The sequence below is a fragment of the Melozone crissalis genome, unplaced genomic scaffold (assembly GCF_028551555.1).
Source record: "Melozone crissalis strain CALT ecotype California unplaced genomic scaffold, PUWL_Pcris_2 ptg000077l_1, whole genome shotgun sequence".
Taxonomy (NCBI): domain Eukaryota; kingdom Metazoa; phylum Chordata; class Aves; order Passeriformes; family Passerellidae; genus Melozone; species Melozone crissalis.
Genome location: NW_026535854.1, coordinates 1,803,111 through 1,873,253, shown reverse-complemented (window position 1 = coordinate 1,873,253; position 70,143 = coordinate 1,803,111). Strand labels below are relative to the sequence as shown.

Below are 70,143 nucleotides of genomic sequence, written 5' to 3'. Positions count from 1 at the left end.
CACACAGAGGTGAGGGGGAAGCTGGGCCAATCTCTGCTGGGAGGAAGGGTCTTGTGGCAGCCCAGAGAGGCTGTGCACATTGCCAGGGAACAGCTGTGCCCTGCATGTGCCCCTGCAATGAGCTGTGCTGCTGCCAGTGCCCCTGGAGCTGTAGGGCTGCTGAGCTGTGGGGCAGCAGAGGAGCAGGAGGGTGCATGTGCAGCTGAGCCATTCCTGGAGAGCACAGGGCTCTGGGCTCCCTGCTGTCCCAGGGCAGCCCAGAGGCCAGGCTGTGCCTGTGCCAGCTCTGGGCACGTGGCTCAGGGTTTGCCCTGGCCTGCCTCAGTGTCTGCCAGCAGGAGCATGTTTCCCTGTGCAGCTGTTTGGACATTTCCAGGAAATGTGTCCCAGGAAATATGGAGCTTCAGCTGCTTTAGGTTTGCATTGTGGCCTCTGTTAAACTTTGTGTCTCCACTTTGCAGATCTGACTGGTTACCATCTTACCGAGAAGTTTTCTCGGGACACTTCCGATGTTCTCTCACCCACAAAGTCCTCGCCTCCCATCCAGAAGAGCTCTCTGTCCTCCAAGCTCAGGAAGAAGCTGCCGCCTGTATGGAGAGTGTTTGAAGAATAGGATTGATGCGTTAGGCTTCATAGTTACAGATGTACATATGTTCTGATCTTTAGATGTAGTTTTGAATTAATGTGTTTTGATTCTATCTTTAAGTTTTGATGACATGTTTTTAATTTTATGTATTTCATTTTGATGATGAAAAAAAGTAAATAAAGAAAAAAAATTGAAAAAACCAAGAGGAGAATGTGAGACCAGGACCTGCCAGCGTAGAGATTATGGGAGTGCAGCTCACTCAATGTGCCAGTGTCTCACCACATCCTTTCCTCATTGGGCCTCTCCTCTTCCTCTTTGGCCATCTTTTCTTTGTGTCATTTGTGCTGCTCTTTGTTACTTGGCATTACAACAGGGCCACCATAGACCTGTTTGAGGGACAATGGATCCAAAAGATCCTGTCTAGTCAAAGGTTTTCTACCTAGGTGTGTTCTGTGCTCACCAAAGGCCTGAGCAAAGAAACCAAGAGAAGTGTGCCCAAATCCCAAAGCTTTGCTTCTTTGCAATCTCCCACAGATCTGGCTCACAGGTGTCTTCAATCACAATTCCATAGGTAAGAAGAGGTCATGTATTTCACTGGGAAAAGATGCACTGCTTTGGAAAAGTCACCTGTATGTATATTTACTGGGGACAGCACTCCAGCTGTGTTGTTTGCCCCTTGTTTGCAGAAGGATGAGTGCACTGGGAGGCCAATACCAGGTGACAAGGGTTCCTCAAATCTGCACTGCTGCCTGGGTGCCATTCAGCCCAGAGCTAGGGGATCATTTGTTCCCATGGACCAGTACTTGCCAGTGGAATGAATTCCTGCACAGCTGGAAGAAGCAATTCTGGATTCAGCTCCAGCTGTTGGTGGGCGGCATGATCATTGACAATGCTGCCCTTCCAGAAATTATTCTGCAGTTTCTTTTTATAGTCATTTGAAGCTTTTAAACTTCAAATTTCAATTTGCTTTGCCTTAGGGAAAAACACTTCTGGGCCCAGTGCAAACTGTAACCTTTTGACTGCAAAGTCCTCATGGTTGCCAGCTTCTGATGTTACACAATGTCACCTGGATGCATGTGCTTGCTTAGCTCTGGGTCTAGTCCCAGCCTAGTAAAGCCCAGGCAGGGTGGCACGTTGCAGGGAAAATTGGTTTGTGAGCTTATGGGGTTGCCATCAGCATCAGACTGAATGTGCCCTTTGGGGATTCCTCTGGACACAAAATTAGGGACCTACTCCATGCCACAATATTCTCTTAGATCTTTCTAAAATATCCGAGAAAAGGCCATGAAACTTCACATCTCCTTGCACACCCACTGTTTGAAGAGGGGCGTTTTTGTTCCTCCTCAAAGTCATTGCTCTTGTACATGAGAAACATGAACATCCACCAACAGGAATGATGCATGGTCCTGCTGCTGCTGCTTCAGCGCTCTGGGAAGGTCAGACCTGGGTATTACCAATATGAGCACTTAATTAGCATTTCATGCTCCTTCAGGCTGTCCAGATCCCAGGGCTTTTTGTTTCAAAGCAGCCACTGCACCATCTCTAGGGAAGAACAGGAAATGGGAAACAGTGACTGCCAGCCTTGCAAGGGTGTAGGGGAAAATCTGAGGTGTCTGCATCAAAAGATGAATGGGTAGAGTGTAATTGCCAAAGAAAATGCTCTGTTAAGACAGCAGGAGCAGTTCTTTACTGCATGCTTGCATGAAGATCATTTGGAATCTCCTTTTTGTATCTCGTGCAGAAAACAAGCTTTTAATAATACCACGCCACTTAAATCAGATTGGGATGCAGCTCTGTAGTGGTTCACAATGAAGCAGACTGCCTGCTTTGTCACTGCCAGCCTGGTGAGACTGTGAGGGACCATAGTGTATCCCATGCCTGTTTTGCCTCCAAGCAGAGCTTGGTTTTCCTCATTAGTGTGGAGTAAATACAAGTGTAATAAAATGGACAATTAAACTGGCCACTTTGGAGGACATGCTCATGCTTTTGCATGTCAGTCCTGTACCTCATGCTCCCAAGGCTTGTTACTAATAAAGAAATATTCCCAAAGGGAAACCTTTCAGTGTGTTTCGTCCAGGCTGGGTTATGCTCGAGGCAAAGGTGTGTCAGTGTGTTGGATAATACTCTTCTCTTGACCTAGAGATGGGGACACTGAGAGGTGTTTTAAAAACTTTTATTCCATTTCCAGTTTCATGAGAAGGGTGAGACAATACAGATGTTATAATTCACGCCATCACAAGCAGAAGCCAACTGCTTCCTAATTATAATACATTATAAGCGTTTCTTGGTCTATCAGCCTTTTTGCCATGCCATGTTGTAGATGCCTTAAAGCCAATGATTTGAAACTACTCCTCGTGGGTCCCACTACAATGCATCTTTCCTAGCTCTGTTTTTCCAAAGTCTTATTTGCAAGGCCATCTTTAGAAACTTTTATCTAGCTCCATTTCTCTCTCAACAATATCTGTCCTATTCCATGGAAATTTTTAAGTTACCATTTCTTGTCTCAAGATTTATATACATATTCATAATGTGTGGGCCTTCTATTAGGCTCTAAAAACTTTCTACAAAACCATTTCCCACATCAGTGCACTTGGCTCCTTCTCTCCTTATTGTGCCTGGCAAACACAGGAGCCCAGAGCACCTGCAGAACCCATCACAACATTCAGTGGGAGCAAACTTGTGTCCAGTCCTCGCCTGGAGCTGTGGTGCCCAGCATTCCACCACACTGGAATGAGGAACTGTTCCTGCTCTTTCAGAAGGAGCTAAGGAGCTCTGGCCTTCAGATCAATTGTCTGCAGGCTCCTGCAGTGCCTGGTGCTGCTCCCTTGCCAGAGGCGCCCCAGGCCAGGAGGGCACATCTGGGCTGCTGTGTCTGGCTCTGGGGCTCCCTGTTCTGGGCAGTGAGGAGGAGCTGCAGAGGCTCTGCAGGACTGACAGGATGGGCTTTGGGGCTGGCAGGAGAAGCTGAGGGACCTGGGCTGCTGGAGCTCCTGAAGAGGAGGCCCAGGGCTCCTCCTGCAACTGCTCCAAGGGTGGTTTCAGAGAATCCCAGAATCAGCAAGGGTGGAACAGGCCATGGAGATCATCAAGTCCAACCTGTGCCCTGACACCACCTTGTCTCCCCTGAGCCTCCTCTTCTCCAGGATAAACAACCCCAGCTCTCTCAGCCACTCCCCACAGCTCTTGTGCTCCAGACCCCTACCCAGCCTTGTTACCCTTCTCTGGACACACTTCAGCCCCTCCATGTTCTTCCTAAATTGGGGGCACCAGAACTACAAACAGCACTGGAGGTGCTGCCCAAGCAGTGCCCAGCACAGGGGAAGAATCCCTGCCCTGCTCCTGCTGGCCACATCATTCCTGATCCAGGCCAGGAGCCATTGGCCTTCTTGGCCACCGGGGCACACTGCTGGCTCATGTCCAGCCTGCTGTCCATCAGTCCCTGCAGGTCCCTTTCTGCCTGGCTGCTCTCCAGCCCCTCTGGCACCTTGTTGAGGGAGGTGGGCCGGGAGGGAACGGGTCCAGATCCAGTCCTTCCTGAAATGTGGTGTTTGCTGGCACTGCCAGTTCCCAGATTTTGATATTTCCCTATTCTGGCACAGCCCAAGTGCAGCAACTTGCTGGTAAAGAAAGTCAAAACCAAGCAAAGACCTGGTACCTACAGCAACCCAATCTCGGGTTTGCTGACACCGCCAGTACCCAGATCGGGAATGTTTCAGATGCCTGCACAGCCTAATTCCAGCAGTTTGCTGGCACAGAAAATTAGCATCTGGCAATTTCTCAGTGCCAGCAAAACCTGGCTGCAAAAAATGCAGCAATTTTCTGGAAAGAAAGCCAGAACCCAGCTGCTTCCCGGCACTGCCACCAGCACCGCCCAGGTCTGGTGTTTGCTGGGCAAGTGCCCAGATCTGGAAATTTCCCAGTGCTGGCACAGCCCAAGTCCAGCAATTTGCTGGCACAGAAAGCCAAAATCCGGCCATTTCCTGATGCCAATACAGGTGCCCAGACCTGGTGTTTGCTGCCACTGCCAGCGCCCACATCTGGAAATGTCCCTATTCTGACACAGCCCAAGTGCAGCAATTTGCTGGCACAGAAATCCAAAACCTGTGGCAGCTTCCTGCTACTGGGTCTGGCACCGCCCCCACATCTTGTGTTTCATGTAACCAGAACCCAGATTTGGAAATTTCTCAGTGCCAGCAGAGCCCAAATCTGGCAGATTTCTGTCGTTGGCAATGACACCACCCAGATCTGGTGTTGGCTGGCAGTGCCAGCGCCCAGATCTGAAAACTTCCTGGTGCTGGCACAGCCCAAGTCCAGTGATTTGCTGGCACAGAAAGCCAAAGTTTGGAAATTTGCAGGTTCTGGCACCAGCACCATCCAGCTCTGGTGTTTGCTGCGACCGCCAGTGCCCAGATTTGGAAATTCTCCAATGCCTTCACAGCCCAGGTCTAGCAATTTGGTTTTAGCTAGCTTAGGAAGAGAAGTTCCTCGGACTGTGGCTTTCCTTTTTCTTGGAACTGTTTAAACCTGCTCTGGACTGAAAACCCAGAAAAACACCGGCAGCAGCTCACACCTGTAGCCCACCAAGCTCTGGGACACCGCATTCCAGCACCAGAGGGACTTAGAAGAGACCGAGTGAGCCAACTACAACCCACAAAAAGGACTTTCTGAATTTGCCATCTCTTCACCACTGTCAGAGGTTTGATTTAATATTATTCATTTTTCATGCTTGTGAATACTTTACTTGTTCAATAAACTGGGGTTTTTTTCGCTTTTCTCAAGGGAAGTCTTTTCCTAAACTAGTAGGGGGAGGGGCCATTTGAACTTGCTTTCTAGACGGACCCCTTTTGGAGATTTCCTCCCAAAATTTGCCCTAAGCCAGCACAAACAGTCATCATGAAAATTTCACCAGTGGCATAATTTCCCGGTGGCAAATCTTGTGACAGAAGCTTGACTTTGTTCTCCATGAGAGATTCTTCGGAAGAGCAGAGAGGAGAAGATTCCTGGAAAACTGAAACAGCTTTCCAGAAGTGAAATGAAAATGAAAGAAACAATCCAAGATGTTTTCCTCTATTTATTTCTATGCTCCCCTTTTCTATGTTGCATCCCAGTAATTCCAGATGCACCTCACCTCTAAGATTGCTGACTTAGTGATTTTTAGACACTAAAATACCATGAGCCACACACAGTTTTCCTTCCCCTGTTTTTACAGGAAAGCAACACTGGAGATGTAAGTGCAGTGCTGGGCTCAGGTAGCAATCCTACCCCAAGGGAAGGTGGCCCGACAGTGTTTGACGCTCAGCAAGGACAATGCACAGCAGCAAGCGAGGGGATTGCTGTGCCAGAGTGCAGGAGTCAGGGCTCTGCATCTGGGCTCAGCGCTGCAAAGTTCCCGTGTTTGGGCAGACGGAGGGGCTGTCCCCGGGGCGCGCGGGGCTCGAACGTGGGGCTCGTGGGGCGAGGGGGGAACGGACACGGGGACGAACGGCCCCGGTGCTTCAGTTGCAGCGGCAGCAGCGGCGGCAGCAGCAGCGGCGACAGCAGCAAAAGCAGATAGACTAGAATCGTTCTTTCTCTTTCTCTCGCTCTTTCTTTCTCTCTCCCTTTCCCGCTTGTCGGGCACCCTTCTCTCGGGGTCCCTTGCCCGGCGTCCCTCTCCTCTCCCCGCCTCCCTCTCCCCTGCAAGGCCGGGCCATGCCCCCGGCCCGCCCCCGGCCCCGGGCGGGGCTGCCCCGTGCCCGGCCCCGGCCGTCCCGCCGCGGTCTCGCCTGCGCCCGGCTCGGGCTGTACTGGCGGTGGCGCTGCTGGGCGGGCATCAGTGCCTGGGGCGGGGGCGGCATCGCCGCCCTTTGCCTCCGCCTGGCCCGAGCCCGGCCCCGGCCCCGACGCAGGGTCCAGTCCCGGCCCCGGCCCCGGCCCCGGCCCCGGCCCCGGCCCCGGCCCCGCCCCCGCCCCCGGCTCCTCCCGGGGCCCGCGGAGGACACAGGCGGCGCGGCCGCTCCCGCCGCCTCCGCTGCGGCTTCCCCGGCCCGAGCTCCGCTGCTCGGCAGCGCGGCCGCCGGCCCCGAGCCTCCTGTGCCGCGTTCCCGGGAGCGAACGCCTGGGCATGGCCGGCCCGGGGCGGGTGAGGGGCGCTCGGGGGCCGTTGCTGGCCCCGGGCCGAGCGCTGACAGCCGCGTCCCGCCCGCAGGGACGGCGCAGGAGGCCCTGCAGGAGCGGTACCGGCTGGGATCGCTGCTGGGGCGCGGCGGCTTCGGCAGAGTCTTCGCGGCCACGAGGCTCTCGGACGGCGCCCCGGTGAGCGGCGGGGCCGGCGGCGGGCGCAGGAGGAGGGGATGGAGGAGGAGGAGGGCGGAGGGCGGAGGATGGGGCTCGCAGTGCGGGCGGCGAGCTCACCCCGCTGCTGCCCTTGGCTTGCAGGTGGCCATCAAAAGGGTGCCACGGAACCGCGTCCGGCACTGGGGCGAGCTGGTGAGTGAGCGGGGCCAGCAGCCGGGGCTGCCGGCCGGGGATGAGCCGGGGCCCGGCACGGTGGGAGCCGCCAGGAGGCCCCGAGGGAGAGCGGGCATGGGGCCAGCGCAGGGCGCAGAGCATCCCGGCCTGGCTGAGGGCTTCCCCAGGCCTGGCACGGCATCGGCCCCTCTGACAGCATCGTGCTCCTTCCGCAGCCCGACGGCACCAGCGCACCCCTGGAGATCGTGCTGCTGGCCAAGGTGTCCACTGGCTTCCCTGGTGTGGTCCAGCTGCTGGAGTGGCTCGAGCTCCCCAACTGCATCGTGATGGTGCTGGAGCGGCCAGAGCAGTGTCAGGACCTGCAGCATTTCATTCGGGCACGGCAGTTCCTGCCCGAGGAGGAGGCGCGGGAGCTGTTCCGCCAGGTGCTGGAGGCCGTGCAGCACTGCACCAGCTGCGGGGTCCTGCACCGCGACATCAAGCCAGAGAACATCCTGGTTGACCTGGACACCGGGCAGGCCAAACTGATTGACTTTGGCTGTGGCACCTACCTGCAGGACACAGTCTACACTCACTTTGCAGGTGAGCCTACCCAGGGCTGTGCTCCTGCTGCTGACATCTCATGGCCCAGCATCTCCCAGCCCAAGCTGGCTGTGGCAGCGGGAGTTCTCCCTTTTGCTGCCAGTCAGGGCACTGAATCTTCAATTGAGTTGCTTTAGAGCAGGGCTGGGTGGGCAGCCATCTTCCAGCCCTGCTGGCAGCCTTTGCCAGCCACTCGGCCCAGGACTAGGGCTGGGCTGGGGCAGCCAGCCCGACAAAAAACCCCTGTGGGTGGCGGTAGCAGAGAGGGAGAGCGGAACCTGTGCCCCAGCCACTTTGGTGTACAGACGAGAGGAAGGGCTTGGACTGATCCACTCCCCCTGTTTGTCTTGGCTTCATAATATTTTTGGGGCAATGCAGGCAGGGAGGATAAGGGCAGGTTTTTTCCCCAGCATGGATTGGTTTTTCCTTTGCATGTCATGGTTGGGCCTAGCCAGGGCTGCCCTCTTCCAGCACCAGAGGCTTCTTTTCCAACCCTAACTTTGTGCACAAGTCCCAGGTGCTGGCGAGAGGGCAGTGGTCACCCTGTGTGCCCCTCATGCAGCCCCCGCACACCCAGGGATGCTGGGGCCAGGCTCTGGGAGCAGCAGCATCTCCCTGATGAACTCCATCTGTATTCCATAGGAACACTGTCCTACAGCCCCCCGGAATGGAACGACTTTGGCTGGTACCATGGCGAGGCAGCAACGGTCTGGTCCCTGGGCATCCTGCTGCACCAGATGGTCTGCGGGGAGCACCCTTTCAGGAGGGGCCAGAACCTCAGCTGGGGCCAGCTCCCGCTGCCACAAAGGCTCTCTCAAGGTGGATCCTCTTCTCTGGGCACGGGGGAATCCCAGTGCTGGGAGCCAGCAGCGGGGTCGTGGGCATCCCGCTCTGGCAGCTGCTGAGGAGGTGGCGCATGTCCTGCTCTCGTCCAAAACAGGGAATTGATGGGAAAGTTTAGGCCCAGCACTGGGCACATCCAGCATGGGCTGGGCACGGGAATAGTGGGACAAAGCAGACAGGAGCCTTCTCTGGCTGACCGTCAGTTTCTGCTTTCTCTCCCCAGAGTGCAAAGATCTGATCAGGTGGTGTTTATCAGTGAACTCCTTGGACAGACCTGCACTGGAAGACCTGTTCTGTCATCCTTGGATGTGGGATATTCCTCTACCATAGAAGAGGGAGAGAGCCACAGGCACACTATGATCCAGAGCCCTGGTAAGTTGCTGCTCCACATATGCCTTGGCAATGAGAAGCAAAGGAACCCAGCCCTTTTTGTGCTGCCAGTGTCACTGCACCGGGGTCATGGGATGGGAACACACAGCCCTTGTGCTGGAGCTGAGCTGCTCTGCCCAGCACTGATGGCCGCCATCCCAGCTGGTTTTGCTTGTCCTGGTTCCCTGACAGCTGGGGCCCTGGGCAGAGCCCTGAGAGCCTGGTCTGCCTCCAGGGAAGGAGAAGGAGCCCCAGGAGAAGCTGTACCCCACCCCCACAGGGTGGGGATGCTGCTGCTACTGCTGCTGGAGACAGCGAGGGTGACATCAGGGATGACATGCTCTTCCTCAGCCTGGCCACAGGAGGCTGAAGGTGATGCCCTTTGATTCTGGCACTTTCTTCAAAGCCAAACTCCACAGGGAATTTGCAGATGAGTCCCCATCTGGGGAAATTCTGCCAGATTTGGGCATGACCCAGCGTGGCGGGGAACCAAAGGCTCCCCCTTTGCTGGGACAGATGCAATACATTCTTCAGTCGCTGCCCAGCTGCTTTTGGCAGGGGATAGGAGGATGGGCTGGGGTGGGTACGAAATGGGAGTGGGCTCCTGGCCCTGCCAACAGCCCCCAGCACCCACCGTGCCCCGGGCTGGGGCTGGGGCAGCCAGCCCGACACAAACAAAGCCCCATGGTGGGAGCAGAGGTGGGACTCCAGAACCTCTGCACAGCTGCTTTGCTGTTCAGGCAAAGAAGGGCTGGGCTGCTCCACTGCCCTTGTTTGCTTTGGGGTCACCGTGATTTTGGGGGGCAGTGATGGGGGGAAGAGAGAAAGTGTGGGCTTCCCTCACCAGTGGGTGGGTTTTCCCTTGGCATGCAGGGGTTGGGCCTTCCTCAAGGCCCTGACAGAGTTAAGAGTTTTTACTGTTTTTCTTGTTTTCCCTTTTTGCCTCTAATCTCTTTTCAATAATGTGTTGTTTGTTATTCCAGAGGAAGCATTCGAGGTGGTCCAGTGTGGATGGGGAAGTGCTTGGGAGCAGCTGTGGCGTGGATGGGCCGTGCCCTTGGAGAAGGCTGAGGCCATGGTTTGGGAGCAGCTTTTCTTGCAGCCGTGGGTGGCGTAAGGTGGGTCCCTGTGTGCTTGGCAGGGTGGGATCAGAGCTTTTGGGAGCTGGCAGCGAGCACAGGAGCATCCTGCTCTGGGCAGCTGCTGAGTGCTGGATGTGCCGTGGCTGGCTGCAGGCTGGGCACATGTCCTGCCCTCCTGCTCTGTGCCAAAGACAGCAGGGATGGGCAGCTCTGGGCACAGCTCTGGGCACAGCCAGCATGGCCTGGGCACCGCAGGCCTTGGCACAAGGGCACAGGAGCCCTCAGCTGATGGGCGGTTTCTGCTTTCTCTCCTTGCAGCCGGGCTCTGTGGGTGCTGAGGCTGCTCTGGGCTCTGCCAGGGCTCTGCTGGGCTCAGCCCTGGGCCCAGCTGGGCTGGCTCTGCCCTCACATTGCTCTGACAGCTCTGCATCAGACGAGCCCATTGCGAGCACAGCGCCTGAGCTTTCTGCTTTGGCAGGTGAGTGAGACTCTGCTGCAGGCCCAGAGATTGCAGCTGGGGACACATATCCAATTGGCAAGGACCCGAACTCTCCCCAGTCCTGGCTGAACACCTGGATCTGCACAGGGTGTTTTGTCTGTCCCATTCTTCCTTCTTGATTGGCTGGAATTGTGCAATTGCACTTTGTTCCTCCTCTAGCAGTGCCACAAGTGCACCAAAGCTGATGAGTGGGCCATGTTCCTGAGGCAGTGCAGTGTGGAGCTGGTGGATGGAGAATTGCCCTTCTGCACTGCCAAACCAGAGCAAAAAGTTGTCAGTGGGACTTTATATCTCTAAGGAATCCGTGAGAGTTTCAAAGGGAATGTGCAGCTCATTTCCAGGCTGAGAAGGAAGGTCATCTTCTAAAGGATTTGGGCTTTGACAGAGTTTCCATTCCCAGTCCTGCTTGGAGCTGGAAGGGCACAAAGCAATTTCCTCTTGCTTCGAGCACAATTTCAAATACCAATGTTGGAAACAAAGCCCAAAATCTTTTAAAAGGCGGCTGAGATCAGTAAGATGGATCCATGCCATCAGCACATTTACAATGTAAATGACTGAGTTGTCTTTTTAAAAAGATCATTTACCTGTTAATGCAAATAATGTAACTTTGCATTTATGTTTTGGTTTTTTCACTGACATGTTATGTTTTTTCACTAACACTTGGATTTTATTCTTATCTTTTACAATTTACCTAGTTTTTTTTTTTCTTTTTCTTTTTTTTCCCTTTCAGTAGAAAACATGTCCTACAAAAGAAATGTCCTTTGCTCCTGGTTCCCGTGTGGAGCAGCTCCCTTCCTGCTGGCTGAGCTGCTCAGGCAGAGCCCGGCAGCTCCTGGCCCTGCAGGGCTGAGGCTTTTCCCCGTTGCTGGGCACAGACTGATGGAGCAGCACTGCTGAACTCGGGCACACAGAGGGACCAGCAGCAGCTGCCTTTGGCCACCTGAGGCTCCAAGGCCCAAACTCTGAGCAGCCAGGGCTGGAAGAGACTGGCAGGATCTGATCCCTGACTCTGGGCCAGGGCTGCACAAATGACCCCACAGCAGCAGCAGCAGCAGCAGCAGCAGCAGATGGAGCTGACTTTGAGCACAGCCCCTGCCCCTCTTCCCTCCCGTGTGCAGCGGTGTCACAGCAGCCTGAGGCACCTGGGAGCCCCCAGTGCCAGCAGGGACTGGAGATGGCAGCCCTGGGCTCCTGGAGGCTGTGCAGGGAACGGAGCTGGGCACTCCCTGTCCATGGGGAGCTTCCAGATGGAAAAGGCTGCTGTGCCCAGGCAGCTGCAAGGGCACAGAAAGGAGGCTCTGGAGCACTGGATCTGTGCCAGTGCCACAGTGCTGGCAGCAGCCAGCGAGCCCTGGGGGAACAGAGGCATAGCACGAGGGACAGAACCAGGCAAGGGCAGAGACTGGAGAGAGCCAGGCCTGGGAGCAGGAACAGCTGCTCCATTGCACTCTTGGAGAAAGCTCTTGGCTGGTTCAAAGCGCTGAAAGGCATGAAGGGCAGAGAGAAGGCCACAGCAAACAATGCTCCTGTTTGCACAGCCTCCCCTCTCCGTGTCCCAGAAGGAATTGCATGGACTGTGTTCTTCTCTCTGAGTCGTCTCGTTCAGCATGAGCAGGTCAGCACCAGGAGCTGAAGGAGCTGAAGCCTCAGGCCACAGGAGCTGGGCAAGAGGGAACTTTTGGAGCAAAGGATTGCTGCTAAAATAGCCCCAGCTGAATGCAGTGGATAGAATCATGGAATCACAGAATCCTTTCTGTTGGAAAAGCCCTCTGAGCTCACCCAGTGCAGCCGGGCACCCAGCAGTGCCAAGCCCAGCACTAAAACACGTCCCTGAAGTTCCAAGGCCTGGACACCAGCCCTGAGTGAGGCCTGGACAGCAGGCCCTGAGCCAAAGGTGGCCTCTGGATGAACCTTCCAAGCAAAGGTTATCTTTGTATCTGTTCCCTGATGAAATATGCATGGTCATTAGGCCATGTAATAGATGTAGCCACTCCTTAGTGAGACATGTCTTGACCTTTGTGTATTTAGAAGCCAGACAAGGCCATGAAATCTGACATCTGGCCTTGTTTGGGGCTGTATGGTCAAAGTCACCTCCCTTGGTTCCTCCTTGAGCCCTGGCTAGGCTTTGGGAGGGACCCAAGAGGAGGATGAAAGCAGATGTTGCCACACTAGCAGTGCTGTCAGTTTGTTCATTCAGCACTGTCAGAGCTGGACCCTCTCCCAGTGGGGTTGGTGCCTCACCTGGGGCTGGAGGCACCTGCAGGAATTCCCAGTGCCCAGGAGTGGCTCTGCAGCCCTTGGCTGTGACAGCTTCCCCAGCTGCTGTGTGGGTCTGGGGGATGGTAAAGCCTGAGGGTAAATGCTGCTGGATCTTTCTTAATCACTGCAGGCAATCTTTGGTGGGGATGGTTGGGTGCATTGCTGAGCTGCTCCTTTTGTGATTCTTTGCTGCTCTGAACTGCAGGAAATGACACTGATTCCTTCAGTTGGAGTCTGTGGCTTTGGTGCTGACCCTGCCCACTGGTAAAACAAAACTGGCACAGTCTGGCCAGATCCCAACAAAAGGTCACTTGTTTAGTGTCAATGTGAGGAATCAGTGCCATCAGAAATTCCCAGCTGGGAAACCCTTCCCTGGAGTTCCCTGGCTCTGGAGTGGGCTGAGGTCAGAGCCCTGTGGGAGCAGTGGGGCAGTCTGCAAAAAGAATCTGCATCCCTGGATGCTTTAAATGCATCCAGAAATTGCATATGGAAAAGGAAAAGACCTTGTGGGTTTGGGCAGACAAAGATGAATTTCTTCAGAATACATAGGAAACAGCACCTTCAGAAGGAACAATTATTGTTGGAATGCTCCCACATGGAGCAACAGAAGAAGGTTTTAATCTTGAGCTCAGATGCATTTGTGCAAGTGAAATATTGATATATTTTATCATTATATACGTATTTATAGGATAAGACAATATATTTATTTATATATGTATTTAAATATTTTAATATATATCTATATTTCGGTATGTCTATATCAATATCTACATAAAAAATAGGAAAAATATGAAATAGTGCTGACAATAATAATTTGGTATCTTTGGCTGCTCAGGGATGTAACACTAAATACCCTACAGGACAGGATTGGCCAGGACCCTAATGTCAGTGGTCAACTTTGTGAGATTGTATACAATGGAAAAAGGAGGAAGGGAGGAAATTGGCTATTTTTACAGGGGTTGCTGATACTGTGATGCAGAGTGCCTTGTTTGTTCCTGTGAAGAATACACTGGTTTTGCCTGCAGGGCTTTTCATGTACCAGACTATGCACAAGCTGCAGGATTGGTTGAACAGGTGAAGGGGTTGTTAAAAGAGCAGCTGGAAAAATGAGGAGATGGGAACCTTTGCCCTTGGAGAACCCATCTCCCAGATGTGCTCCATGCCCTTCACAATGGCCCACTGGGGAAATGAAACCCCCTGGCTGTGCACAGCTGCCCCCAATTTGCAAATCCAACCATGGGCAGTGAGACTTGGGCTGCCTGGGAAATTGTTCTGGCTGTGATGGCCCCTGGCAGGGCCAGCCCAGAGGCTGCAGGGTGAATTCAAAGCAAATGAGAGCTGTCAATACTGAAACAGGAATTCAGATTCCTCCAGGACACTTTGCTTTGGTAACTGCTCCCTTGGAGCTTGGCCTTGCCAAGTGTTCCTGTCATGGCAGGAGGAACTGATGCAGAATATCCAGGAGAAATTACAGTAATTCTGTTAAACAATAGTGACCAGGATTGGATTTTTCAACCCCATGACAGGGTAGCACAATTATTGATCTTGCAATTTTAAGAATGATTGTGAAAAAAGGAGATCCAGCTCCAATCACCACCGTTTGTGGAGATAAAGGGTTTGGATCCAGAAGCCCTAATAATGGAGCCAGAGTGTGGGTCCAGAGGCCAAATGGCCCTCCCGAGGCAGTTGAAGGAGCAGCTCCTAGGAAAGACAACTCTGAGTCCTGAACCCTGGGCAGGAGCAATGGGAATGTGTCCCTGCAGCCAAGGATTCTGTGTGAGAACAAGGAGATCTGCCAGGATATTGTTTTACACATCCTGCCAAACCAGATCTTCTCTGTTTGCCCCAAGGGCCCCTGTGGAAAATGCTCTGATCCACGGGGCTCCCTGTGAAGACTGCTGTGACACTGAGGGACTTGCACAGGAATTCCATCCAGGAGCCTGGGTGCCCCTCAGGGACTGGGACCCAGCCCCTTCCAGCCAGAGGGGAAAGGGCCCCCCAAGCCTTGTTAGCCACAGACAGCATGGTAAAGCTGAACAGCAAAGGGCCTGGGGGCATTATTCTGGAATTAAAAAGGTGCCAGCTCCATGGGCAACAGAATTCTTGTTCCTAACTTGAATGAGATTGAGAAAAAAGAATGAAGAATGGTGTCACTAAAGTACTACTGATGTCTGTAAGGTGTACCTTGACAGTCAGCCAGAATCTTTGTCTGCCACAAACACCTCTAGTGTTTCACCAAGAGGTCAGTCATCAAAATGTAATGATGGGTTATGATGGATTGCTGAGCTTCTTTTGTAATTCTTTGCTAATGATGATGTGCTTTGTTGAGCTTATCCTTTTGTAAATCTTTGCATCTGTGCATGATATAAATGACACAATTCCTTCAGTTGGTGTCTGTGTCTTTGGTAGTGACACTGCCCACTGGTGAAACAGGGCCCCCTCTTGCCTAAGTGTTACCTGGGAAGGCAAAAGCCCTCCCTCCAAAATTCCCCCCTTCCTCCCTGTTCCCCCCTTCATACCCTGAGCATGATGTGCTCTGGTCTGGGGTATGCCCGGGGTCAGTTGGGGTCCCCTGTCCTGGCTGTGTCCCCTGCCCAGTTCCCCCGCAGCCCCAGCCCCTCCCCAGCGTGGCTGGACGAGGGGCAGGACAGGCCTTGGCTGTGCTGCAGCTCAGCAAGAACAAAATCATCTCTGCGTGCTCAGCCCTGTGCTCAGCACCCAGCCCAGCAGTGTCTCAGTGCCAGGGGCTGTGCCCTCAGTCCCTGACAGGGGTTTCCATGGCAACCGCCAGGCCAGGTGACCCAGGTGTCCCCCCAGTGCCGGTTGCCATGGAAACAGTGCCCAGCCCTGCCCCTTTCTGTCTGGCTGACATGGCCTTTGGCCCTGGCAGTGCCATTGGCTGCTGGTTCCTGGTGCCTGAGCGGCCAGCGCGGCACAGGGCAGGTGGCCATGGCACAGCCCCCAGCAAGGGATCCCCTCTGGCTCTGGGCACTGACACCAGCCCTGAGCAAGGGCCCAGGACAGCTTGCCATGGCCACCAACCACCACAACGGCTCCGGGCATTGGTTGCCATGGCACCAAACCAAGGACCGGGTCCCCATGGCCGTTGCCATGGCACCTGGTGGCACCAACGAGTGTGACTGCAATTGTACCTGGAACAGCCCTGGCACCGCTTTGTCCTGAGGGTTGCAATGGCAGCTGAGGACAGCAACAGCTGGTGCTCTGCAAGGGCCCTGGGGCAGACGGGAAGGAGCAGCAGAGCAGGGGCTGATCCATCCCCAGTGCGCTGCACAGCCCAGGGCAGCGTCCCAGAGCGTCCTGATGGAGCTGCCAACAACATCCCCCCTCTGCAGCCCTGGCCTCTCCCCCAGCTCACACAGGTGCCCCATCCTTGCAGGCACAGACACGGCAGCACTGGCTCAGCAGCCCCTGTTTGCATTGCACACAGCAGGGGGAGCACCCCCATGCTGTTGCTGTGGGGACATGAACCTGAGGAAGCACAAATGCCATCAGCCCCTGGGGCCAGCAAGGGCTGGGGGACACCAGGGAAACCACTCAGCTTTGTCCTGGCCTCTGCAGTCAGCCAGAAATTTGTTCCCATCAGCTAGGAGTTTCCTATCTTACTGCAGACTCTGTTGGTCAGAGCCAGGGCTGCCTGGCAGCCACCCCCAAACTGCCCTGAGCATTTCCTTGGCTTTACCTTTGCTTTCTTTACTCTTCCTGCAACAAATTTCTTCCCATTGCCCACCCCTCTTCCCTCCCCTGCAAACAGCCCATCCCTGTTTGCCCTTTCCTCTCTGGCTCCACTCCCCATTGCTGTTCCCGACTTGGCCCCATGGGAACGTCCCTTGTGGAGCAGGATCATCCTACAAGTGCTGCAGGAATTGTCTGCAGGCTCCTGCAGTGCCTGGTGCTGCTCCCTTGCCAGAGGCACCCCAGGCCAGGGGGGCACATCTGGGCTGCTGTGTCTGGCTCGGGGACTCCGTGTTCTGGGCAGTGAGGAGGAGCTGCAGAGGCTCTGCAGGACTGACAGGATGGGCTTTGGGGCTGGCAGGAGAAGCTGAGGGACCTGGGCTGCTGGAACTTCTGAAGAGGAGGCCCAGGGCTCATCCTGCAACTGCTCCAAGGGTGTTTTCAGAGAATCCCAGAATCAGCAAGGGTGGAACAGGCCATGGAGATCATCAAGTCCACCCTGTGCCCTGTCACCACCTTGTCTCCCCTGAGCCTCCTCTTCTCCAGGATAAACAGCCCCAGCTCCCTCAGCCACTCCTCACAGACCTTGTGCTCCAGACCCCTCCCCAGCCTTGTTGCCCCTCTCTGGACACACTCCAGCCCCTCCATGTCCTTCTTAAATTGGGGGCCCCAGAACTGCAAACAGCACTCGAGGTGCTGCCCAAGCAGTGCTGAGCACAGGGGAAGAATCCCTGCCCTGCTCCTGCTGGCCACACCATTCTTGATCCAGGCCAGGAGCCATTGGCCTTCTTGGCCACCGGGGCACACTGCTGCCTCATGTCCAGCCTGCTGTCCATCACCCCTGCAGGTCCCTTTCTGCCTGGCTGCTATGCAGCCACTCTGTCCCCAGCCTATAGAGCTGCAGGGGTTGTTGTGTCCAACATGCAGGACCCAGCACTTGGACTTGTTCAACCTCACCTTGTTGGATTTGGGCCCTGGATCCAGCTTGTCCGGGTCCCTGTGCAGAGCCCTCCTACCCTCCAGCAGATCCACACTCACACTCAGCTTGGTGTCATCTGCAAATTTGCTGATGCTGGACTCAGTCCCCTCATGCAGATCATCAATGCAGACATTGAAATCCACGCTGGCTGGCTCTGACCCCTCGGCCATCCTGTGAGTGCTCTGTGATGGCACTCAAGGTGATCTGTTCCAACACCTTGCCGGGCACCCAGGTCAGGCTGACAGGCCTGGAGTTCCCCAGCTCCTCATTCCAGCCCTTCTTGGGGATGGGCTCACATTGGCACCTCCAGTCCTCTGGGACCTCCCTGCTGAGCCCAGACTGATGGTAAATGATGGAGAGCAGATTGGGGAGCTCATCCACCAGCTCCCTCATCCCCCTGGGAAGGATCCCATCTGGTCCCAGAGACACCTGTGAGCATCTGAGTGGCTCAGCAGGTCCCCAGCTGCTTCCTCCTGGATTCCAGGAGGGCTGTTCTTCTCTCTGTCCCCATCTACCAGGCCAGGAGAACACTTGTTCTGGTTGGAAACTGTCTTATTTTTAAAATTAGTCTTACTTTTGAAAGCAAAGAAAGGTTAAGTACCTCAGTCTTTTCCTCATCTTTGGTAACCATATCCCCCACAATAAGAAATGGAGGTTTTCCTCAACCCTTTTGCCATGAATGCATTTATAAGATATATTTTGTTATCCTTCAAAGAAGTGGCCTGATTAAGTCCTACTTAATCTTTCGCCTCTCTAATTTTCTTTCTAAATGACCTAGTGATATTCTTAAACATTTCCTGAGTTTCCTGCCTGTCCTGTGTTGGCTACATGATGATTGTATCATATAATTCGTATAATGTAATTTGCTCCCTGCCCAGCCAGGCCCGTCCTTTCTCATGCTAACTCAGTTTTGGGCACAGAGGTAAAGGCTGTTGCTGCTCCTTTGAAATTTCTATCTTGAAGGGTGTCCATCCTTCCTGGAATCCTTTGTTTTTAAGGGCTGTTTCCCTTTAAAAAATCAGTACCTGATTCAGTACTTTCCAAATCTGCATCCTGAATAGGCTGAAGTCTGCTCTTAAAAATCCAATGCAGAAGATTTGATGATGCCCCTCCTTCCACAGAATATATAAAACCTCAATAATTTCATGGTCATTGTGCCCCAAACAGCCTCTGACCACCACATCTCCCACCAGCCCTTCTCTGTTTGTGACTAGCAGGAGACAGAGCTTTCCTTGGCAGTGGGAATTGCAGGAAACCTCCCCAAAGTGAAGCTTGGAGAGTTCAGGCTGGATCTGAGGAGAAAGCAAAGTCCCTCGCAGGGCAGAATGTTGGTGCTGGAGGTGTGGCAGCGTGAGGCTGGGCCATGGCCGGGCTCTGTGTGCCAGGAGCCGGTAGCGCTGGGTGCAGGGAGCCCAGGGAGGGCACAGAAACACTGGATGAGAAATGCTGGGGCACAGCGAGATGGGCGAATGCAGCCAGCCAGGGCAGAGGAGCAGCACGCCCAGGGGGCACAGCCTGCAGGACAGATGGCCAAGGGCTGGGCAGGGCTGGCAGGGTCACAGGCACCCAGGCCTTTGTGCCCTGGGCTCGGGCAGCGCCTCTGGAGGCCCCACAGGAGGAACTTTCCTGGCAGGGGCTGCACTTTGCTTCTCCCTCGGCCTCCCTGGGGAGGCTGCAGGGGGTGTAGGTTGATGCCATTTGTCCTTGCTGCCCCTCACATCCCACTGCCCCACAAACAGCCCCAAGGCAGCCGTGAGGGACAGGCCCTGCTGGCCCAGGCTGGGCTCAGGGCTTGGCCTTTCTGCTTCCCCCAGCCAGCCCAGGCCTTGCTCAGCATTGCAGTTCCCTGCTCAGAGCCTTGGGCTCCCTGCAATCCTGGCCTCAAGGATCTGCTCTCACCAGGCCCTGGGCAGCCTTTGGTACTCCCTGCCCTCACTGGGGCCCAGCCATGCTCCAAGGCACTTGGAGTTTTGCTGCTGACTCCTTCAGCAGCTTCTTCATCCTTCTCTGCATGCCTGAGGCTCCTGGACCCAGCCCCAAATCCACTGTGGGGCTGATTAAAATACAGAAAACCCTCAGGAGCTCTTGGACTCTGAAAAAACAGGGCCAGGAGACTTCTTCTCCTTTTTAATGCCTTTATTAAAAGTGATCAGCTCAGGATTGGGTAGCTCGGCGGGTCTGCAGCATCCCGTCATCCCCCAAGGCGACTCAGAGGAGGAGGATATGCGCAGCTCTGTCCGCAAGGGGCAGAACTGGGGGAATCTAGTCCTCGTGGGAGCTTTTTAGGTGTGGTGTCCCCACCAGATGTTTCTACTTTTGCCGGTTGTCTTAGTAGGCCCTCATCTCCGGGGACTACTCCCATGGTCAGGGCGAGAGGCTCCGAAGATGTTCCGCATCTCTGCAGGCCCAGCACTCGGCTCCTCACGTCCAGATATCACTCTAGTCTCTCAACTCTTATTTGGCTCGTTATTTTTGGGGTCTTCTCAGTGCAGCGGGGGACCCATGCTGCATTCTGGTCTTGGAGTCACTTTGCATAACCCCCTCCCCTTCTCAGGTGTCTTCTCCTCACTGTTCGGGAAGGTTCTCACCCTTCACTGTGTCAGAGAAGGGCCATTACCTCGCCCTAGCCAGGGCTTTTACTAATACAAAAACAACCATTAACGACAACGACTTGTAATTACTATAACACAGGCAGCAGCCCAGCAGTAGTGGTCCCTTTTTTGCTCACAGAAAAAAATCAACTGAATTTTTGTTCATAACAGTCTCCCTTCCATTGTCTTCAGGTTTTCAAGGCTTGTGCAGTGATTGGAGTTAGTTTGGAGTTCTCCTCAGGAGGGAGATTCCAAAATGCACCTCATGATTGTTTTTTAATCAAGGGTGCATTTTTTTATTTTTCAGTTCATTGAAAAGGTGACAGAAGCTTTCGCCTGGTGATCTTGATGCTGAATGTCTCCTGTGGAGGTCTGGGCACAGAGAAGAATGAGCCCCTTGCAGGCTGACCGTTTGGACAAGCTGCTCCTCACCCCCAGCCTCACCATGTCTGACATCGCCCACCTGGGACTGACATCCCAAAACATCCAAAAAATGTAGGCATTTATCCTTAAAAGAAAAATTTAATTAATTAATGAAATGATAATTATACTATTCAAATTCATGATAGTATTATTCAATATTTTTATTACCTGATTTGTATATTTATATTTTTAAAATTGTTACATTTTTATCAGGCAAAATAATTATTGGTCATTGGTTCTAAACAACAATTCCCTTCGTTATTCAATTATTCTCTACTGCCTATTTATTTATTCCTCTTTATGGTAACTAGTAATATTTGTAGTCTTTTTGGCATTATATTTATCATGTTTTGCTCTGATAGGGCCAAGTGGTGGCACTTTGTGATCCCTGGAGACATTTCTGAGGCACGTTTAGGGCAGTTTTGAGTCTGGGGAGGGAATTCAGAGAGAACTTGAGGGTCTGGAGGACACTTGGAGGAGCCGGGTGGGCACTTGGAGAGGCACTCAGGGATTCTGAGGGACAGTTCGGGGTCCGGCGACAGCACTTGGGGGTCCAGGGGGGCCCTTGGAGATCAGGGAGGGGAATTTGGGGCCCTTAAGGGTCCGGGCGGGCCCTTGGGGGGCTCGAACGGGGCTCTCTGGGCCGCGGGGGGTGATGGGAGTTGTCAGCGCGGGTATCATACGGTTTAACCAGGGCCGCGGAGCATCACGGGAGTTCTAGGCGCAGCTGCAATGACTCTCAGTGGGGCGCGGGGCATGACGGGAGATGAAGTCCCGGCTGGGATAGAGCCGGACGTGCGACGCGGAGCATGATGGGAGTTGTAGTCCCGGAAGTGGTTCGAACGCGGCGTTTATGGGTCTGAGAAGGCACTTGGGGGACACTTTTGCGTCCGAGCCGCGACTTGAGATCCTCGGGGGGGGGGGGATGTAAACGGTTCGGGAACTCTTGTGGGGAGGTCAGGGAGCCCTAACTGGGCTCTTTAGCATCTCCCACAGCGTTTCCAGTGTTCCCCAGTATGTCCCAGTCCTCCCCAGTCTTTCCAAGGACAGTTTCATTTCTCACGGTGGCCGTGGCAGCCGAACCCAGCAGTGGGGTCAGTGCAGTGCCCATGGCCACAGCCCTTTGCAAGGGCCCAGTGCAGCTTGGGCTGATGATCCACCCTCACAGCTGGCCCAGGGCAGCTCTGCAGTGCCTTTGGTGGCACCTGGGGCTGGCACACTCCTGAGCAATGTGTCTGCACTGGGGAAACTCAGCAGTTTGAGATTGCTGCAAAAATCCCCAAAAGTGAAAACCCATCTTAGGCTGGGTGCAGCCAGCTCTCCAAGCACAGCAGGTCCCAGGGGAGTGAGGACAGACAGGATGGGACTGGGCAATGTGGAGCAAGGTTGTCCACACTGGGTCAGAGTTCAAGGTGCAGCTTCTGTGAGCAGGCCAGAGCTGCGGAGGAGAAACCCTGGGTCAATATCAATCACAGAATTTTGCAACAACATCTGCTCTAAAGAGAAATAACATAAAATACTTCATTTAAAATAGGAATGTGTATTTCTTACAAGTTCTTTGAAATCTTTCTCCATAACTGGACTAGGAAAAGTTTAATGATTCTCACAGGACTTTGATGTTGTTTACATGAGACTCAGTCCCTGAGAGTGTCTTCAAAAAACTTCTCAAGAACTCAAAATTAAATCGGAACTCTGAACTTGAAGTTTTAATGGGTCCACTGAGGGCGATGACTGAGAAAAGTGTGCCCAGGTTCCACTAGAGCAGAACACTGGAGGCAGTGATGACAGCTGGGGACAAGCAAGGCTAAGGTGTCTCTGGTGCTTAGCACACCTGGATGTGTTTGAGGAATGCCAAGGGCCAAGGCCTGAGCCCCAGCCCCTGCCAAGGCAGATCCTGTCCCTCCCTCCTTGCTCAGGGCTCTTCCCGGGATGGGCACTGGCATGTGGGGATGTGCAATGCCAAGGGCAGGAGCATGGGGCGGCCCCTGCCAGGCTGCTGAGCAGGGACAAGGAGGCAATGAGGCCCCAGGCCTGCAAGGGTCACTTGTCCCCTCGTGGCCTCAGGCCCAGGCCCAGCAGCCATGGCCAAAGTGCTGCCCCAGTTGGCTCTGGCAGGGCTGTCTTGCAGCTGCTGCCCATCCCTGTGCCCTGTGCAGCCCAGGCTGTCCCACGGTGTCCCTGCCCTGCGCCTCTGTCCCTGCAGGCTGTCGGCATCCCCCGGCTGCCCCACCTGGCTGGGCCCTTCCTTTGCTGACAGCTCTGCCTCCTGCCTGCCTCTGCCTGCCCACACAGAGCCTGGGGCTGACCCAGAGTCCTTCTGGGAGATGTGTTGTGCCACAGCCCTGCCCTGGGAGGGAAATTAATCTCTCCTTTCCATTCTGGGTCTTCACAGCTGCACTTGGTGACATTATTTCTATCTCAGGTTCATTTCCACTATGAAGAAGAAGTCCAATATATTTGAATCCACCTTTGTCATCCTCACAGGCTGTTCTTGTTCTGCCCTCAGTCTCCACTGTACCCAGGACTTCCAGTTCCCATACAGTGATCATGTTCTTGGGGCCTCCAAATCCCATCCTGGGAGATCTCTGGGCCTTCTCAAAGGTGCTCAGCCCTGGAGATGTGATTTAAATCCAGGAATGGCTGAGTACATTTTTGCCCAAGATTGTATTGGGGAATATAATACAGAATAATACACTGTATCTTTTAAGTGACTGAGAGCAGATTTAGATTTTCTGTAAGGATGAAATATTTTTTGATGATGGTGGCAGGACATTGGCATAGGCTGCCCTCAGAATTGAAACCCCATCCCTGGATGTGTTTAAGGTCGGGGGCTTTGTACAACCTGAACGAGTGACGGTGTTCCTGGGTAATGGGAGTTTTACCAGAGACTCTTTTCAGTCTCTTCTAACTCAAACCATTTTACATTTCTTTGGTTCTTATATCCCAACTGCTTCTCCACAGGGCTGCAAATACCTACGCTCACCCTGCTAGCATTTTAATGTGGCCTAATTCCCAACACTTTCATAAAAAGGAAAGAATTACCATATTAGGGACATGAATTGCCATGTTTATGGAGGAATCATTAAAAGCCCCAAAAGTAAAGAAACTGAAAGGAAGGACCAAAATCTCAGTGTGAAAGATTCACCAAGTGGGATATTGGCAGAGACTCTGATGGTGACCTCCCAGCTGAGGATGGGGGTTTCTGAGTATCAGGATGGAAGGTCGCTCCCAGGAGGAGTCCTTGTGCATTTTCCTCCCCCATGGCTCTGCCCTTCCTGATCCAGCAGCTGTGGGGCAGCAGAGCAGGGGCAGTGCAGGGACAGGCCTGGTTCTGACAGGGCTGTTGTGGTTTAGGAATGGTGCTCCCAATTTACTACACCTACTACCAAGACTACGTGTCGCCCCAGATTTATATTCCCACCATTGCCCCCCCACACCACAGGGGCTTTGCCTGGCCTGGCCCTGATTGAGCTCAGCCCATGTTTCACAGTCAGGGATAACCTGGAGATGGTGTCCAGGGTTCACCCTTGTGTGGCCAGTCCAGACCCCCCTGAGGCACTTTAATCCTGGCCGCCCCATCCTGCTGTCTGTTGTTGTGATGCTCTTCAGTGCCCAACTCTTGGGCACGTGAGCATCCACAGGAGGGAGTTTCACAGCCAACTTCTCCCCCAGACAGAGATGTCTTGCCCCAGTCCAGCAGCCCAGCTGGGTTTCCCTCTGTGCTCCCAACTGTCCTTTTTCCATGGTTCCAGCCACCCCAGAGAGCATTTCCCACCATCCCTGAGTCACTGCAGAGGTGCAGCGCTGGCCATTTCTCTCGCTCAGAGCTCTAGGGATGGTCCCAGTGCTGCAGTGACTGCAGGAAAGGGGACCCCACAATGGGACATTTCTTGGTCAGACACAGACAGGAAGAGTGACAAACTGTCTGTGACTCGGGTTTTGGCCTCGCAGCCCCTGCCGTGGTTTGCAGGGAGCTGCAGTGTGGCTCAGCCCTGGCTGTGCCAGGCAGTGCTGGCCTGGGAGAAGGTGTTGGTGCCAGCCGGCCCAGGGAGCTGCAGCGTGTGGGGAATGAGTTCCTCCTGGCCTCCTGCCCCAGGGTGGCACTGCAGGGCCTCATGGAGCCAAGGGGCCATTGTAGCTCTTCAGGGCCCCATGGAATTAAGGGGACTCTTTGGACATTGTGGGGCCTTGTGGGACTGAGGCCATCGCGACACTTTAGAACCAAGGGGCCACTGTGAAACTACAGGGCCTTGTGGAACTGACACTGAAATCACCCAAAAAGAAACTTTCTAACACAGTTTGAGTATCAAAAAGCATTCATTTTTATTGCAGCACTGATCACTTGGAGAATCCTTCCTCCATTCGAGTGCCCCAAACATCATGCGAACAGAGGTTTTATGACACACACAAGTTCCATATTTATGAGCTATAGAGGTTTTATGACACACACAAGTTCCATATTTATGAGCTATTCCTCTGTGATGCTCTACATCTGGCCTGTAGGCCACACAGTATAAATAATTCCAACTTCATAAGTGATTTATTATATAATTACCTTGCTTATGTAATTCGACCAGTAAGAGCAGACCCAGGCCATTGGAGACTCAGGCTGCTATTGGCTGGTTAGCTGAGTAGTAACTGGCTCAGCCAATGAGGATTACCTTCATGGGCCTTCTTATCTATATAAGGAAGTTAGATCTCAATAAAGCTGCCTGTTGCTGCATGAACACATACAGTCTAGTCACCTGTCTCCACGGGCAGGAGTTACTCCACTCTCAGGCATGCAGAGTGCTGCCAAAACCTGGCACCACTGAGCACAAGGACGGCCTCGCTGGTGCCAGGAAAGCTCAGCAGCACCTTTCTCTCCCAGCAGCATAACACTGGCACAGGCACTGAGCAGCCACGGGCAGCTGACTACTGCTGGGAGACAAAAACCCCAAAACTGGGGGGTTTACAGGGCAGAAAAAACGTGGAGGCACTTTTCTGATGACACCTACTCTCATCAAGGCTTCATCCAGCAAGAGGAATAGATAAGCTAAACTTATTTCTGGAAAAACCACGTTATTTCCACCCTGAGGACCTGAGGCTAGCACAGGAGCCAGCAGAGGCCTTTTAGACAGCAAAACATTTTTGCCCATTTTCCCAGGCTGGCTCACGGTCACACCTCACCCATGTGGCTCCAGAGCTCTTGCTGTGTCCCACGGGCAGGTTATCCCTTCACATCTGCTCTCGCAGGCTCCAGTGCCCTCCCGGAGCGCCTCCCCGGCTGTCCCAGCACAGCTCAGCTCAGGGTTCCACACGCGACGGGGCCGGGGCACCTCAGAGCTGCTCCTGCGGGCGGGTCACCGCCATCGGTCATCGGCTGAAGGCCTAAAGAGAGGACAGCAGAAACATCACAAATAAGCCATTAGTTCCATCTGTATTCACAAAGCTAAACAGCAACGGCCTGGCTTGTGGCAGAGGACAAAAGCCAGCACACCGAGTGAAAGGTTGAGGAATTAATGCTGAACCGCACAGCCGAGCAACATCCCCAGTCCCCCGGCCGAACAGCTAAATAGGAGACAGTGAGTATTTCAGGTGGCGCCTTCCTGCCCTGGAGCCCCGGTCTCCAGCCCCGCTGCCGCCGCCACCCGTGCCCTGTACCCTCCCCCCCCCTCACCTCATGGCGGCGGTGGCCCCTCATGGCGAGGGAGCTCGGCCCGCCAGAGCTGCTCCTGGCCCTCATGGCGAGGGAGCTCGGCCCGCCAGAGCCACTCCCTGCCCTCATGGCGAGGGAGCTCGGCCCGCCAGAGCCGCTCCTGGCCCTCATGGCGGTGAGCTGAAGAAGCCCAGCCCCCCAGAACCGCTTCATCTCCACACGGCGGCGGGGGCAGAAAAGAGGCGGGCTTGGCCACGTTGCCCAGGTGATTCCACAGACACCGCCCCGCTCGCTTCGGCCGCTACCCCTGGGGCGGGGAAAAACCCTCGGTAATCAGGCACCGGGAGGGACTTTGAGATCGTCTCGTCCCACTCCCTGCCATGGGCAGGTACACCTTCCACTGTCCCAGGTTGCTCCAGTCCCTGTCCGACCTGGCCTTGGACACTTCCAGCATCCCTGACAGAGCCGGAGCAGGAACACGATCTGTGGAGCTGGGAGAACTGAACTCAAGCACCGGCTCATGGGAAGCAGAGGGCTGGTGAGCTGCCTCTGCTTGCCCCTGATGTGTTCCACTTCGGGCACAGGAGGTAGAAGTGTCAGCTCAGAAACAGCTGCCAGCAACAAAAATCCAGCCCTGAAATAAGCAGAGAAAAAGCTGTGGTGCTGCCAAGTGCCTTGCTGGGAGAAGCACAATTCCACACTTTCCCTGACCTCCACTGGATGCTGTAACATCAGCCCAGTGCTCTGTGTATCCATGTCTGGGCACAGCAGTGTAACTGTAACTCCCTCGCTGGGGATCCATTCAAAGGAAGTTTTTCTCTGGGCTTTGTGCTCCATTGCGACACTTGAAGGCCTTTCCAGAAAGCCTGGCATCCGTCCCCCATGCTCCTCATGTGCTTATGCTCTCAGAGCTCAGCAGTGAACTCAGCTGGAGCTGCGCCTTGCCTCAGGCAATCATCCACTCCAGCTCTGTCTTCTTCAAATGTTTCATGGTCTATTTTCAGCCCAAGCAGGCAGCTATTCTTCCTGGATGTGGGGTGCTCCTCTCCAGCTCAGCCTGATCCTGCCTTGTCCTGGGAAGCTCTGGGCTCGTTGTGCCCAGGACACTGCTGTGTGCAGGGACAGAGGCTAGTGCTGAGCAGAAGGAGCTCGGTGCTTCCCCTGTCACTGATGAACCTGGTGAGGAACAGGTTTCCCAGCTATGCCCAGTGCAGCACAGCAAAACCTGTCTGGGGGAGAGACAGGTAAGAGCAGACACAGAACACTTCATGCTCTTGTTCCTGGGGGTCTCGCTGCCCATGGCCAAGGGCACGTGCCCACACAGGCATGGATGATGACTCTGCCAAGACCCTAAGCCACAGCTTCAGTTTAGAACTGTTTAATTCATTAGCCCAGCATGGGGCCCAAATTAATATGCTTTGTCTCTTTAATAAGACATTTTCAGCAGGACTGGGGAGATACTTCAAAAGCTTCCTGAATGCCAAATACCAGAACTCAGAAACTCTCAGTGCCAGGACTAGTCTCTCACTTCCCAGTACAGACTCCCTCTGTGTGCACAGCTTTTTCTCTGCTTGCTAGCCTTGGAGGGGGGCTCAAACAAAGGCCTGCACATCATTTGTGAACTTTGGGTGAAAAGCATCAAACCAGATGAAACACAGCAGAGCAGCTCTGCCATGGGGGTGAAGCCCTTTTCTGTCACAGGAATGTGCTCTCTGCAATAGCTGCAGCCAGTCCCCGTTGTTCATCTTGGCTTGCTGACCACTAAACAGAGCCTCCTTTTCTCCTGCAAGTGTCGTGGCAAGGCCTGAAAGGACTGAGATGCTTTGTTCCAAGCCAGATTAGAGATATGAGTTACTACAAAACAAAAGCCCAGCAAGCCTCCTGGAGAGTTCCTCTAGTCTAGACACAGCCTCCCCTGAGCTCTCTGCATCCCAGCACAGCCCTGCAGCTTGTGTTCAAAGCAACTCAACTGGCTCCAGAAGCCTGGGTAACCTCTGTCGAGTGAATGTTCAGTTGCAGCATAAAGGAGGAATCACATCTGAGTGATTTTGCTCCCATAAATTAGCAGCATGGGTTAAACCAGGACATGAGCACTGTCTGCTGGCACAGTGCATCCACTCAAGAGATCTGCACTGGCATGGAGCTGTAGTGCTTCAAAAGACATGTGCTCCAAGCCTGGGGTGGGACATCCCCCATGTAGCTGATGTCTGCAGCTCCTGTGGCAGCAAGAGAGATCCTTTACTGTCACCTCAGCCCTGAACACACCCGTGCCCAGGGCTCACTGCCTGCCCCCCGTCACTGCTCAGCTCTGGCACTGCAGGGCTGGTACTGTGATCCTTCTGTACCAATCAGATTTTGGCTCAACACCATTTGGCCACACTGTCAGTCACTGGAGAAAAAGACAGAGTAGTACCATGGGAAGAGGAAGAAAATTCAGTAAACCTATGGAAGAAAAGATCTGTGGATGTACATCATCATTTACCATGGTGGTCACCTCCAGCCCCACAGCCAAGCATGTTCAGGCTTTGGTGAGAAGAACTTTTATCCCCCTGGTGTCTGTCATGGCTGGGGCCTGTGATGATGACACCTCATGGGTGTTGGTGCTTGCACTGCCCTGTGAGTGACACCAGCCTTGCTTGGCTCCCACACAGCAGAAGGCAGGGCAGCCATGGCCTCGATGGTGCCTTTTCCTCTTTGAGGTGCTGCACCCAGGTCAGGGTTACCCCACACATGAGCACAGACTGGGAGAAGAGCTCATTGACCAGCAAAGAAGGGCTTGGAGGATATAATGGATGAAAAGCTGGACATGAGCCCACAGTGGCAGCCCAGAAACTCCCCTGTGCTGGGCTGCACCCATAAAGGAGTGGGCAGCAGGTGAGGGAGGGATGGTCCCCCTCTATTCTGCCCTTGTGAGATACCCTTGCAGAGCTGCTCCAGCATCAGAAGGACCTGGAGCTGTTGGAGCAAGTCCAGAGAGGCCATGGAGATGCTCCCAGGATTGGAGCCCCTCTGCCATGGAGCCAGGCTGGGAGAGCTGGGGGTGCTCACCTGGACAAAAGAAGGCTCCAGGGAGAGCTCAGAGCCCCTTCCAGGGCCTAAAGGGGCTCCAGGAGGCTGGGGAGGGACTGGGGACAAGGGATGGAGGGACAGGACACAGGGAATGGCTCCCACTGCCAGAGGGCAGGGATGGATGGGATATTGGGAATCAGGAATTGTTCCCTGTGAGGGTGGACAGGCCCTGGCAGGGTGCCCAGAGCAGCTGTGGCTGCCCCTGGATCCCTGGCAGTGCCCATGGCCAGGCTGGACATTGGGGCTGGGAGCAGCCTGGGACAGTGGGAGGTGTCCCTGCCATGGCAGGGAGAGGAATAAAATTATTTTTATGGTCTCTTCTGACCCAACCCATTCTGTAATTCCATCATCTCCTCTGCCTCCACAGAGGGGCCATTTCCACTTCCCCACTGCCATCACAAGATGGCATTCCAGACCTAAAAGCTGAGCTGGCTCAGCTGATACTTGGAGATCTTTTCCAGGCCCTGGGGTGTCCAGCCTCAGAAGAAGCTGTGGATTTAACCCTGCCTGCTGAGCTCTTCTGCCAGGCCTCAGCCCTGACACTGCCTTTTAATCACATCCTTTAACGCCAGGGCTGTGTTTTAATCAGCTGCACTGAAACACTGCTGCCGCTACTGTGTAACCTCTGATCCATCTAATTGCACTGATTTAAGCCAGTTACAGCTTTGACAGTGAATGTCATGCAGAGCACTTTAATCTTCACCTGCAATACCTCGGGCTCTTGCAGGGCCTCCTCTGCCTCCGAGGACACGCTGCTAATGAGACCGAGCCAGGATGTAGTTTAAGACATGGACAAAGGGAGCCAAGGGCAAATCATGAGCAAAATGAATCTGACTCATTTTGTTACAAAGCAGTGTTGAAGGTAGAGCTGCTTTTCTTTGCCTGAGAACGATTTGGGAGAGTAGTGAGAATAATTTTTTTCAATAATTTATAGCTTCAAAATAATAACAAAAAAACAAGAGAGAGAAAAATCATTCTTAGATATGTTTTTTAAAAAGAAAGCTTATTTTGAGTTAGGTGCATAAAGCACTGGTGCAGTGTGTTATCCCCTGTGTCTGCTCCCACGTGTGAGTGGGTGCTCCAGGCTTCACCCACCAGTTGCTCCCTGCAGGAAGAACCCATGATCCAACCATCTCCTTCCCTGGCCAAGGGCCTGCAGCCTCCCACCGGGGCTTGGTGCCATGTCCTGGGTGCCAGCTCTGCCAGCACAGCTCCCCGGGGGTGGCAGTGGGGCAGGATCTGCTGCTTAGCTGCCTCGGAGGCTGGGGCTGGCTGTGTCCCTCTGGGCAGCTCAGGAAAGGCTGCTCCGGCTGCTCCTTGCAGGGAGCTGGAGCAGCAACCTCACTTGATCGGGGGAAAGAGCAGTCAGGAAAGGTGACATAACCCCGATCAGGCTGCCAGAGGGGTGGTGCAGCAGCAGCAAGGGCAGTGCCACTCTGGATGTGGCTGGGCAGGAGTGTGTCCTGCCTGTGGGACCCTGCCTGTGGGACCCTGCAGCCCCTCTGTCCATTCACTCTTGCCTGGGTCTCCTGGCCCTGTCAGAGCTTGCTGGTTTTGTTGTTCAAAATGCCCTCGGGCAGCTCGAGGAGCCCGTGCAGTTCCCTCTGTTCTGGGCTGAAACTGCTGCACAGCAATTCCTTTTTCCATTTCATCTCTGGCAGAGCCCTTGAGCTTTGCTCCCTTCCTCTTCCACCCTGCTCTCGTCCTTCTGGGCTTCTCCTTGGCCCAGTCTCCTTCCCTGGTGTCCCCTTCTGCTCCCAGCTCCTATTTAACCCCCATCTTTTCTGTCCTCTCCTTCAGTGCTCCTAGCCAGAGGACAGATCACAAACCACAAGCTCTGCTATTCATCTACCAGATCCCAAGCCACTGTCTCAGTGTGATAAAGGTGATCTGCTAATCGTGTGGAGAGGATCCCCCAGGATGCAAACCCCTGCTGGGATCTGTGGCAATTCCATGGCATCAGCCACAGGGTCAAACGTACAAGGGGGGGGTTGCAGCTGCCTTGCTCGAGTGTGGGCACCACAATCAGCCTGCCTCAGGAATTGAGACCTGCACAAGGCCCACCAAACATACCTGTGTCCTTCCAGTGCCCCACCAGGTCTCCTGGCAGAAAGGAATTTGCTTTAGTTCTGTGAGTTTTATAAAGCCTGACTCAAATCCCAGGGATTTCAGGCAGTGCTGACATGCAGAGTGGGGTGGTGTGAGCACAGCCCTGGGGTCAGGTGCTGGGGCAGATGGGTGGGCACATCAACATCAACCCAATGTTTTAGAGCAGAGCTAACTAGGAACAGCTTATTCCATTAAGAAAAAAAGAAAACCAATAATCATTCTTAATTAGGACAGAAACCTCCAGATAGGCTTTTTTAAAGAAAATGCCTAAAAATACCATTTTTGCTTTGATTTGAAAACTATTTTTTGCTCTTCAGACTGTAAAACAATTTGAATTGATGATGCATTTCACAGCAAAAACACATCCCTTTTCATCTTGAAAATGCTGAAATTAGTTGTTACAAAATTTTCAACGTTTACCCCCTTTCTCAAAAAACAAAATTTTTAATTTAGATGAAATATTTTTTTTTCCTAATGGAAACTCTTGATTACATTTTTACCCAACAGTTCTAATTAGAATTAACAATTACAGCTGATTCTTGGTGGGGTGATAAACAGCTGGACTGCACAGCCCTCTCCACTCTGGGACTTCCAAACAAGCCCCAGCCCTGGCAGTTTAGCCTTCTGCAACATTTTAGACTTGTCTAGTCACTGGAATTTATTTTTCTTTCTTTTTTTCCCACCCTTTCTCCTCTGAGGGTTAGATTTTACCAGTGCAGCATCTCTAACAGTCAGGGAACTTCACAGTGAGTTGAGATCGCATTGATTTCTCGAGGAAGAAGCCGCATACTAATTTTTCCTGTTTTCCTCCCTTGAGGAACACAGGTAACAGCTCCAGGAAGGCAGCTGGGTTTGTAGATAATATGTTTACCCACTGGCTGACAGGGAATTCTGAGGTCTGTGGGACCATCATGGGACACAAGGGGACTTTGGCTGGTCTGGTGCAAGGCTGGATTTGCTGAGAAAGAATGTGGGATTAAAGCAGAACAGGTTAAACCTGAGAGAAGCATCAGGTGAAGATCAGGGGATGGATCAGTCCATGCTATGCTGCCAGAGCTTCCCCCTGCCTCCAGGATGATCCTCACAATCCAGCTCTGTAGGGCGAGGAAAGGAACACTGGAGCAGCGAATGAAGAGGAAATGACTGTGGTGGAGGGGAAGGGAAGATGTCAGAGTCTGCTCTTAAACCCCCAAACCCTCTATTCCAGGCACCGAGGCAAGTTTGTCCAGCCTTTGCAGGCAACCTCCAGAGAGCCAAGAGGCACTGGGACATCCTCTTTCAGGGGACTGGTGTCCCCAGTGCCGCTGTCACTCCTGGACTGCCATGTCCAGTGCTTTTCATGGCTGCTCATCCCTGGGCTGGCTCCATGCTGTTAATGGCTGATCTCTCCCTGGAAACAAGCCCATGGCCTTTGCCTGTCCCACCTCGCCCCTCCCACTCCCCTGCCAAACACTTATTACCTTCTTGGAAAAACCTGAGATAGTATTAAATGAGAGGGAGGTTTTCATACACAAATGTCCCTGTGATTAATGGATTAAGAGATTCTGTGCAAATTAAAGCCTTTCTTCATACTTTGCACATCCAGCTCTTCAGCTGTTGTTCTTTCCCTTCTAGTCCTTTACAGAAGTCCCTGTGGGCCTTGCTTGCCCCATTCCTTTTGCTGCAGTTTTCTCCCCACAGTGACCCAGGGATTTCCCCCAAATCCTTGTGCCCACTGAGTCCTGGGCAGACCCTGCTGCTCCTGAATCAGCACTGTGGAGAGGAGGATGCTGTGAGCACAGCTTGTTTATACACAGAATCAGCCCAAGAGAGGGGCTGTAAATGCCTCTTTATTTCCATATTTATCATTGCAGCTCAGATGGATGAGGAACCCAATGGAAAGTTTAGATGAAACAGAGAAGAAATGAAAAACTGTTGGCAAGCGGCGGCTCAGCTGAGACTGGCAGCCTCAAGGGCTTCCAGAAGGAAAAAGGCTTTCAATTCCTGCACTGCTGCTCCATAACAACCCCATTCCCCTGCCAGGCCAGGAAGAGTGGGGCAGCTGAGGAACCCTGCCCTCCTATGATCCCACCCCAGGGAGATAGACCTGAGACCCCAAAGCAGCACATTTGGTCTTGCTGATGTTTGGCAGGGCTGATTTCTTCCCAGAGCAGCAGCAGACTGTGGGTGTGGAGGCTCCGTGAGGATCTCCAGGTGATGGGCACTGTGGTCACCCATGCCACGGTGGAAAGGAGCCACAAAGGCTTTGCTGGACACCTTTGGAACATCCAGTGCTGGGTGCTGGTGATGGATGATGATTTAAAGCCCATTTGTGCAGGGAATAATGGCTCATAACCATCCCCTCTCCTTTAGTGGTGTGACACTGCTGAGATGGGTGGTCTCATTTCCACCTTAGGGGAGGCGTTTTATTAATTGTCCCTGGCCTTGCTCCTGAGCCCGTGTGTGCTGTGATGTGGACGTGCTTCAAATGCAGTGACAAGGGGGTGGCAGCCAGGATGTGGCTCCTGGGGGAGGCAGCCAGAGAGGCAGGGATGGTGCTGCCCACAGCTGTCCAGTGATCTGAAACCTTCAGCCCTGGGAGGGAGTGACTGCTCCAGGCCAAGGGAGTCTGACTTTGCTGGGGGATAACCAGGACTGTGTGTCTGTGACCGGGCTCTGTTCCATGGGGAGGAGGCAGGGGATTGAACTGTCCCCTTGCTGCCTGCATGGCCCTCTGTGCTGGCCAATTTTTCACCTAAATCCTGGCTTGAGCACCCATAAAGGCCCCTGCCCAGATCATCTGGCATGATGGCTTCTAGAAAAGCGTCCCTAGGGTCGCTGTGCCTGCCTAGTCACAGCTGAGCTGGTGGCACTGAAAACTTGAGTTTCCATTCACATCCCTCCTGTACCTGCAGGTCCCTGTGCCCTCACTCCGGGCTTTATTCTCCTCCCTGCTTTCCCCTCATTTGTGCCCGGCTCCAGAGGAGAGCACTGGGAATTGATCACTGTGTTGGCTTCGCTGATTTAATCCAAATTTAACCAGGCGGGAGCGAGCGAGGGCAGCCCGGGGGCCCGGCATGCTGTGAAGAACCCGTCGGTGCCGAGCGGTGCCGTTAATAACGGGGGTGAAAGGCGGCAGCCCCCCGGCATCGCCCCTCTCACCCTGGCACAGCTCCCACGGGGACAGAGCTGTCCTGGGGACACGGCACAGGGACCCTCGGGGGCTGTCACCTGGTGGGTGCTGAGCCTGAGCTGTGCCAGGACAGAGCTGTCCTGGGGGACATAGCACAGGGACCATCAGGAGCTGTCACCCAGCGGGCACTGAGCCCTTAGTGCCAGGACAGAGCTGTCCTGGGGACATGGCACAGGGACTGTCAGGGGCTGTCACCCGGCGGGCCTGACCCCGAGCTGTGCCAGGGCTGCATGGGCAGCAGCTCACCCGCGAACCCTGAGCTGCATCCCCGCTGGCAGAGCCCTTCTAGAGCAGGGATGGCCCCGGGCTCATTGCATCCCACTTATGGCTCCAGAGCCCCCGAGGGACTGATGGCAAACGCCTTTGGATGAGTCTCTTTTTTTGGCAGTGAATGAAATAGGATTTGTGCTGCTGGTGATAAGAGACTGCAAGATGGACTCATCTGATCCTCACAGCAATTCAGAGAGGCTGATGCTGGCATGGCAGAACAGGTCCTACAATAGTCTTCACGTCCCAGCACACAAAATGGGTGAGAAAAAGCATTTTGAAAAGTGACTGGGGAAACTCTGCTGTTATGATGCTATCCTATCTCAAGCCCAGGGTTCCCCTCCAGCCTCTTTGGAGTCACAAGTACCTAAAAAATGCTCTGCTCTGAACTCAGGCTGGGTCATGACTCATGTCTTGGGCTGTAAAAATGCATTTCATTGTGTCAGCAGGAAAGTGGCTGTGGGCAGCGCTCTGGCAGCGGTGAGGCTGGCCAGGGCAGGCTGTTCAGCAATTACACCCACTGGAGCCCAAATTCCATCTCATATTTTGCTACAGCACACAAAAAAGGTTCAGGGGAAGGAAAGGCTGAAGGGGAAAAGTGTTTCACTTAAAAATCCTGGTAGGACTCTATGCAGTGGCTTGTCTGGCCACAAATCCATCTGTTTTGGTGCAAGTGCAAAGCCTGGACCTGCCACCTGGAAATGTGACTTCAAGAGTCTCCTGTAGCCTGTGGAGTTTGCTTTGTACCCAGAAGAGACACCTCTCATGCTCATCCTGGCATCCTTGCAGAGAGAAAAGGGCAACTGAACCCTCTGGATGCCTGTGCCTTGCTGTGGGCCTTGTCTCTGGGTCTTCCCCCAACCAAAACTACTTGCAGGTACTTTTAGTATGAGCCCATCACCAAAAACTAAGTTACCTGTCAAGGGCAGCACTGTGAGGCTTCACAGCATTGGCACCCTGGGACTTAATTTTGCTTGTGGACTTAAATGTCCAGTTATGTATCTGGGAGTGTTTAGCTGTTGTGACCAAATTTGGGACACATTGCCACAACTGAGTCACTGGAGAAGCCAAACAGCCTTGAGAGGAGAGGAGCCTGGTGGCTCCAGACGAGCATATGGCAGTCCTGGGAGCAAACTCACACACCTTTGCCAGAGGAACATCTGGATTCCTTAAAGGAAGGGGTTTAGCCAGGAAGCACCAACTCCATGAAGAAAATCTGGATTGCTTAAAGGAAGGGGTTTAACCAGGAAGGATCAACTCCATGAAGAAAATCTGGATTGCTCAAAGGAAGGGGTTTAACAAGGAGGGATCAATTCCACAAAGAAAACTTGGATTGCTTAAAGGAAGGGGTTTAGCCAGGAAGCACCAACTCCATGAAGAAAATCTGGATTCCTTAAATGAAGGGGTTTAACCAGGAGGGATCAATTCCACAAAGAAAACTTGGATTGCTTAAAGGAAGGGGTTTAACCAGGAAGGATCAACTCCATGAAGAAAATCTGGATTGCTCAAAGGAAGGGGTTTAACAAGGAGGGATCAATTCCACAAAGAAAACTTGGATTGCTTAAAGGAAGGGGTTTAACCAGGAGGGATCAATTCCAGGAAGAAGATCTGGATTCCTTAAAGGAGGGGGTTTTCCCAGGAGGGATCAATTCCATGAAAAGCAGCTGCCCTGTTCCACTGCTGTCCAGGACAGAGCAATGCTGTGGGATTGGGACAGGGGCTCAGTGCCTGTTAAAGCCCTGGGCACTAAGGAAGCCCAGGAGCAGCTGCAGGCAGAGGCAGCTGAGGGATTCCTGCTGCCTCCCACCAACGCTGCCCGCGATTCATCAATTACCTATCTGCTCAGTCCTTTTCTCCATCCTTTTGCAATCTAAATAGCACATTTTATAGTTGCTGCTAAGTGATGTGATCAACATCAATTACCTACTAAAAGAGAATCAAGTCTTGATTTAAAATTAAGTGCTGCATTTTCCCATGTTCTTTATATGTAGCCAACAGAATAATTGCAGTGACATAAAAACTAATTACACAACTCCACAATTAGGCCTCCCTCCTAGTGCTGTGATTGTCTTTAAGTATACTGATGAAAAATTACTCCCAGTCCCAAATTACTCTCTCACACCCATCTTCTCTAATACCTTTTGAAAAAGCCCTTCATCCCATCAGACCAGAGAGAGGAACTCCAGATGCAGAAGGTAATACATGCAGAGTGTATTTTCTTATCTCTTAGATGTGGGAGCAGTTTCAGATGTGGGATTTGGTTGGGATTGCCCAGGGATGCAGCAGTGCTCCTCTCTGGATGGACTGAGCATCTCAGTGAGGCTTCCCAAAGTGCCTGGTGTGCAGCAGCCTGAGACAAGCAGGGGGAAAATCCCCTTCTCAGTGCCCCAGCTGACATTTGGCTCCTGGGCTGCAAGCAGAGAGACCAGTCCTGCCTGGCTGCCAGCCTTGGCTTGGTGTGTGGAGCCCAAAAGGAGGAGGAAGAGGATGAAGTACAGCAGTACTTCCCCCATCCAAAAGCCAGGAGTTACACCCAGGCAGCAATCACGTAGCTGCCTGAGAAACTATAAACCTCAACAAAAATCATAAACATCTATAAAGCTCTGGTGCACTCCTGACAGGCTTTGAGGGATTTGATTCCAGATTATGTTTCTGAGATGTTTACAACCAACCTGGAAAGATTGAAAATATTCAATTACTGGCAAGGAGAGCTGAGATTTGCTTACAGTCAATCTCCTGCCTCCAGGATCTCTGTGGGTGCCAGCAGTGAAACACAGCATGGGTGAGCAGAGCCGTGGGGACAGTGGCCCAGGGACAGGTCCCCTGATGTCACTGAGCATCTTTCACTAGATGATTAAGCATTGCAGGTTTAATTTTGGGGCTGGCACGTTGGTTTTGGCTGCTGTGCAATGGATCCCATGGCCTGTTCCTCAGCCACAGCCCAGCCCTCACCAGGGAGGGCTGCACAGCTCGTGGCTGATTTTCCATCATCTCTGCAATGCCATCACTCAGTTGCAGTTGGGAGAGGGGTGGGAAATGCTTTGGCATGATTTTAATCAGCAGAGTGCTTTGAGTGAATGAGGTGAGGGGACCAGTGAGCTCCCTGTGCCTTCTCTGACTTTGTCACCTCATTTCAGCATCAACCAGGGGTGCCAAGACTGAGAATTTACACCCTTGTGTTTACCTGAAACCTCACTACCTTCCTCAAAACCTGTGAAAAATAAAGGGGGTGCTGAAGCAGCCTGTGGCAGGGATGATGTGATGTGTAAAGCCAATATCTCCAGATCATTGCAAATATTCCCTCCTGATCCCAGGCATCCATCCCAGATATTCCCACCTTGTCACCAGCCCAGAGCACTGGGTGCCACCTCCAGCCCTTCCTTGGACATGTGCAGGGGGGAGACTCCAACACCTCCCTGGGCAGCCCCTGCCAAGGCCGGACCACCCTTTCCACGGAGAAATTCCTCCATTAGTCCAACCTAACACGATGCACAGAGGCGCGCCAAAGCAGGCATTCACTCCTGAGGGACAGATCCTCCAGGATGGCGTTGCTGCCCGGGACACGGCTGCTCCAGGATGGCGTTGCTCCCGGGCCGTTCCCACAGCCAGGGAGGCTCCCGCAGCCCAGGGCAGCCGACACGGCTCAGCCCGGCTAACCCAGCCCGGGACATGGCTCAGATCGGCCCGGGACACGGCTCAGATCGGCCCGGGACACGGCTCAGGCTCAGGCTCAGCCCGGGACATGGCTCAGATCGGCCCGGGACACGGCTCAGAACGGCCCGAGACACGGCTCAGGCTCAGCCCGGGACATGGCTCAGGCTCAGCCCACGACGTGGCTCAGATCGGCCCGGGACACGGCTCAGGCTCAGCCCGGGACATGGCTCAGATCGGCCCGGGACACGGCTCAGGCTCAGGCTCAGGCTCAGGCTCAGGCCAGCGAATCTAGTCCGGGACACGGCGGGGCCAAGACAGCCCCGCCACCGCCGCCTCACAGGGCACAGGCGGGGCCAGGATCAGGGGGAGGGGCCAGGACCAGGGGGCGGGAACAAGGGCGGTGCTGACAGACAGGCACGGGTCAGGGGGTGTGGCCAAGAGTGGGGCCGTGCTGAGTGAGTAGGGCGGGGCCAGAGGCGGGGCCAATGGCAGGAGCTCGTGCAAGGACGGCGTTAATTGGCTAGAGCGGGGCCGGGGCGGGGCGGCTGGGGCCGGGCGGCGCGTGCGCAGTGCGGAGCGGTGAGTCGGGGTGGGGGGGTAGCAGGGGGCAGTGGTGGTGGCGGCCCATGAGGGCCGGGGTGTAGCTCCGGGTCGGGGATCTGCGATCCGGTATGGAGCCCTGGTCCCGGCCCGGGGGTACCCACTGCTGCCTCCCTGCTTTGCCCTCGTGCGAGCGGACCCGGCGGTAAGGCCTTGCCGGGTGGAGGCTGCCCGCCGGCCCGGTTCCCCTCATTGGCTGTGGCCGGGCCGTTGGGGACGCTGTGTGTGCGGCCCCGGAGGCTCGGCAGGCCCGGCAGGACGGGCAGCCTGTGCGGTTGGAGTGCTGTAGCAAACGCGTGCCCTGTGAGGGGCACTTAGGCACACAGTCGGAGCAGGGCAGGGGACCCTTACACTCAGGGCTTTTAAACAAAAATCTTACACGTGAGTTTCCCCCAACGGGCACAGTTTGGATCCTGCCTGGAGCACGAGGCTGCGTGACCTCTGGCCTACTGTGTGCCCAGGCTGCTGTGGAATAAAAACGTGCTGGAAAAATTGAAGTAGCTCTGGGATATTAAAATGGATGTTTCTTCAGGGTGTGCGCTCTGTAACACGAGGTCTGAATTTTAAAACTGGTTTAATTGTTTTGGTACAAGCCCGCATATGGTTTTCTGGCAGGAGAACTGGTGAAACGATGCATTCCACAAGGCCAGGAAGGAGAATGCTGAGCAAATGGGATTTTGTATATCAACACTGTTTGGAAAGTTGCCTTAAAATGTTTAAGTTCAGTGGTTGACTAACACTTGCATTAAGAGTGAGCTTTGACAGAGCTCTGATGCTGCCCACCTTCAGGAGGGTCTGGGTTTACACCAAGCTCTATAGACACAATTTCTTAAGTTATTTATTCTGCAGTGTTTCTTTGCTAGAACTAACCCTGTCTGAGTGCAGCGCAGAGGCAGAGCTGCCTGCGCTGGTGCTGCTCAGTGTGCCTGCCAAAGGAGGGTGATCAGCAGAGGCATTTCTGTGGTGGAGCTGTCTGTGGAAGAGGCTGGTCCGTGCACAGCCTGGCAGGAGCCTTTTAAGTGCAGATAAGTGTCCAGAGGATGTTAGAAGATGGTGACATGCCCTGTCATTTACCCAACGTGCTGCCGCAGTGCTCCTGCTCCCTGTGATCATTTGAATTCATTTGTTCTCTGGGAGTAGCACTGTTAAGGGATGCACTTCTAAGTTTCTGTCTTTTCTTTCCCCTAATCCTGCCTTAAAATGACCCAGCCTGATCCACTTAGTTTTTCAGCAGCCTCTAGGGTATTTCTGTGGTGGAAGTATCCAAAATGCTGTCCCAGAAACTTCAGTGTAGGAGTCCAGCTACCAGAGGTGGGAGAGCAGTGTTGCAAGTTCCTGGAGGCTGCTGTCTGTGTGACCATGTATTTACTAAATTTGAAAGGATACAAATATGATTCTTGGTAAGAAATCAGCTGGAAACAATTCCTGGTGAACTGTCACAACAGCCTTTGAACCCACAGTGTTGTCCCTGTGTCCTGAAGCAGCACAAGAGCAGGGCTGGTGCTACTGCCACCACCTTCTTCATTTTTACAGTGGAGAATTCCTTTAGCCTGAGCAATAAAACACCTGGCAAACTCCAGCACCCCCACAGCTGTCTCTGCTTCTGCTTGGGTTGAGCAGATGGGGTTGAATGCACAGCAGCCATACCTTGAGAATTTGTGAGGCAGTGGATTATTTGGATAAATTTAGGGATAATAGTCAGCCTTTCCATGTGCTAATCCTCTGTGCTACTGACTCCCTCCGTGGCTTTTGTAACCCACCTCAGCTCTTACACCCAGTGTTCTCCTCTGAGAAATAATGCTCCACTCAGGCTCGTGGGGGAGGTGAATCAGCTTTAATTAAGATTTGTCGAGCACTTTGTTGATAAGTTCTCAATAGCTGGTTGCTATTTTTTATGAGCACGCAGATATTCTTAGCACCTGCAGTGGGAAGTGACACAAGGCTGGGGATCTCTGGGAAGCAGCCCTGCCAAGGGAGACGGCGCCTGCTCACCGTGAGATCCATTCTGGCTGTGGTTCACGAGGCAGCTCAGCAAAACCCCAAATCCCTCTGAGTCTTTGGGAAATGTGAAACGTTCCTGAGAGCTAAGCCCTGCTTTTGCATGAGATTTGTAGCTTTTGCCCCCTCGCTGGGTTTCTCCCAAGCTGCTGGTTGGGTTTGGTGCAGCTGTGTTCTGGTGTCACCTGCTTTGTAACACCTTGTGGCAATGGCTTTTAACAACTGTCCCCTCAAATTAAGGTGTCTGGGGTGGGCAGGGCTGGGTGATGGCCCCTGTGGGCTTCAGGCATTGCAGAGGTCAGTGGGGTGGAAGGGGAGGAGGGAAGCTGGGAAACCGTGCCCTCCCCCAGGGCAGCATCCCATTCCCTGCTGGCTTCTCTGCTGCAGCAGCAGGTGGCAAATGAAGTTTGATGAGCTCTGTTAGTGAGGGATAAGGAAGGTGTGAATGGAAACGGTCACAGCAGTGCTGGCTCTGTGTTGTGTGGGTGCCCCTCAGCAGGATGAGGAGTTCTGTTGTATTTTGGGGAAGAGAAGGCTGTTCATTTGGCTTTGTCACTGCTGCAGGAGTAGCCAGATGGAGGATGCGAAAAGGAAATACAGGGCTGGAACAGCCTCTTTGTCCCTGCCCCTGTCCTGAGCCAGGGGAGAGATGCTTGGCTCCAGGCTGGGCAGTGGTGGATGGTAGTGCAGATCTGGACAGGGCCCAGTTCCCTCTGGGCCTTGATGGAATCCCACTCTCAGAGCCTGACAGCCCATCTAACTTGTCCTTGCAGCAAACTGAGCAGCCAGTTTGTGTCTTGCCTTCACAGAGTGGGGAGTCCTGTGGCTGGTTTTCCTTGTGAGTAAACCCTGTTAAAATCGGAGAGCTGGGACTGGCCCTGGAGGGAGCAGGGATGGAGAAACCCCTCCACAGCTGGTATAGGGCAGCATGTTTTATACTGCTGACTGCTCTGCTGGCTGCCCAGACCCTCTGGTCTGTGTGTACCTCAGAGCTGATACCAGCACAGAGCCCAGAACTGGGTATTTTATGTTTCTGGATCACAGAGGGGAGTTCAGCTCTTTGGAGCTGTGGTGTCACAGTGCTGGCACATTTAGTCTGGTCCCCAGTTTTCCCCAGGTTCCCTCTGTCTGGAGAACTTTCCCCTGGACTCTGTTTGTGTGCTTGATCTCTGTTTGTGCTGTTTCCAAGTACACTTCTTTGCATTGTTTTCCTTGCTTTTCTTTCTATTGATTTGTTGGTGTTTTGGGAACTTTTCTTCAGTTTATCAATTCCGATCATGACCTCCAGAGTGCCTCCATCTCTTAACTCCTGGGCATCCTTTCAGGTTTTATAAAAGTGCTTTCTCTTCTTTGTTCAAACTATTAATGGAAAGGTTGAACAGAAGCAGACCTGGGCTGAGCTCCCGGGGCTCATACACAAGGATTTCTCTTGTGGTGACAGGGAATTGCTGATGGCTACCCCTCAAGTGTGTGGGGTTGAGTTGCTTTGGTTGGTCTTTTTTTTTCTTATTAATGAGCACTGGGCCTCATGAAGGTGAGCTTTTCCAGACCCAGCTCCTCTGGCTATTGAAAGCATCAGATGGATAGAGTGAAAAACCTGCTTTGTGCTGGTGAGAGGTGTGATGGGCAGGTCTCTGTAGGGGAGGATTGTGTTGTGCTCTCCTTCTGAAGGCTGAGGTGATTTTTAAGAGCTTTCAGGAACTTTGTTCACCTGGGGCTTCTTGCTGATGCTTGCTGGGGCTGTCACAGCTCTGAGACAATCCTCAGCCCTGCTTCCTGTTCAGAGCTGCCTCAGCAGTGGGCTGTGCATGGGGGAACTTGTGTCCAGCATCTCCTGCTCCCCTTTTCTCTCCATAGGTCTCTCCTCAGTGAGAGTTGGGCTTGTCTGTATGTGGCTAAGATAGCAAAAATGCATTTTTCTCCTCAAGCAATTCCAAGTTCCTTGTGTGGTTGCTCTTCTCTGGAAAAGATAAAACTACCTGCTCTGGAGAAATTAATGATGCTCATTTTTATTCCTAAATAGTGTGTCATGGTGGATGTGGTTGCAGGACACCTCACTGCACCAGGCCTCTGCTGTCACCTCAGTGCCAACTGCTTAAGGAAGAGCTGAAATAGATTTCACTGGAGCAAACATCTCTGCCTAGCTCTACCCTCCCTGAGTTCTGTGAGTACTGAGCTGCTGGGCTCAGATGCCTGAGGTTCAAGAATTGGTCCTTTTCTGAAGTGCTATTCCATCTTTCTTTGCACATGGGTGTAACTGTGGGGCGAAATTTGGGCCCCACTGAATTTAAGGACAACACAGGGTGTTCATGTCTTCCTCCTCTCCTGGCTGGTAACTTGTGGTACCCAGCTGTTCAATCCAGCTGTGCTTCAGGGACACCATCAACAGGATGGAGATGCTGTGCCCTCTTTCTATTGGTCTGTGGCTGATGGTAGAGTCATGGAATCATGGAATATTCTGAGTTGGAAGGCACCTACAAGCATCATCGTGTCCAACTTGGTGGATGCCCTGACCTAATTTCAGTTCCAAGGCAGAAAATTCAGTCTCCCTAAAACCTTCCTATGGCTTCTGTTGGATTCTTCCTCACTTTTCTCCAGGGGGCTGTGTGCTGTAGTTAAATATGGATGGAAAGGTTGTGTTCCACTCTGGATTACAGCTGAATCTCAGTGGTGGATAAATTGCATCCCAAGTCTAGTTTTCAAAGCCCTTTGGGCTTCATGGGCTGCAGGAAGCTGTATTTTATTCTGGATGTCTGTTTGCTGACAATTCTATAGGATTTGCAGACAGCAGGTTGTAAGAGCCCTGATTATACTGGTTTCCTGTGCAGTCAGACTCTGCCCAAATAATTCAAGTGCCTGCTGCAGAGAGAGGGAAAGGAAGATGGAAGGATGATTTAGAAATCTCCGGAGTAGATGGGAAAAAGATGCATATGTTGATGTGAAGGAGATACCAAGCCACATATATTTCTTCCAACATCTAAATAAAAGTCAGGATTTTTTAAATGGTTGCCTACTTAAAGCCCAAATAATTCCTTTAACGGCAGGTTTTAAAGGTTTAACCTAATTTTAGAATTTTTATTTCAAGTGTCCTTCCATAAAATTAACTTTTTGAATGCAGAATGCTTTAATGTCTTCCATGTTGGTGCTCATTTTCAAGAAATCTCTGCACAGTTATTTCTTATGTACCAGTTATATCTATCAGCCAACAGATATCAAGTGTAGCAAAAATGCTATAATGATATTATGGTCTAATAATAGTTATAATGATTCTAATTACCTGGTGCAGCTTTAAAGAGAGGCAGATTCAGAGATGAGTGCAAAGGAGGTGTTTAACCTTGAAGTGCAGAGGCAGGGCTCTTCCAGAGGTGCCTGTGCTGCGCCCTCTCCTCCCCATCAGACATCCCCCTCCCTTTATTTCCTCCAGCAGACTGGGAGCAGCACTCTGGTGTGTTTTTAATGTTCAGACCTCATTCTGGCTGTGCTCAAAGAGTGCTGGTGAGCTGAGGATGAGCACGTTTCCTGCAGTACCTGGGAGTGTGAAGCCTGCTCGTTTTCAGCCTCTGTGTGCCCTGCTCCTGGCGTGCTCCCACAGCCTGATGATTGTGGCACTCGAGGATTGCTCCCACCCTCGGAAGCTGCAGAGCCTCAGCAATCTCCATCCTCTCTGCAAGCTGTTTGTGCTGCTCTTAACCATTAGGGGTGGCTTTGCCACAGCCTGGGAAGCACAAAGCCAGAGTCTCCTGATGGAGAGCATTGGGGGTGTGCAGGTGAGTGGCTGAGAGTTGTTGATCCCTACAGAGGCTTTGCTGTGGGGGTAGGAGAGCACTGGGCTGGTGCTTGAGTGCTGTGCTTGCCTTGCCTTCGACAGGCTGGCCCCACAGAGCCTTGCCGGAGTCTCCTTCCCCAGCTGCTCCATGTGCCAGCCCTGTTACATCACTCCCAATGCCCTTTCACCACTATTTTTCCTTTAGGAAGGATGCTGGGCTGCATTTGCTGTGTTCCTGTGGTTTTTGCCCGATGTTGCTGAGTGCTGTTAGTGCCTTGGGGTGCCAGTGCTCATTGTGGCTGTAGTGTAATGGATCCCCTCGTGTCACAGCTGCTCATTTAATCCTGTGACATGAGGGGTGAGGAGTCCCTGGCTCACAGACCAGCAGCCTTTCCACAGAGGAAGCTCTGTGTGGGCTGGAAGTTGACAGCTTTCAATGATTATATGCTGAACCTTCTTCCTATAAATAATTGATTCACAGGCTGATGAGAGCTACAGGAACTTGTCTCTCAGTTGCTGCTCCCTGGCATGGACAGCAGCTGGAAATGTGCTGTTTTCCTATAAAATGGATCCAGAGGTGCCCTTGCTAGGTTTTCTTTATTTCCAGCCTGTTGATAGGCTGACCTGCTCTGCTTCTCAGGGAAGCCCTGCCTGCCAACACCTGCAGCACACCTTGTGCCAGGCCTGGTGCTGCTGAGAGCTCTGCCACCTGCAGCCTTTCCCTGGGGGCTGTTCAGCCTCTCCCTTGGGCACGTTCAGCCTTTCCTTTGGGGAGGTTCAGCCTTTCCCTTGGGCAGGTTCAGCCTTTCCTTTGGGGAGGTTCAGCCTTTCCCTTGGGCACGTTCAGCCTTTCCCTTGGGCACGTTCAGCCTTTCCTTTGGGCACGTTCAGCCTTTCCCTTGGGCACGTTCAGCCTTTCCTTTGGACAGGTTCAGCCTCTCCCTTGGGCAGGTTCAGCCTTTGCTTTGGGCAGGTTCAGCCTTTCCTTTGGGCACGTTCAGCCTCTCCTTTGGGCACGTTCAGCCTCTCCTTTGGGCACGTTCAGCCTCTCCTTTGGGCACGTTCAGCCTCTCCCTTGGGCAGGTTCAGCCTCTCCTTTTGGGAGGTTCAGCCTTTCCTTTGGGGAGGTTTGCCTTCTTGCTGGAGTCAGTGTGTGTGTGTGTGTTGGTGCATCACCATGGAGATGAGGCCACAGGAGCTGCAGGGCGCAGCCTTTTCCAGGCTCACGTGAAGAAGGATGCGGTAACGGGCTCCTCTTATTTAGAGAAAATGATTTCTTGGAGTAAATAAATCGTCAAAGAACACTTGGCATCAGCTCAGGTGCTGTTAAGGAGAAGATCTCTTGAAGCCAGAGCTGTAAGGCTCATACAATATTCACCTGCTTTGCTGTGTTCCACATCAGGCATTGCTGCTGTGCCCAATGCTGACTCACTGACCCACTTGTGCTTTTACTTACCCCGAGATAACAAAGCTCCTGTTGCTTTTCTCCTCCCTGTGCAGGTATTTGTCATCCTGCCACAACAGCACCTTCCTGGATCCCTTTCCTTGCCCACTGAGTGTCCAGGCTTTCAATGCTTTGAGTGGTTTCAAGGCTTCACCTCCCATGGCTGCTGCTGCTTTGGCCGGGTTTGGGGAGGACGTGGAGGGTGTGTGGCTGCAGTGAGTTCTCCCCCATGCAGAAACACCTCTCTGGGTTGAGCACACCCCAAAACCCTGTTCTGGTCATGCAGACATTCTTGGGGGGTTGGGGACACTGCTCTTTCTGTGTGCCTGCCCCTGGCACACTCTTTCCTTTCTAGTTTCTGGTACACAGAACCCTCCCAACAAGGTCTGGAAGGGCTCTGTGGCAACTCTGCCTCATTGCCTCCACGTCTTATTCCAGACTTCATCTGTAAACATCTCTTTGCCCTTGCTAAAAACACTGTCTCTTAATTTCTCTCTGCAGGAGTATTATTTAATTTGTAACAGTTTTAGGACGTTATTTGAAAAATCCGATATGAAGCTGTATTTCATTTACTGTAATGATCCACTAATGCAGGCATATTTCAAAGGCAGGCAATGCAGTACTGTGGGGTTTAATTAAATTTTGTTTTTCAACTGAGCATCAATGGACAGACAATAACAAATGGTGGACAATATGCATACAGAACGAAGTCTCTTCATTTTCCTTTTCAAGACTGTGGAAGTGAAAATGTATAGCCCTTGAAATGGACTTGGCCTGCTCACAACTGGTGCTTTAGTGTATTTAACTCACTTCAGGAGGAGTTGTTTCTTCTTACTCTGCCTTAATTAATTTTCTTGCTCTCTTGCTGCCCACAAAGTAAACTCTTACACTGTGGAAAATTTCCAGCAGGAGCCGTGGGTGATCTAAGTGCTTCTGCAAGTTCTGCATGTAGTTTTGTATACTGTGTTGGTACCTAGTGTGTGACGGCTCCTCCAGATGGGCCCTCCTGAGGATGACAGAACAGAAGGGCTGGGTGTGAGGTTCCTGTCTCTAGGAACTGGACATGGCATGTGCCAGCCTTGGAGAGGGAGGGAAAAATGGTGTTGCTGCCATGGTTGTACTCAAATCAGGAATCAGTAAGTGGCTCTGGAGTGCATTTTGTTCCTCTTCTCCCAGCAAGCGTGGGGTAATCAAGTACAGAGTGTATGTGGGGAAGCTCGGGCAGAGTGTTCCACATCAGCAGGAGGTTTCTGGGAACCATCTGAGTGCTCACAGCGTGGCACTTGGACACGTGTTCTTGGGTAAAGAAATTTGTCACGGGTGCTGTTAATGGGCTCCTTTGTTCAGATTTGAGGAGCAGAGTGAGATGGGCTGGCTGAGGCAGATTTGGTTTCTCCAAGCATCTGGAGAAATTACCATTGTTCAGGAACAGAACCAGAGTTTGCTGAGGAACCCGATGTGAGTGTGACTCCCACTGCACTCCAGCCCTTTGGTTCTCTCAGAAATCTCTCAAAGGCAGAGAGTTGAACAAAGCATTAATTTTTCAGAGGCAGAGTCTCCATTCAGAGATGTGAGTTCAAGCCATGTCCTGGGTTGATGCCTAAGGCTTTGCCTGCTTAACCTGTCTTCAAAGGCTGGGGGCAAGGGCTGTGCCTGGAGCTGGCACTGCTTTCCACTGCTGAGCTGGGCTGGGTCACAGTCCAGAGAGCTGCTGGCTGGAAACTGGAGCGTGCAAAGGCTGGGAATCTGTGGGAACCTGACTCCTGATGTCTGTGCAGCTGTACCTGCCTGAAAAGCATGGCTGGAAATGACAGACTGGAGGCTGTAACCTCCTCCCCCTCCCTGGGATCTCAGTGTAACGCTTGACGTGTTCCAGGCACAGCCTGTGTTGTTTGCTCCTTGCTGGAAGCAGCACCGTGAGTCCTTTGCAGCTCTCCTGGTGCCTGGGCCGGCTGAGGGTTGTGTTCTGAGCTGGGTGAGAGGCTCCTGGAGCAATGGATGGGGTCCTGTGCTCCTGCCAGTCCCTGTGGCTGGAGAGGAGTGCTGGTACAGATAGAAGGGGTATAAATAGTACTCGTCATCAGGTACTGGATGCTGTTTAAATAAACTGGAAAAACCCCTCACAGCTGAGGTTTGTACTGGCCCTGCTAATGCTGGGGGAATGCCCCATGCCTGAATCCTTGTTCTTCCCTTGTTCCTTGCTTTAGGCTGCCAGATTTCCCATTTGCTCACTTCATTTTGTTGATAGGCAGTGTCAAGGTCCTGTTGCTGGGGTTTGGGGCAGGATGTTGGTTTCTGGTGACTTGAGGCAACACGTCCAGCTTCTCCTGTCCTTCCTTGGCATCTCCTGCCTTTCTGCCTGTGGCTGCTCTCACTGTGCCATAAACTAATCTCCTTCCAACTAGGAACTTCAGGCCTCTTGCAGACTCACTTTTATGGGGCCATTATCCATCATCTATAGAAGGAGAGGCTTTCCTGGCTGTGGCAGGGCTCAGGTGGCTGCTCCCAGATGGAGCACACTGGATCCTCTGGAGCCAGTGGCTGAGCCCTGGGCTGAGGGATGTGCCCTCTGTGCAGACCAGGGAGTGCTTGAGCCTGGTCTTTGCACGAGCAGGTGAGTGATTTGAGATCCTCACAGTACTGCTGGCATGATTTATTCTTGCAGAAGTGCCCACAGCAACTTCAGGGGTTTGTTCTGCCCAGCAGGATCACAGACAAGGACATGCCTGGGCCCTGTACTTTAGTGGCTCTTGCAGGACTATGCAGCAAACAGGACCTGCAAGGGGCCTCAGCACAAGGGCACAAGCCCAATGCATGGGGAACTGCAATGGTGCTTGGGAGTGAACAAAAATAAGTCTATTTAAAATGAAAAAGTAGTAATCTGTAATGCAGTTTTGAAGGAATTATTGTAGCAGGAGAGCATGTGCTGGCTGGGAGGGGAGAAGCACTTGCTCAGACAAGTGATAATCCATTGCAGCCCATTCCAGACACCTGGCAGATACCAGCCTTCCTCAGGCCTCCCTGGGATGAGCGATGTGCTGTGCCACTGGATGAGGAATGTGGACTTTCTGCACTATGTGGAGTGCTAATTTAAACACCAAACCCTTGTTCCTGATGGGAGCTGCTGGTGTCTGCCTGGCGTGGAGTGCTGCACGGGATCTGCAGTCTCACAACAAGGAGTGTGCTGGGCTCCTCAAGCACTCGGGGCTGACACGGCCGGCTCTCTTCCTTGGATTTCTCCTCTGGAGTTTGGTAGCCGTCTGCTTCAGGGAGCACAGTGGCCTCCTAAGAGTTTATTTGATCTGACACATGACAAATTGTTTCTGCTGGCGGCTACTTGAGGCACAGTCTGTTCGCTGGCAGCCGCGGCTCTGCAGGCGCTGGGAAGTGGAGGAAGGCAGCCCTGCCTCCTCCTCTTAGGAAACATCAGTGCAGAGGGCGTTGCTGTGACCCCCCCGCCATCCCAGCCTCCTTTCTGCTGCTTGGTAACGGTGCTGCTGGCATGGATAATTAATGGTGTTTGTGTGCTGGGTGTGTCTGCAGGTGCTGGTTGTGGCTCCCATGGCGGGGCAGAGGAGAGCCTGTGTTCTGGAATCAGACCCAGTTGCCACTAAAAACGCTTTGTTAAGTTCCTTTTTTTAGGACACCCTTTTAGCTCTGCAATGAGCAGCAGAATATTACATTCCTCAGAAGAATAAAAAGTACATGTCCCCTGTGAGATAGTGTAAATACATTTTATCTGTTCTATTACCTGCAGTTTTCAGAATATGTCCCCTAAGCATTTTAATCTTGTTTTCCAGAGTTGTCTCAGAGTGAGGAATTGCTCCTATTTGCAACTTTGGGAATGATTATTTGTTCATTAATTTCTTCCCTTTCCGGCTGTCCATCTATTATTGCTTCCAAGAGAAAAAAACCCCTCTCTGTAAATCTCCTCCAAAACAGGGCTGAGTGCCTGATTAGACAGAGAGTTACGTGTGCTGGGAATGTGTTCCCAGGAGATCATCCTGGAGCTGTGCATGGAGCCCTGGGTGCTGCTGTTCTATGCCCTTGGGCAAACAGAACCCACCAGGTGATGCCTTTTCCTTGGTCTTAAAATGAGGAGCCAGACACAGTTAGGGGATAAAGGGTTTTTCTCTTGGTATTTAATAAAGATCTTTATGGTGCACCACTTCACCAAGGTGGAATGTGCTGAAATGCACACACATGGTATACAATTTATAGACCTTGCAAATTAGCATATTTAACAAAGATGCCTCAATGAGAGGCTTCAAGGAATAGCCTGATATCTTCCCATTTCAAAGTATTTCTCACTAGATGGGCTTAATTTTAGTTTACAGGATGTATTTTAGAGGGGATCTTAGTTTCTCAAGATAGCTTAGGGCTTTTTGGCCTCCAGCTGAGAGGCCTTTTGGATATTTGGTTTTCTGACCTAACAGAATGCCAGGCTTATGGTAAGTGATCAGACATAAGGAATTACAAATGTGCATGTTAGGGGCACTGAGAATACATAAAAGGTACATAAAAGAATGGCAAAAAATCCTCATGGCATCATGGGTGCCCGGACTGGCTCCCTGCTCCTTGCCCTGGGATGAACAAGCCCAGCAGGCAGCACGTGCCAGGGCAGCCGGGCACACCTGGGGCACTCCTGAGGCACACCTGGGAAACACCTGGGAAACACCTGGAGCACACCTGGAGCACAGTGGCAAGGCAGGAGCTGGAGTCAGGGCAGCTCCAGCACCCAAGCAGGTCTTTGCTGCTGCTGTGCTTTGCCTGCAGTGCCGGGGCTGTTACGAAACAGGAACGAGATGGGACAATGCAGAGCAGTTCCTGCTGCCATGCTTTTGTCCAGCAGCTAAAAGCCTGTTCAGAGGGTTTTGTGGAAGCCTTGTTTGCTTTGGTCTTTTTTTGCTCTTTCTTTAAGTACAGACTTAAAAGAGCTGGAGACTGGAGGCCACTGTAGTTATTGTTTCTTCCTGAATAGCACAATAAATGTGCCATTTGTCAGGGTCCTTGCCTCAGAAAACATGTGGCCTATTCCCACTGCTGTTCCCTTTGACATATGAGGAACTGCCCCTGCCTTCCTCTGGGTGCGTGGAGATTTCTCAGTCCCTCATTGGGGTCAGTGCTAAAACTTGTCTTGACGTGTGATGTGTGTGGTCACTGGAAGTCACTGTGGAGGCTGTCACTGAAACAGCCTGGATTCACAGAGCAGCTTTATTTAGATGGCAGCTGATGGAGGAGCTCTGCAGAACGGCTGGGTAGAAAACCTGTGTGCAGGAGGGGACAGCTGAGAGCTGCAGTTATCGTGGGAGAAGCTCAGACATGTACAGACGTGGTGTGGCAAACCTGTGGTGGATGTGCCATGTCCCACCTGCCATGGCACCACCAGGATGCACAGGCAGCTGCTCAGGATGTTCTGATGTCTCACAGCAGAGAGGAAGGTGCTGCAGGTGCCTCTTGGATCAGAGCTGAGGGTGTGTGAGGGAACAGCCTGCTGCTCGCTCTGACAGCAGATTTTGAGCTCTTGGCTTTGCCAATCACCTCGCAGCAAACACCAAGACATGGGAGTGAAAGTCCCTGTGTCCTTTGGCTGCTGCTTGGGTGTTTGCAGAGCCAGCAGGTACAGTGACAGCCAGGACTGTCAAAGGAAGAAGCCTCCTGTGGAGCAGTGCTGCTCAATACTGAGATATGCCAGTCCATGAAATGGCTCTTTATAGGGTGTTTCACCAAAAGGATTTTCCTTTTGAGTGTCTGGATCTCCTGCTGTTGGTCTGAGCTCCAGATGAGAAACAGTGCTTTCACTGGAAGGTACTGAGGTTACAAACAGAGTAATTGTCCCTTAGAAGAGAAAATTGTGGAGGAAACCCACTCAAAAGACGTCTCTGTTCTTCCTCAGAGCAGGTTTAGGAGTGCTGTGGCTGAGGGGCAATGGGGATGGAGCTGAAGTTCTGCTGAGTGAACCCCACGGCTCTGAGGAGCAGGGAGCCTGGTCATGGAGCCCAGGAGGGACCTGGGAGCTTTACTGGCTCTTTAGTTCTCTCTCCACAAGCCGTGAATGCAGATCTCCTGGGGCAGCAGAGCGTTCCTTGTGAGGGGAGCCCATGGTGCTGCGGTTCCAGTTGCATGTGCAGGGTCCCATGGCAGTGCAGGCAGTCACAGGAAAGCTGTTTCATAACCTCTGCTGGGATTCATGAGATGTTCAGAGACAGGTTCTCCACTTAGTCAACGTTTTATAAGGATTTAAGGCTGAGGAGCTCTTTGAAGCACCGATGCAGCTTGTTCTGCCATGTGAAGGTGGAGATGATCGCTGGCGTGACTTCCATTCCCAAGGAAAATGCTCTTTTGCACGGATCACAAGCTGTGGCTCTGCTGCTGTTTGAAGAGACCTGAGGAATCTCAGATCCAGGCACTCTGTACCACATCAAAGCCTTCCCATCTGAAGGTGAGGTGATGGGGAGCTCCAGCTGCATGTCCTTCATGTTTGGGCAGCAGAAGGAAAGAAGGTCCCTGAACCAGGAGTTGCTTGGAGGACCAAAGCTCTGCTTAGCAGAGGCTGACAGGGCAAAAAGCCAGGATGGCAGCAGGAAGGACAAAGCCTGCAGAAGATCTGGGCCGTCTGATAGCAGACCTCCAGAGGGGCCTGGGAGACCTTCTGCTGTGCTGGAGGAGTGGGGCCAGCATCTCCCCCCGAGGAGGCAGACCTGCAGTGTCCTGGGCTTGACTGGAGCCATTCCGTGGTGCCTGAGGGATTGTTTAATTAAAAAGAATGCTGCACCATCACATTTCAACTGTTTTCTCCACACATTACTGCAAGTAACATCTAAAATAGCTCTAAAAGGCAACAAACCATTCCCCAAAGCAGGGGTGGCAGATGAACAACATGAGAGGGAAGGAACTATGTTCTCTTTCTGCTTTCTGTGTCTGTGCATTTGCAGGCCTTGGGGCTTGTTTTAATTTAAATTTCCTTAGGAAAAACCCTGTTGAAGGAATGCTGCCTGCAGTGGCTGGCTGTTCTGCTTTGGCTTTGTCCTGGTGAAGCTTTGATGGTGGGGGAGCAAGAGTTGCTTTTCAGTCTTGGTGGGAAATGCCTGGATAGAGGAATGGCAATGACCACAAGCTTCACTTCTGGATGGTGGGACTGGCAATCTCTCAGCTCTCCCTTCATGCTCATTCCTGTCCCAGGGCTTATTTAATTGCTTAACAAAGGCATCCTCTGCAACCACTGAGAAAGGACCAGTGCAGGGACGGAAAAAAAGCAAACTTGCATCAAGCCTTTGATCCAAGCACAGGGAGCTACTGCTGCTGACCTCAGTGTCTGTAACCATGGTGTCAGTGTTGGAATGGAGCAGCTGAGCCCCATCGTGGGCACTGATGTGTCCAGATTGATGCAGGGACTGGGGACAAAGCCAGGACTGGTCCTGAGGGAGCCTGTGTGGCAGCAGGTTGTGTTCATCCCCAGAGAGCTCCTTCCTCCCCTTCAGGGGTGGGTTTGGGATTGGCTTGTTAGGGCTTTATCCCAGGTTTTGCTGCCAGTCTGGCAGCTCCTGATTGGGTTTGACCCACGAGGTGGATCCCAGTGGCCTCTGCCTTTTCATCTGGGAGCTTGCCACAAAACTGGAAGCATGTGGGAGCCAAGCCAGGGCTGGACATCCAGCCAGGCATTCCATGAGCTCAATCCACAAGCTGCTATGCCATGTTATTCCTGTGCACATAGCCAGGACATGCAGCAGGTGAGCCCCACGTTTACTGCCCGTGTGCCATCCTGCTTCCTGCTGCTCCCGGTCCCCTGGCTTGTCACAGGGAGTCAGAGCTGTCACCACCGACTGACGCTCTGTGGAGAGGTGAGAAAATGCATTTTTCATGAAGCTCACAGCTCGTGGCTCCTGGCAGATCAATAGGGCAGCTGGAGGAGTCCTTTGCGTGCCCACTGTTGGGGCAGCTCTGTGCCAGTGCTCTGCAGGGACTGGCAGGGGTTCCTTGGCTTGGCAATCCCCATGGGAAGGAAACCTGCAGGCTGAGCTGGGGCTCCTGACTGAGATTCAGCCAGGGGCAGGGATGGCTGTGCTGGGCAGGCAGTGTGGTGTGGCTGCTGCTGTGGGAGTCGTGTGCTGGATCCACCACTGCTATATTTCTGTAACACTGAGCAGGAATTTTTTTTTCATGGTTTCTTAACCTCTTAATTGAGTTTCTTTATAGGGAAGCTGGCATCTGACAGAGGAAAGAGGTTGTTATTCCCTATGAGAACCATGGGTGAACAGCAGGAACTTGGAAAATACAAAAAGCTGTTTCCAGAGAGGCTGGGAACAAGCCAGTTAAATCTTTAGCGATTCGTGGGCCCAGCTGCAGTGGGACATCAGGATTCTCTGGGACCTTGTTAGTGCAGCATGTGCTTTCTTTCCTGTTAGATTCTCCAAGCTTTGGAAAGCAGAGGGGATAAAAACACAGAATGCTGGGAGACTCCTGGGATAGTGTGAGGCAACGTGTCACCTTGCAAATAGGAACTGGTGGAAAGGATAGATCTGAGGGGGGGAGAAAACATCACTTATTGTCTGTGCTGTGCATGGGAAATTGCAGCAAGGAGTGGGAGAAGGGAATAGGTATGGGTAGGATGAGAGGTGTTTTGGCTGGGATTCGGGGTGGTGAGGAGGTGAAGAGGAAGGGAAAAGCTGTTTCATGTGGTGGAGGTCAGGCAGTGTGACAACTTTTAGAAAAATGTTTGTCCTGAAGGTCCCTGTGCACTCTCATCTCCAGGCAAGTCCTGAAGTCCTAAATTGGAGCAAATCAGCACCAGTGCTCTGGTGTGGGCCCAGAGGTCCCTGCCAACCCCAGAGCTCTGAGGAGTCAGTGTCATGTGGTGTGCAGGCAGAGCAGAGCCCTGTGAGAGCAGCTGCCAGAAATTCAGAGAGATGCGCTGCTTATAAATAATAAATGATAAATTCAGCCTCTGATCTCCGAGGCACGCTCTGCTTCTGCACACTCCATGCTGGCAGAGAAGATTCCCCATGCTGGACTCAGCAGTCTGTCTCTGGCGTGGAGGGTCTGGGGGAGGCAGCTCATGGAATTGGGGTCGTGCTGAGCTCCGGTGGAGCGTGGCCCCTTCTGCCAGCAGCACTAATGAGCGTGGGCCCTGTGCCACGGCCGCTAACGAGGGTGAGGGCAGCCTTGCTCAGCCTTCACACCACCCCAGCTCAAAGCTGTGCTCCTGCCCTCTGGAGAGCAGCGTTTTGTGTGAATGCAGCTTGCTGAATGAATTAATTAAGTCAATTTAAATGATAGACTAAACGATGCTTAGTGTCAAACTGTGCGAGCTGTATAAACAGCAGGGTCAGGGTTGCTGTGGCCGCGTAGACGGGGCGGTTCTGGCTTTATCCAACACACAACAACCCCTCCCTTGCCATTGGGGGAGCTGTGGCAGTGCTGGTGAAGCTGCTGGTGCCAGGAGCTGCCCCCACCGTGCCCAGGCACTGCTGGGCTGTCTCCTGCTGCTGGACACATCCCTGTCCTGCTCCTGGCACCTGGCAGGGCTGTCGGAGCTGTGTTGGGTGGTGTCGTGGCCAAGCTGCTGCTCGAGGGGCTGATGTGAGCTGATGGCTGCACAGGTAGCCTGGAGGGGTTATTATATTTATTGTTATTATTTGTTAGCAGCGGTTACAAAGGTTGCATGAGTGCTCAGTAGATGCCAAGCTCTGTAAACATGTGTTTGTGCCATGGTTATCCTGCCCCTGCCACCCTGTGCCCGTGTTACAATTCCCTCCTGTGGGCTGGTTCAAGTTTGGAGCAGGACCTGCTGCCCCTGCTCAGGCTGGGCCCAGCCAGCCCAGTTTATTCCTACCAGCCTCAAAGTGTGGCTTCCTTGCTGTGTGGGTTCTCTGTAGGCAGCAAGGTGTTCCCACAACTTTTCCCTTTGTGTAGGAGTGTTTTTAACATGCCAGAGCAGAGTCCTAGTAGGAGTAAATGATGAGGAGCAGGCAAGAAGAATAAATGTTTTTTTAAAGCCATTTCATAAGCGACATGAATGGAATGGTCTGTGTGGCAGCTACACCCTCTCCACTGGGATCCTGGAGGTGTGAGGGGGCTGGAAAACAACTGCTGCTCCCTGTGCTGCCCTGCCTGGCTGGGGCTTTGTGCCCAGGTGGGACCCTCTGGCAGGGCTTGGGGCTCTCACTGGAGTGGGGCTGGGACACCCACTGGAGGCACAGGGGTGATTTCCTAAGGACAGGATGCCTGGAGGAGCAGAGCTGCTGGGATCATCCTGGGCATTGACCTCGGGTGATGGTGTGTGCAGGTTGTCCTGTGTGAAAGCACAGGGTTGTGCACACCCAGCTAGTGACTGGGGAAGGGCATTAGAGTGTGGCCTCCCAGTAATCCTCTGTGGCCTCCCAATAATCCTCTCTTTGCCGTGCAGCTGTTTCCTGTCCTAGGCATAGGCTGAATTTCAGCTCCAAGCCTCCTCTTTCTCCTGCTGGTGTAGCTGTGCAGTTGGCAAGCAGGAGGGACAGCTGGCCACAGGGTGCTCCCAAGGTGTCTGTAGCACACCAGCAAACATGAGTGCTCCTCACAGACCTGGGGACCCTCTTGCTCAGAGGAGGGAAATTGCAGGTCAGGTCAGCTGCATTTCCTTCTCTTTGTCTGTGGCACTGCTCATCACTCAGCCTGTCACAGGGGCTCGGCCCTGGATGCCACCATTGGAAGGACATTGTGTGTGAAGGGGATCTCAGCTCGCTGTGAGTGCACTCTGTGTCCTGAGAGCCTCTCCAGTCCCACAGCCCCCGTGCACGGCTTGGCTGGAGCTCATTCCCTGAGCTGCTGTTGCCCAGGAAACTTCTCCTTCAGCCTCAGAGGCTGTAAGTGCCGCCAGGGCTTTGTGCCCTGCTTCAGCTGGAGGTGCTGGGGGTTCCCATCCCTGCCCTGCTCTCACTGAGGGAGCTCTGTTGGTGCTTTGTGCTGGACGGCACAGTGTGCTGCTGGTGCTCCCCTTGCCATCTCAGTGAGGCTGGCTGGACAGAAACCTGCCCTGAGTTAACCTGCAGACAGTTTGTAAGGCTGTAATAACAATCCTGCTCCCTCAGATCATCCCTAGGTGAAAACAAGGATTAGCTTATTTGTATTGCTTATTCTTGGAGATAATTGGTGTTTTTGTATCAGCACTGGGGTGGCAGCAGGAGCAGGACAGTGCCTGTCCCCTGTGCTGGCACTGCTGAGGGACCTCCAGTCTTGTGTCCAGTTCTGAGCTCTCATGGCAAGAAAAACATGGAGGGGCTGGAGCATGTCCAGGGAAGGGAACAGAGCTGGGAAGGGGCTGGAGAGTCCCAGCAGTGTATGGAACTGTGAGGAGCAGCTGGGAAAGGGGCTCAGCCTGGAGAAAAGGAGGCTCAGGGGAACCTTCTCCAGGAGGGAGGAGCCAGGTTGGAGTCAGGCTCTGCTCCCAGGGAATGAGGGACAAGACAAGAGGAAATTGCCTACAGGCTCAGGGTGGGCACAGCAGGAATTTCCCCATGGAAAGGGGGCTCAGGGATTGGGAGGGGCTGCCCAGGGGGGTTTGGAGTTCCCATCCCTGGAGGTGCCCAGGAAGGGCTGGAGGTGGCACTGAGCGCTCTGGGCAGGGGACGAGGTGGGGATCAGGCACAACTTGGACTCAATGGCCCTGGCAGTCTCTTCCAAGCTCAGTGATTCTGGAATTCTGCTTCCAGCTGGCTGCAAAGCCAGAGGCTGATGTTGGGGCTGAGGGGCTCTGGGATGTCTGTGTGTTCTCCTGGAGCAGCATGTCAGGGCTCAGATGAGGCTCCTGGAGGATTTGTTGGAGTGGCACAGGACGGGCAGTGTGGGCTCTGTGCTGGGCTGTGGGGGCAGTGCTGCCAGCAGCAGGAGGCATCAATGACATGTGCTCCTCTCACTGGCTGCCTTGGGGCTGTCACCTGTGGCTGTGGGAGCTGCATTCCCGGGGCTGTGCAGCCCCCTGTGCACAGCTCTGCCCTCACTGGAATGTCCCTGCTAATGGGGAGCACAGCTCTGGGCTGTTTCTGCTGCTGTTGGTGCAGACCAGGATTTCTGGAGCTGTGGAGCAGAACTTTCCAGCCAGCAACATCCCCATCTCTGACAGGAGGGTTACTGCCAGCAGAGGAGACTTCTCAGAGTCTGACCCTTTGCTCTTCCCCTAGTGCCTGATTTTGTTTGACAAAAAGGATTATTGAGAAAAAAACAGCCCCTCCACTCTGCACAAGGGGAATTTGTGACCTTCCTAGTCCAGTTTTGCTGCTGCCTGGCTGCTGTACGTGCTGGATCCCCAAAGATGCCCTCAAATCCAAAAAAAGAACAAACAAACAAACAAACAAACAAAAAAAAACTGTGTGCAGGTGGGGTCACCACGACCACCCTTTCTGCTTCACAGGCTGTGAGAGTTGTTTCTGGAAATCCACTGTATCCACAGAGCATTCTGTGTGGAAATCCTCTCCTGCTCTCTGTGTGTGTGTGTCTGTAAGGAGATGTCAGCCTGTGCAGAAGCTCCTCTCCAGGAGCTCCAGAGCCCCTGTTGCACATGTTGGCCCCTCCTGCCTACCTGGGACTGAAGCAAAGTGCTAATTGTTGTGCAGATGTCATCTGCCAGGCAGGCAGGAGGCTGGAGGCTTGGAAGAGGCTGTGCTGTCATTTGCTAGCAGCCTCCTCGGTACACGTGAGCTCTATTTTTATTGGGAGTGTGCGTTTGCTTTTAGCCACTGCTTTGTTGAATTTCTCTTTTTCTTTTTTTTTTCTTTTTCTTTTTTTTTTTTTTTTTCTCTTTTTATTTCCAGGCTTGCAGATAATGTTTGAGGGATACATCTATTTTTCATTATTCCAGTTTTGCTGCTTGTTTTATAACTGAAAAAACCTCAATCAAACCAAGAAACCTGTTCCTGTGTAAAAAGCTTTAGTTTGTTCTGAGGTGAGAGGGAATTAATTGTGTGTTGTGGTCACACTGGACTGAGGTCAGGACTGTGGGACTGTCCAGAAGGGCACAAGGATCACGATCTGGGAGCAGAGGGAGTTTGAGGCTGTGCATTGTGCTCTGGGTGTGCCAGCTCAGGAGCCTGGGTGTTGGTTGTAGCCTGGATTTGCTTGGCCATGTCCCAGGAGAGAGCTGGAGGCTCTGGCCACAGGTTGGCTTATGAAAACAGGGAGCTTTTCTTTTACTCCAGCTGTGGTTTAATAGGGGCTTGTGGGCCCTTGAGGTGGTTCTTTGACCCTTTAGGAAAGAGGAGAGACTGAAGTAGGAACTGGGAGGTGATGCTTTCCTGAACTGTGTGAGTTAAGCAGGGGGATGCTCATTGCTGAGGCATGCTGTGGGTGTCAGAAATCCAGATCTGTTCCAAAGCCAATTAATGAGAAAAATCCAGTTGATGTGGTCGAGGTGGCTCAAAGGAAGAGGCTGCTGCTCAGGAAGACCCTGGCTCAGGAGTTTTTGGAGGCTGCAGAAGTACATCAGGTGCACTGTTACCTCTGCTCTGTCCCTCTCCTGGTTTCCTCTTCCTTTTCTGGCAAAAACCAAGCAGGGAGAGGAAGAAATAACAAAGTGGAGTGCAGGGACAAGGTACCAGTGAAAGGGTGGAAGGAGAGGAGGCTTCCCTCCACGTCCCTGAAGGCTTCTGGGGGCAGAGGCTCTTTGGTGCCAGGAGCTGGTGTTGGGTGCTGCTGTGAGCAGGTTTTCTGCTTTGTGGGACACAAAGTGGTTGCTTCGGTGAGGGAGAGCTCTGCTATCTGATGTGCCACCCTGATGGACAGCAAAGCAAGATATTCCGGACTGTGTGTAGGGGAGGAACTTCTTTAAAACCTGGATAGGAGTAGGAGCAGACTTGATAGAGGGATGAGTAATGAAGGAGTGTTTGAATGGAACTAATCAGTCCTATCTTCTTTCAAAAGACCTCATTTAGTTTAATTTAGCAGCGTGTAAATTTAAAGCTAATCAAAGGAAATACTTGTGCAGCCTGTGTGCTGGCAGGCTGCTGCACTCCCTAGCCCAGCAGAGCGCTGAAGGCTGTAGGTGGATCCCGAGCCTCGTGTCAGGCACTGGGGGCACAGTGTGTGTGCTCACACGCAGGGTGGGCACAACTGCTCTGTGCCCAGGCACTGGCACCCACAGCAGCAGCAGCAGCCTTCATTTCCCCGTGATGTGCTCTGTACCCCATCAGGGTGGCTCTGTACCACATCAGGGTGGCTCTGTACCCATCAGGGTGGCTCTGTGCCCCATCAGGATGGCTCTGTACCCCATCAGGATGGCTCTGTCCTCCATCAGGGTAGCTCTGTGCTCCATCAGGGTGGCTCTGTGCCCCATCAGAGTGGGTCTGTGCCATGGCTCTGCTCCCTGGAACACCTGAGCATGGTCAGAGCCAGCTCCTGGCCCCATGGCTGGGCTGAGCCTCTGTTCTGAGCAGCAGGGAAAGCCTTGTGCTGTAGGAACCACTGAGTAAACCTTGCTGACCTCTGCAAAATGTTGTTTTCCTCAAGAAAAACCTACATATGGATTAGATGAACCCCTGCTCCTTGGACGGCTGGTCGTTTTGTTTAATTTGAATTAATGCAGCTACTTCAGTGCTTAAAATGAGGCACAGGTATAAAAAGCCTTCACGGGATTGCACGGCTTTTTATTTTTCCCTCCAGTTGTCATCCGTGGCACTGACACAGAGATTTTAAACAAGTCTTGCAGGTCTCCTCATATTTTCCAGGAGAGATATCATCCCCTGTGGGGTCAGTATGAGTTCTTGGCATTACCTGTCACAAACCCCATTAGCAGTGAGCCCCACGAGTCCCTGTGCTCACACCTCGAGGTGTTGTGCCTCCTGCCATGTCACACCCCTGATCCCACTCTGTGTTGCAAAGTGTTGTGTAAAGAGTCCTGAAACCTGCAAAAATGGAAAAAAAAATACTGTTGGGTTTGTTTTGCTTTGCATTTCAGGCTGGTGGCAATGTCTCCTTGGGCCAGGCTCCTCTCCAGCACCTCCAGGGTCAGCCTGCTGCTGCTGCTGGGCTCTGTGCTCCTCTCCTGCTCCAGCCTGGGACAGAGAGTGCCTGTAAGTTTTGGCTGCTCCACTTGACTTCAGACTGATAAAACACGGATGCTTTTTGCCTTTAAGGAAATGCCCATGATTCTTTAGGAAATGTCTTTCTCCTGCTTGAATTATGAAAACAAACCAGAAAGGGTTCTGCTGATTTCTGTGTAAATGAAGAATCGCTTGTGTGGTGCTGCCCGTTTTTGCTAGAAATGCTAATGAAAATGGGGTATTGCAAAGCAACTGTGGCCAGGCAGTGACAGCAGCACTTAAATGAACCAAGTTGCATCCTTTTATCCTTACTGAATGTTTAAACCCCACACTTTTCCTGAGCAGAGCTGGTAAACATCAGCTGTCTCCATTATGTGTTTGAACAGATCCAGCACTGGGAGGCCTGGTGGTAAATTTACAATAGCCTGTATCACTATCTCCCTCTTGGATAATCACAGAGCTGTGGAAATCAGCTAAGGAATAACTGCTCCACTCACTCTTTTTTGGTCCTGTTGAGTCTTGGCTCAGAAAATGTTAACATTGATTTTCATCTGCAGAACCTGGGCTTTTATGGCTGTGATTGTTCCTGAGCTTTAACCATTTGTTATAATTTAAACAATTCCAAGCCCCTGATGCACTCAGCAAAAGCAGGAGTTAAGATCTGGTTCCTCGTGCATCTCTGAAATCGCAGTTGCTTTCCACAGCTGAAATAAAAACCTTCTATAGGTTTGTCAGCCTTCCTTGTGTGTTACCACAATCATGGAATTGTGCAATTGTGTAGGTTGGGAGAGACCTTTGTGATCATTGAGTACAACCTTTAACCCAGTGCTGCCAAGGCCACCACCAGCCCACGTCCCCAAGTGCCACATCCACACTGTTGTTGCTACTCTGTGTGTTTTGCTCAGGTTGAAATTTCTGTTGCTCAGAAGGACTCTTCTAGGCTGGAAACGGATATTTATATGCAGAGCATCCAAATTCTGACAGAAAATGTGCATGCATTTTTTCCCAAAGAGTGGAAGAACTGAAGGCAGAATGTGTCCCAGAATTTCCCAGTTAACCTCTGAATTTACTTACATTTTTCCCTGTGAAAACATCCTAAGGATTAAGAACCAAACACTTCATGAAGTGAGCTGTAACTCCATCTTAATTGCCAACAATTAGGACTAATCATTCCCTGTAGGGTGGTTAAGTCAAATTCCTCAGTGGTGACTGAATTGGTGATCTCAGAAGCTGAAAATATTCCCTTCAGCAGGCACTGAGCTGTGGGGATGATGAGCCTGGACCAGTTCATCTGTTCCTGCTGGAACCAGAACAGCCCAGAGTCAGTGCCTGGTGTGAGAGTACAGGTCATTTCTGTGCACTCTCCAGAGTTTTTTGTGACTCCCACCAGCTCCCTAGGGAGGCTTTCCATTGAACACCAAGGTTTCCCTCACAGCAAGGATTTTTTTCCCTGCTGTTCTTCCCTCGGTGTAACATCGAGCCGCTCGTGCTGGCTGCTCTCCCACACCTCTGCCAGCCTCGTGCTGCACTTGCCATGGAGGTGGTGATTAAATCCCTGCCTCATTGTTTTAAAAGCCTTGGAGAACACTGGAAGAGGGTGGAGAAGAGGATCCTCACATTTGTATAATGTGGGCAGCTCAGTGTGTTTTTTCCCATGTCCTGTTTTGGAAACAGCTGAACTATTTTAGCTGAAATCTTCTCCAAGCCTGAAATAAGTGCATTTAAGAAAAAGAAAAAAAAAAAAACAAAACAACCCAACAAAACCCAAAAGAACTCACCAAACCCCAAACCAACCAACAAGCCTTGCGGCATTCCACTCGTGTGGAAAATTTCAGCTGAAAAAGTTAAAAGTTTGACATATTTTTAGGCAAGGGAAAATGGGGTCTTACAACGTTATACAACCTTAATAATAGCCAGGGCTCCTGCCTCTGACTGAAATACAGGTAAGGCTCTGTGAGAGCTGGTTTGAAACCTGCAACCTGCTCTGGAATAGGAAATAAGCTGCGTTGCTTTGTTCAGCACAAATGTCATGCTAGTTATGCATGTTTAACCTTTAATATACTTTAAATCTAAATTTAACCATGTGGAAAGAATCTCAGATGTCAAAAAAAAAAAAAATCTGCTGGCAAGGGAAAAAATTTTGTATTCTCAGCCAGCACTAAATTACCCAGATGCAATTGCTAATGAGCTGAATCTCTTCTCTCCAAAAGGAGTTTGCCCTTACAAAAATAGAAGAGAGCGACATAAAAGATGACAGTGGGAAGGAGCTGGGGACAGAGGATGACGCTGATCCTGAAGACCTGGAAGTGTTTTACCCCACGGATCAGTGGCAAACCCTGCATCCAGGTAACTGCTAATTATAGCATGCCTCTGGAACCCACCTGCCAGCACTGACAGGAGCCCTGCAGACGCTCCAAGAGCTGTTTGTTCGCATGACAATGTGTGCTTTTGCTGGTGCTCACACAGAGAGGAGGGCTCGGTGACCCAGTGCAGGGACTGGAGGTGGTGAGCAAAGCGTCCAAGGAGGGGAGAGGTTGCTCCAGGGCTTTCAGGTCACTGGAGCAGGAGGAGTGGGCTGCCAGCCCCCCGTGGGTGGGGGGCTGTCTCTGTCACTGGCTCCACAGCCCTTTCTCTCTTCATTTGTCAAGGGCCAGGTTTTATAACATTTGTTGGCACGTGGATTCCCAGGTCTGCTGTGCTCTGGTGTGGCGCTGCTCAGTGGCAAGCTGATTAGGAGCTGTCACTGGAGCACTGCACAGCTTTTTAACAATGGCTTTTCTGTTCCTCACCTGTTTGAAAGCTAGCTTTTATTTCCATCTCTGCAAACCACAAGAAATCTCTTCCCTTTCTTTGGGTTGGTGTCTTTCATTAGACATGCCTGGGACTCTGTGGTGAGAGGAGCCCAGCAGAGCAGTTTGGCCTCTGTGTGCTGAGAAGGCTCTGGAGGGGCCAAACCCATTCAAACACACACAGATGCACATGTGCATACATATTTCAACAATTAGCCTGTCTCTGGGATCCTGAACGAGCTGTTTAATCCCCTTGTGCTTTGGTGTCCTCATGTATATGCAGGTATAATACCTTCCCACCTCACAAAGGTGAACTAAGTAGTAATTAATTTTTATAAAGTGCTCTGAATTTAAGAGCTTTATCCTGTGCTCAGTATTATCATTGAAAGAATAAGTATGGGTTCCATTTGTCTTGAAATTTCTGCCAGATATAGCAGAATGACTTTTCCAAATGTAAATCTTTGTATAACATAAATGGCTACAAAAGCCCCTGCGTTCCACAGAGCTGCAGTATATACTTATATTCCATTTCTGTACCATTATGTATGGAAGGCATGTGGTGTCCCTGCTCATTAGTCAGCCTGGCAGATCCCCACCAGCTTTGCTGGAGCAGAACATGTACATACTTGCAATCATTAGAAACCTCATTGCAGGGTTTGTTCACAAGCACCTTCTCCACTGCTCGGGTGCCTTATTCCGCTTCATTTTTGTAGTTATTCCATGTTGGGCACATGCAGTGAAGGGCTTGTGGAAGTGGGGAGCTTGTCAGTATTCACAGAGGAGAGTAATTTTGGTTACTCTTGTAAAGACTTAAATGGTGTCCTGCCTCATGTTCTGACTGCTACAGACCCCAGCACTGGGGACGTGGCACAAAGAGGAGCCGGCCTTGGTCTCCTGCTGCCAGCCTGGGTTTCTGTCTCCTGGGGTTCTTCTGCAGTGAAATCCCTGTGAGGACTGGCACTGACACCTTCAGCACGTGTTAGCCAAGGCTGGGGCCCTGCTGCCAGCATGAGCCCATCCCTGTAGCCTCTGGCCACACTTTCCCAGTGTGAGCTCAGCTCTGGCTGGCAGGGAGCTGACCTGGCACAGCTGCTGCTGTGGCTGCACAGGGATTCACCTTGTGGTGCTGCAGCAGAGCCACGCAACTTGGCAGCGTGTCCATCCCACTGGTTCTGCATCTTGCCATGTTTTCCATGTGGCTGCACTCACTGGCAGCTGAGCAGAGCCTGGCTGGGCTCAGGGTTTGCCTTCTGCTGCCCATGTCTCCAGGACACCCCCACTCCCTCTCCCGTTGTATCCCTGCGGCAAACTAGGCCAGTCTCTCTGGGGGAAGCAAATTCAAGTGTTTGAATTTAGAATTTGGATCTACCGTTCTGAGCACTGGGAGGGAGCTTGGAGCTGTGTTTCCCCCATCTCACTCCTGTTTCAACTTGTTCCTGTTCTGAGCTCACGCAGGATTTTGTGCTTCTCTACAATGGTGCAGCAGCTCATCTTTTATAGATGTGTTCCCAGTTTTCCTCTGCTGAGTTTCCAGTTCCCTGTTGCTAATTGCATCAATCCACATTTCCACTGGGACTGCAGCAGTGTCATCAACCTGTAACCTGTCAAATCCCTCCCCAAATTCGATTGTTGTTGTGTCTGTAATGCTTTGGGCGCTTGTTCCTCGCTGTCTACAGTGTGAGCTGGATTTTGATCAAGTGCTTCCTTGCACTTTGAGCACACTTCAAGGAGGTGTCTGGATGCAAACACAGAGAGACAGTTGCCCTAAGAGCTGTGCTGCCTGTAGTCTGGAAGCAAGATCAGTTGTCTCTTCTGACAGGCAGCCAGAGCTGACGGCTCTGGAAAGGTTGGTGAAACTTCCCAAAGCCCTTTAACACTTGGTTAGGCATTGCTTCTTTCTCACTTGGCACTAAATAATGCACCAGGTGCAGGCTCAGACTGAAGGGAGATGTGTGCCCCAGAGAGGCTTCCAGCACCTCTGCTCTTAGACGTTTGGGCATCATCTGTGGGGCTTTTCCTTCTGTCCATGGTTGGAGTCCACAGGAACCTGGAGGTTTTTTGGGGTTAAGTGAGTGGGATTGCTGTTTCCTCTGAATGAAGGTTCACACCCCTGCTCTGACTCCTCATGGTCAGGTAACAGATTTTGTTTGAAGTTGTGCTTCCTCTGCAGTCTTTTTTCTTTCAGAATACACTTTCTCCATGTGACAGTACCCTTGGGAGCTGGAACATATTTTACTTTTGTTATTTGGGCACCAAATTTTCCAATATTTTGTTCAGCATTCCTGATGATGATTGGAAGTTGGATTTCTCTGGCCATCTAGTTGTATCACTGAGCAGCAGATTTTCCACCCAGCAGTGGTGGGAAATTTCCCACCCAGCAGTGGCTCCTCTGGGAAGAGTTTGCTGTGAAGATTCAGAGCAAGGATATTAGAGGCAGGAGTTTAATTGGGAAAGGAAAAGGGCATTAATCGCCCCCCAGCAGTGATGAGTGGAGAGCTGGGGCTGCACAGGGCTCTGCTCTGCCCATCCCCGTGGCAGCAGTCCTTTGCTGCTCCCTAATGTGGCAGAAACCCTCTGGCAGCTTTTCCAGCTGACAGTTGGGAGTTAATGAGTGCAGTTTCCAATCCAGATGGACAAGTGAGAACCTCCACTGCCCAAATATCAAAAGATTTACAGATTGCTCTGCAGAGAGGCAGCAGTGGGGCACAGAGGCTGCCTTTGCTGCAGAGCAGCTCCCTGCAGACTGGAGGGATGGAGCAGAGCCTGGCACTGTGACTGGCACGGTGCAGCGTGGATCTCTCTGGGCTTTGGATGGATGTCTCAGGGCAGAGCAGGGAGCTCAGCTGGCCTGCACCTTCAGCTGTGGTTAAAGCTCTGCCTTGCAGAGCTGAACCTGCAGTGACTCCCCACTGTTTGTGCTGCCCAGAGTAATTTTCTGCAGTGCCCAATGATTTCCCAGTTAAAAACCAAGGAGCCACAGCTGCTGCTGCTGGTCAGGCTGCCAGAGTGAAGCTGATGTGAGCATGCTGTTGGTGCTGCTTCTGCAAAGATGAAACCATCTCATGTTCAGCAGGGAGCCAGTGATACATTGCTTGGCATTTAAATATCCATGGCTGCAGTTCCCAAGGATCCTCAGGCTACCTTTGCTGCTCCTGCTTGTCACAGGTCTTCTCCCGTCTCATTTGCTGCTCAAACAAGGTTTTACACCCGTGGGAGCCCAGTTCTGCAGGCAGCCACGGCAGGGAGGTGTTTTCAGGGCTGCTTTGAAGGGCTTGTTGTGCAAGGACAGGGCTGAGGATGGGCAGTACCTCAGCCCAGTTTCACTGCCAGTCTGTCCTCCAGGGGATTCCAGTGGCCAAATGAGGCAGCACTGATTTGGCTGACAGGAGGTTCCTGAGGCAGGGGAGGCAGGAGGCAGCAGGATCTGTGCCAGGCCTGTGCCACAGCCCGTGGGGGTGACCTGGCTGCTGCTGAGGGTCCCCTCACACCTTGTCTGCTCCTGCTGCTCGCTGGGATGTCCTGAGCTGCAACAACTCTTGCTAATTGCTCTGCTGAATTCATCACTGTCCAAACCATTGGCTTCTCACTGACCCAGACCTAACTGAGACAGTGGTGGGCAGGTCTCTGAAATATTTATGGCAGCACAGTCAAGAGAGGGCTGTGAAATACAGAGTGAAACCACCAGGGTATGCTCGTTTTTGCAAAGTTTGACATGTCTAATCCAGGAAATAGGAGCCTCATCAGATCAGCACGGTTTTGCATACAGAGGGAAGGCAAATGGAATTTCAAAAACCTCATCTATACTAGATGAAATGCTTCTTCTCCACGTTTCTTTATAAAACGACTTGTTAATGATGTGCAGATGGGAGGAATCTCCACTCTGGAGTTGGTATAATCTTGTCTGGCCAGCAACAGGAGAGCTAGAGGATGATTCCAGCAGGTAGGAAAGGCCAGGCTGACTTGAGAGCAAATGTTCAGTGCTTGGAAGCTGAGTTATAGTCCCTGGTAGTTCTCCCTCTACTTGTTTTCAATCTGACTTCGAGCATAGGAGGCTTTCCATCTCCTTAATTTATCTCCTGCCTGTCCTTTTTATTGCCAGCTGCCTTCATGGGCTCCTCTCTCAGCTTCCTACCCTTGTGAGCTTTCCTTTGCCCCTCATCCTCACATCACAGGTGGCACAGTGTCCCTAACACTTATGCCTAATTCCAAGTCCTTGGCAGAAATGCCAGGGCTGAAGCTCCAGGTGCTGCTCCTGCCTGGTGTGTGGGGCAGTGCCAGGCAGATGGGGCTCACCAAGCACACCCTCCATGCCCTGGTCCTGGTCTGGGTAAGAGGGATTGTGATGTTTCCCTCCAGCTGTTGGTGAGAGGACAGGACTGGGGCTCAGGAGATGCTGGGACAGTGAGCAGACAGGGGTTCCCAGCCCCCTGCTCCAGCAGGAGGATGTGTTTGAAGGATGCCAGCTCTGGGCAGGGAATCACAGCACAAATGTCCTGCCCTGCAGCTTGGTTTCAGCATTTCTGTACAGAATTGGGACCCCCAATTCCATGAATTGGGAGCCAGCTTTTGCCCCCCAAATGCAGGTAAAACTTCTCTTCTGTCATTTGCAGAAGTGGCAGTGTCCTGGCAGCACTGGTGTGGTGAGGAAAAGCCCTACAATGCTTGCTCAGGTTAAGTAGCAGAGTGGGCTTGGGGCGGGTTTTTGGTGTGTCAGGTCAGTCCTGTCCCTTGCTGGCCATGATGTTCTGGTTTCAAAATGGTTACAAAAGACTTTTGCATGCTCCTTCTGCCAAAAACTAACTGTGCTTCTGAGCAGCCAGAATAAAGTCTGAGCTTCTCTAACACGCAGCCATGGACAAGGCTGTGGGCACTGCCAAAACAAGGGTGCAGGGCTGTGTTTCCATGAGCCAAGCCATGACTCCTGCTAGTGGTTTGTGGAATTCTGAGCCCTGCAGGGTATTCCAGGTGGTCAGGAGGGGCCATAAACCAGGGGATGAGTTGCTGAGAGTCAAGCAGTGGTTTTAGTGCAACAGGAGGAGGTTAAGCTGCAGCTTTCAGAATAATTTCAAACTTCACTTTAATGATGCTCAGGCTACTGGTGGTGTAATAGCAGCAGACATCAGCAGTGGAACCATTCCCGTGGTTAAATGTACATTGTTTGGTGGGGGAAAAGTGCTTTGAAGGAAGAGAGACTGTTTCCCAGGGAACACATCTCTCATTCCTTGCTTTCATCTCCTCCCTGCCAAGCTGGGGATGCTGTGAGCATGTGAGCTGCTGAGAGGTGCTCAAATGTGTGCTGGGTGATGAGGAATCCCTTGCTCTGGTTTTTATGTGCAAGTAGGCTGGTTTTGCTGCAATAGCTCAAATAACCTTCGCGTGGCTGTTTAGAAGGATGAACCTCATTAAAGAAGAGGTATTTAATAACAGGCCTATTTTTATCTCTGTCTTTATCTAACAGTCTGCACATTTATTTCAAGCTTGTAACAGTGTTTTGGAAAAAAATTGTTTTCCCTCCTCTGAAATGTTTTGGCAGTGCCTCCAGCCTTGGTCATCTTGAATTTCCAGTCTGGCTAGCATCTCTCCTCTTTCCAAAGCCAGCAAGCCACAGCAGGCCCAAAGCTCCAACATTTTCCTTGGGAAATGGGAAATTCCTGGGGGAATATGCTTTCAAAACATGGGACTTGGGTCCCAGGGTTACTGAAACAGTTATGAAGGTTTGATCAAACATAATCACAGCGACTCCCTCAGGCTTCAAATGTGTGATCTTGTGTGGCACAGGCACTGCAGGCACTGCAGTGTTTGGTGTTTGCTGCAGGATGTAACTGACCACACACTCTGGGAGAGGCTGGCAGCTCTGGGGTCAGGCATTCCTGCATAGATTATTTTTCCTAAATTTGTCAACTTTATTCTGTAATGTCATAAATTCGGCCCTGACCTATAGATATCTTGCAGACATTGTGTGTTCAGCCCACTCTCCTGTGTTTGCTGTCATTTGCTGGTGGTGAAGGAGGCAGCCCCAGCCCTGAGGGGGTGCACCATCTTTCCACCTCCTTCCACATTTGTCCCTTTGGCATTGCTGGCTCTGTACCCAGACCCTGCCCTGACTGAAGGTTTGCTGGAGCACAGGTGTCTGAGCCTGAGGCCAGGATGACCATTTCTGAGCCCTTTTCCCAGGATACATGTGGCCATATGCTCCAGGAGCTGCTGGATTTGGGCCTTGGGATGTGTGTGGCAGTTGTTAAAAAAGAACTTGGCTCTAGGGGCTAATCC

At 52.4% G+C, this 70,143-nt stretch overlaps 1 long non-coding RNA gene and 1 other non-coding gene across 2 annotated transcripts; one reads left to right on the top strand and one right to left on the bottom strand.

Moving 5' to 3' along the window:
- Positions 1–25,077: 25,077 nt before the first annotated feature.
- Positions 25,078–25,281, bottom strand: LOC128946200 (small nucleolar RNA SNORA74). The gene has a single exon (XR_008483947.1). It is a non-coding gene; the product is annotated as a small nucleolar RNA SNORA74 (small nucleolar RNA).
- Positions 25,282–38,806: 13,525 nt separating this feature from the next.
- LOC128946197 (uncharacterized) lies at positions 38,807–63,425 on the top strand. Its single transcript, XR_008483946.1, has 3 exons — positions 38,807–38,844; positions 61,000–61,114; positions 63,295–63,425. It is a non-coding gene; the product is annotated as an uncharacterized LOC128946197 (long non-coding RNA).
- The last annotated feature ends 6,718 nt before the right edge of the window (positions 63,426–70,143 follow it).